The sequence below is a fragment of the Phascolarctos cinereus genome, unplaced genomic scaffold (assembly GCF_003287225.1).
Source record: "Phascolarctos cinereus isolate Bilbo 61053 unplaced genomic scaffold, phaCin_HiC Scaffold_4;HRSCAF=312, whole genome shotgun sequence".
Classification (NCBI taxonomy): domain Eukaryota; kingdom Metazoa; phylum Chordata; class Mammalia; order Diprotodontia; family Phascolarctidae; genus Phascolarctos; species Phascolarctos cinereus.
The window spans coordinates 682210073-682282161 of record NW_027555847.1 but is presented as its reverse complement, the minus strand read 5'-3'; the positions used below and the strand labels follow the sequence as shown (position 1 = coordinate 682282161).

The 72089-nt window shown below is 38.4% G+C and overlaps 1 protein-coding gene across 2 annotated transcripts; it reads left to right on the top strand.

The window, feature by feature from the left end:
* The first annotated feature begins 38609 nt into the window (after positions 1–38609).
* On the top strand, positions 38610–66689 carry LOC110202120 (ceramide synthase 4-like). Of its 2 annotated transcripts, XM_020978152.1 has the most exons (11): positions 38610–38694; positions 50401–50574; positions 54624–54741; positions 57193–57311; positions 57496–57553; positions 59016–59066; positions 62410–62502; positions 63139–63267; positions 64507–64613; positions 65016–65172; positions 65840–66689. In XM_020978152.1, the coding sequence occupies exons 2-11, from the start codon at positions 50402–50404 to the stop codon at positions 66050–66052; spliced, it is 1218 nt and encodes a 405-aa protein (XP_020833811.1). In that variant the 5' UTR covers positions 38610–38694; position 50401; the 3' UTR covers positions 66053–66689. The 2 variants fall into 2 exon arrangements, with proteins under 2 accessions (XP_020833811.1, XP_020833814.1); XM_020978155.1 differs by lacking the exons at positions 57193–57311; positions 57496–57553.
* The last annotated feature ends 5400 nt before the right edge of the window (positions 66690–72089 follow it).

Here is a 72089-nt window from a genome sequence, read left to right as displayed (position 1 = left end):
AGGGTAACACATAATCCTTTTCTTTTCTCTTACTTGTTAAAAAATTTTCCCTGCTTGTCACATTCTCTTCACCTTCCCACCTCCAACTAAGATAACAATAGGCCTAAAAGAATGTGTACTTCATCTGGAAATACCTCAGGGAGCCAGCCAAGAGTCACATTTGCATGTGTTTAAGATCTGAGTGTCTATAATTTATCTCTGCAAAGACTCATATCCTTCCATCAATTTTACTGGTGCATGTAAGCTGTATGTACTGCTATATGAAGGTTTCGCATTGGGTTTTGCTTTCACTTTTTAGTGGCACAGAGCTAATTCTCATAGAATTTCTCACTTAGAGAGCACTACCTGCTCAGTTTTGGGGAATAGGTAGGAGAGCTTGATCCCCCCCCCCTTCCTTTGGAATGAGCCTGCACAAACAGAAAACGAAGAGGCTTGCTTGAGGTTACTCAGTAAAGTTGTTGGCCTATTTAAGACTAGAAACTAGATATACTGGCTCTCAAAATTGAGGTCCCTTCATTGAATGGCCTCTTTTAAGACAGATTAACAAGGATGGAAAAGATTTTCCCAGGTCCAGAGGGCAGCGCTGGGTTCAGATATTCTTTAGATGAATACATGTCTAGCCATAGCTCTTTCCTCTTGTTTTTGGGAGATTAATTTTTTAGCCTATGGGTAAGGCAAGAACCTGGGGAGCCCCATTGGAGACTTCTAATTTCTTTATTCTCATCATAATTATAGCTAACACTTATTTGGCACCTAAGGTTTACAAAACATTTTATAAATATTAACTCATTTTTCCTTATAAGACTCCTGGAAGGTACGTGCTATTATTATGTCTGTTTTACAGATGAGGAAACTGAGGTAGGGAGTGACTTACCCAGAGTCTTACTCCTAGCAAGCGTTTGAGGCAGATCCGAATTCAGGTCTGCTTGACTCTGGGTACAATGCTCTATCCGTTGCACTATCAAGCTGCCATCAGCTGGTAATGATCATTCTTTGTAGCTAGCAACGCCACCAATTCTGAATTCACCTAACAGTACTCTTCTAGTCCACATCTCCCCATCTTTTCCACTGGCCTCCTTGACTAAGACACTCCATGTCCCAACTGTGGGCAAATGCACTGGCTATCCCCCATTCCTGGAATGCTTTCTCTCCTTATCTCTACCTCCTGGATTCCCCTGATTCCTTCAGGTTCCAGTTAAAATAAAACCTTCCATAAGAAATCTTTCCTAATGCCCAATCATTGTAGAGCCTTCCCTCTACTATTACCTATCCTGTCTATATCATTTGTACATAGCTGTTTGTATATTGTTTCCTCCACTAGACCATGAATTCTTTGAGAGAAGGAACTTTTTTTTTAACTTCATTTTTATTCTCAGGATTACCACACTGCCTGGCACATAGTAGCCTCTTACTAAATTCTTATTGACTTGACTTGAAAGACTTTATCAAGTGATTTACTAAAATTTAGGTAAAATGTCTCTATAATAGTTGAGGAATGCTATTAAAAATGGAAGGAAGGAAACAATCATTTATTAAGCCCCTACCGTGTACCAAGCACTGTGCAAAGTGCTTCACAAACATTATCACATTTGATCCTTATAATAACTCTATTATTATTATTATTATCCTCATTTTGGAGTTGGGGAAACTGAGGCAGGAAGAGGTTAAGTAACTTACCAGGGTCACACATCTGGCAAGCACGTGAGGTCAGATTTTAACTCTGCTCTTCTTGATGTCGGGTCTAGCACTCTGTCTATCATACCACCTTTGTGATCAGTGATATCTTTTCCTAGCTATTCACCCTTTGTTTAATGACACATTCCAGATTTTGTCAGAAATCCAAGTCAAGCTCCTTGGCTTGTGACAACCTGTTTTTATTCTCCTTGAGATAACAGGATATTTGCCCTATCCCCATCCTGCCTCCCTCCCATCTTTTCTCATGCTGACTTTATACAAATCATTGACAATGGCTCAGCATCTCATTTCCCAGTTCTCTCAGCATCCTAGGTGAGGAACCCTTAGGCTGGGTGATCAATCCTCAGCTTATCAATCAATCAGTTCAGATATCAGGGTTATCAAACAACTCCCCATCAACAACCTTGGTTCTTAGCATTTTAGGAAAGCTGCTTCTCTTTGGCAGAGAAAAGAGAAGCAAAATCAATACATCAGGTAGGTGTTAATTGCTTAAGATGTGCCAGATTGTAAGTCATGGCAATTCAAAGGACAAAAAAGATGAACCTTGCCCTCAAAGAGCTTACATTCTAATGGAGGAGACAACATGCAAATAAGTACACATATACAGTAAAAGGGAGGTCGGCTCAGAGGGAGGAAAGGCCTTCTATAGGAGGTCGAAATTGAGCCATTTTGAAGGAAAACCAAAATTTTAAGTGGCAAAAGTGAGAAAGGAGAACATTGAAGGCAGTGGGACAAGTACTGCAAAGGCACAGAGATGAGAGATGTCCTGAGTGTGAGGTACAACAAGTAGATAGTTTAGCTGTACTGAGTGCACGGAGGGAGATGCTAAAAAGGAAAACAATTAGAGAGTAGATTGTTAATTTTCAGTGTTTACATTTATACCTTAAACATCCCCAGTGCTACACATTTGGGTCTGATTGATTGTTTTATTGATTTCTGGAATTAAGAAGGTGGTGAAGAAAATTTAATAATGCAGATTAAACATGAAGTGTGTGGTGGGAACATTATTTTTTTTCTGGAGATCTGGCTGTTAAATATTTATTAGCATGCCACTGGGAAAGGGCCAGGGTGAGAAGAGTTTTAAAAAAACAGAGGACTTCACATTTGATTTTATAGGTAATATGAAGGCACTGAACAAGGGGGAGATAACATGGCCACTTTGACAGCTGTGTGGCTTAAAGATTACATAGTTCAGTCACTTACCAACTGTGTGACCTTGGGCAAAGTTTTCAAATTTTCTGATCCTCAATTTCTTGACTGAGGATTCTAGGACCCAGGAGGTGATAATCTCATTGTCCTTAGACTAGGACGCTCTCTAGTCTAATCTAGTCAGACCACATTTAGCATACTGAATTGAGTTCTAAGCATTCCATTTTTAGTAGGGCACTGATTAACCAGAGAAGGTCTAAAGAAGAGTCATTAGGATGCTCAAGGCCATGGGTTCACATCATATGTGACTGGTTAAAAGAACTAGGGATATTTAGCTTGGACAAGTATTTGAAGGACTGTCATGTGGAAAAGGATTAGCCTTGTTCTGCTAAGTCCCAGAGGACATCACCGGGAACGGTGGTAGAAGTTACAAGCAAACCTGGGCATGATGTCAGGACAAATTTCCCAACAACTGGAGCTATGGCAAGGTAGAATGTGCTGCTCACTAGACAGTGGGTCCTCCTCACTGGGATCTTTGAACAAACAGTGGATGATGACCTCTTGTCAGATACTGGCTATTGTACAGAGGACTTTTGTGCAGAGACTAGCTAGAATCTGTTGAAAGTGGATTTTTGGAAGGACATGACTAATTCTGTTTAGTTCTGTAATACTAATTTTGGGGTGGATGATCCCTGCATGAACTGCAGGAACACCTGCAATACTTGGTTCCTTTCAACGTCTTCTTTGCTCCCTTAATTGGTACAAAAAGAATTGCTGTGAAAGAGGACTTCAATAGTGTAAGGGATCTCCTCCTCCCCTATCTAAGCTGATCGAGAGTTCTTTTAGATTTAGTGCAATTTGCCATACTAACAAGGGCACATCCCTTCTCAGTCTCTTATAACTAATTATATACATTCTCCTTAACAAGTGCATATTTTTCTTTGTATGACCAGCTACATTACAATGAGAACCCATTTCTTTTCTTTGTTTCATGTAATGTATAAATACTATGAGGCAAATTGTGAATGACACACATTTCCACTCACTGCTGATAGAGTGTGTCACACTCTGAGTGAACAAACTACAATGAAATGTCTCTGATTTGTATTGGCTTATTGGCATTAGCTATGCTAATGGAAAAGAAAATTCATGTGAGAAAAGAAATTTCCCAACTCCAAAATTCTGGGATTTCCCCTTAGATCACGTAAATTTATTCCAAAGAAATCATATTTCTTTAAAAAACCTTATTATTTATCTTTTTTAACATTCATTTTTTTAAAAAAAATTGAGTTCTGAACTCTCTCCATTCTACCCTTCCCCTGCTCATTCTAAAGGCAAAAAATGTGATATCAAATATGCATGTGAAATCATGCAAAACAGGTTTCTGTATTAGCCATGTTGCCAAAAAAACACAAGAAAAATTAAAAAATGTGAAAAAATTGTGCTTCAATCTGCATTCAGACTCCATCAGTTTTTTTCTCTAGAGATGGATGGGATTTTTCATCATAAGTGCTTCAGAACTGTCTTGGATCATTGTATTGATCAGAATAGCTAAGTCATTCTCAGTAGATCATCATATGATATTGCTGTTACTATGTACAAAATTCTTCTGGTTCTCTCCAATTTCTATGAGTTTATATAAGACTTCTCAGATTTTTCAAAATCGGGTTCATCATTTCTTATAACACAGTAGTATTCCATCACAATCATATAACATAACTTTTTTAGCCATTCTCCAATTGATGGTCATCTCCTTAATTGCCATTTCTTTGCCACAACAAAAAGAGCTGCTAGAAATATTTTGTACATGGAGGTCCTTTTCCTTTTTTAAAAAATCTCTTAGGATACAGATATAGTAGTGATTGCTGGATCAAGGGTATGCACATTTTATAGCCCTTTGGGCACAGTTCCTAATTGCTCTCCAGAATGGATGGATCAGTTTACAACTCCACCAAGAGCACATTATTGTCGTATTTTCTCACTCATTCTTTAGGATTAGATCTCTTAGTTTCCGATTAATTTTTAATCTTGCTTTCCACTGCCCTTTATTGAATGTAATTTTTATTGCATTGTAGTATAAAAGGATGCATTTAACATTTCTGCTTTTCTCTCTTTGGATGTGGCATTTTTAGGCCTTCATACATAGTCAATTTTTGTGAAGATCCTTTGTACAATCAAGAAAAAAAGTGTATTCCTTTCTAGTTCAATTCAGTTTCAATATCTAATTTTTGTAAAATTCTATTCATCTCCTTACCTTCTTCCTTATTTAGTTTGTGGTTAGATTTATCTATTTCTGAGACAGGAATACTGAGGTCTCCCAGTAGCATAGTTTTACTGTCTATTTTCTCCTGTAACTCCCTTAACTTTTCTTTTAAGAATTTGGATTCTGTGCCATGTAGTGTATATGTGTTTAGTACTGATGTTAGTTCATTGTCTATGATACTGTATTTAGCAAAATGTTGTTTCCCTGCCTGTCTTTTTAAATTAAGTCTATTTTTGCTTTTGCTTTGTCTGAGATCATGATTGCTACTCCTGTCTTTTTTATCTCAGCTGAAGCATAATAGATTCTGCTCTGTCCCTTTATTTTTACTCTGTGTATTACCTTTTTAAAATATGTTTCTTGCAGACAACATGTTGTTGGATTCTTGTTTCTAACATATTTTGCTATCCACTTCCATTTCATTCAATGAAACCCCAAACTTTGGATGGGCAATGCAACAGATCCTTGCACCCAGTGTCAGTAAAGTGTCCCTTGTAATCTCTTTCTGACCAGAGTACCCTACCTGCATGGTAGGTCCCAACACCCTTACCATTTGTGGGCTGAGAGCTCCTGAAGCTGCTGCTGCTGTTGTAGATGCCTCCAAGGACTGCCACTGGTGTTGTCACAACATTGGCTATGCTCTAGGCTGTATGTGACCCTGGTGTTACAGACCTCTATTGTTGACCTCCTAAGTTGTTTTGGACTGGAAAAAATGTTTCACTGTGACCTTTTATTGGCTCTGCCACTCCAGAATTCAATTTGAGGCATATTTTAAAGTTGTTTAGAGGGGAATGTTGGAAGAGTTTAGCTGGGTTGCTGCTTATACACCACCATCTTGGCTCTGCCTCTCTGGGAATTTCATTTTTCTTGCCTAGAGCCCTGAGGAACCTGAATTGCAGAACTAGAAGGGTCTGAGTCATATACAAACAGGAATCCTGTCCATCTATCATCTTCTTGAAGGGGAACCCATTACCTCCCAAAGTAACCTAATTTACTCTGTGATAGCTCAAACTGTTGAAATGGATTTTCTGAAATCAAGGTAAGACTAGAGAGACAAATACAGAAAGCAATGGAGGAACTTGACTTTGAGAGTCAAGACCTTATAGAACCAAGTTTGACTTTGGAGTTAAGACCCATAGAACCAAAAGTTAAAACATAAGGGAGTGCCAGATTGTGGGCTACTGTCAACAAAGGCTGAGGGAGCTCAGATGAGAGCCATGGAAATCATGCAGGTAGGGTACTCTATGCCCTGGCTGACTGTATTACTATCCAATTCCCCTTCCTAAGTCAGGGCTGCCAAATCCAGAAAGTCAGAAGTAAAGTTAGAAGGGGAATTGGATAGCAATATGGTTAATCAGGTATAGGGAGATATCATAGGAGTTGTTTTTGTCTTTCCTTTGTTCTCAAAGAGGACCATGACATCAGGGAGGTGATGCCATGATGTGCAAGTGAATTGGATTTAAGTGAGGGAGGGCTGTGCAAAGTCACCAGCCACACTTTCTCCTTCAGAGCTATCAGGGTTCAGTGGCCAGACATATATCAGGATGACTGGAGTTAGCATGAAACACAAAGGAAGGGGTATGAGATGGGGAGGTGAGGTCACTTGGGAGCCGTGGGAGCAGAGCAGATGGGAAAGAAACATGAAGAGAGTGGTAAAGGAAACAATGAAGCCTCCCTTGGGAACGGGACTGTAAGCTCAGGAGACTGGCCCTGGGGGGCCAGCATAGGTTTTTTCTCTCCAGGCCTCCTTACCTTGAAGATTGTGCTATACCCTATCTCTACCTACCTAGCACCAGCACTTCAGCCCATGGATGGTACCCATGAGTACCGGTCTGTCCAATTTCTCTTCTAATAGGTCATTCTCCTGCCTCTCAGCGAAGCAAGATGTGGATTCTGGCTGGGGTCCAACTTGCTCCTCAATCCTCTACCCTCAAGAAGTAGGAAATGCTCCAGAGGTGTTGACCAGATTTCTTCTGGGATTAGGGAAGCAAACCTGGACCAGCCCTTGTTTCTAGAAATATATGTATGAAAGATATAAAAGAAGATATGAAGCAAGGATTAAATGTGTAACCTGAGGGTAACAGAACTTTTGTGGAACTGGGTGTGATCCAAGAGTGACAGATATGTGTGACACAAGTGTATATATGTATTTTGACATGGGTATGCATTTGTGATATGGGTGTATGACATTTGGGGGGGGTGTGCATAAAATGGTGGTATCACAGAGTGGGGAGGCCTGTGTCATGTGGAGGTGGAGTCACTTGGGAACTACAAGAGGAGGATAGAAAGGGACAAAGTTGGAAGGGGGTGTGTGTGTGTGTGTGTGTGTGTGTGTGTGTGTGTGTGTATCAGGAAGCCTCCCTTGAAGTTCGGAAGAAGCATGTGGTAGACCAATTAATTAGCAAGCATTTTTTTTTAAGTCCAACTACTCATCAGTCACTGTGCGAAGTACTCAAGCTGCAAAGTCAAAAGTAAAATACTCCCTGCCCCCTAAAATTTTCATTGTACTGGTGGAGACATTACACATATAACTATATAGCGGAAACATACAAGATAATAGGGGAACGAGAGGCACTGGCACTGTGGGGGGGTGCTGGAGGAGGGGAAAATATCTCAGGCAGGGATTACTGTTTGATGATCTTTAAAGGAAATAGAGGATAAATGCTTGTTGAATGAAGAGAAACTGAGAAGGAAGTGCGCTCCAGGCATACAGAGAGTATCACGGGCAGGACAGATCTGTAGGAGCCCCAGAGCCCCTCTGGTTGGGCAGGCAGGGCGGGCTAGACCCTGGGTAAAGGGGCTGGGCGCAATGACCACCAGCCCTGTGGTTGTGAATTGGGATAATCCTTAAGAATGGGGGCTGGTTGTCTGGCAGGACAAAGGATAAAGGGGTGGGGAGGAAGCGCTTACCTGCTGCTAACGGGCCCAAAGACGGAAAACAGGTGGGACCGACACTCCCCTCCTCTCCAGCAGCCTTGGCTCAACGGGCACGGTTTGGTTCTGTGTCCCTTCTTAGGTGGAGGGCAAAGGGGTGGGGAGGCTACCCTTAGGGAAGGGTCTCTAGGGGAACTGCAGGGGCCCTGGAGGGTGGAGGGTAGAGAAGAGCTCGGAGTGAGGTGGAGCCCGAGCCTAGGGAGCTGAGCAGGCGGGACAAAGGGAGCCTGGTGATGAGAGCACAGAAAGGACTTGGGGGGCTCTGGGGGGTGGTTTGGAGGGTGGCTCCCTGGCCAGAGGCCAGAGGCTGAGGAGGAAAGAGTTGCCCGAGGGGTGATGCCCAGGGAGGGGGGCAGAATGGGTGGTGGTAGAAGGAAAGTGAGGAGACGCTTGGAGGTGCGGGAAAAGGAACTAGTGGAACTGGACAGGTTCAGAGGAGGCACCAGAAATCCCTGAACCTACCCCCCTCTCTGGACTGGCCTCAGAAGGTCCTCCAGCCCAATACTGGAAAGTGAGTGGACTGACCTTTCTGACCACGGCCTCTGGGCTTCCAGGGACTTCGCGAATTTCCAATCCAGCACCCGCTCCTCCATGCAAGCTCACCTCCACTCATCCCCCTCCGCCCCCCATTACCACTTTGCCTCACACTGGCATTCAACCCACTCAAGAAATAGGGGTACATTCTCCCTCAAGACACCTCTGGTGCTCCCAGGCTCATGACACCACCCCCTCCAGACACTGCATACAAGGACACATGGCCCCTTCCTACCTTTCCAGTATTCAAACACTTTACACTTTCTACACCTGAGAGACCTTCCCTCTCCATATACTCTATGCTACACTGACCTCCTTGCTGCTCCTAGCACAAGACAAGCTATCATCCGAAGCCAAGCCTTTTCTCTGGCTTGGAGTGCCTTCCTCATTTTACTTTAAGTCTTGACTTCCTTTAGGACTCAGTTCCAATCTCCCACCCACAGAGGCCTTTCCCTGTCCCACTCCTCTTCTTCTCTTCCCCCTTTACCTCCACCTCTTCCCTCTGAGTTACCTCCCACTTATACTATAAATATCTTGTATATCCATTCTTAGAGTTGGAGTTCCTTGAGCTCAGGACTCCTGTTTTTATCTTTATATACCCAAAGCTTAGAATAGTGTCTGGTGTATAGTAAGTGCTTAATAAATGTTGACTCACTCCCACTGGTCCGCAATGCCCTCAAGACAGAGACAGGTTCATGGCTTCCAAGGAATACTCCCACCCACTAACAGCTCCCCACAGGTTTAGGTTCCCACCACAAGTTACTAGTGCCCTTTCAGACCCAGTTGCCCCAACACCAACTATGACCCTAGAGTATTCAGATGCAGGCTCGCCTCCTCCCTCAATTTTCTCCCCTTCTTTCCAGTCCCAGCTAAATTCCCACCTTCTTTAGGAAGCTTTTCCCAGTCCCTCTCTAACGCTAGTGACTTCCCTCTGTAGATTGTCTCCAATTTATCCTGTATATAACTTATTTGAAGACAGTTGTTTGCATTTTGTCTTAAATTAAATTAAATTAAATTGTGAGCTCCTCAGAGCAGGAACTATTTTTTAAACTTTTCTTTGTTATCTCCAGTCAGAATGCATTTGTTTTTCTTTTTTTGTTTGTTTATTTGTTTGCTTTGGCATTGCTAATACAGGAATTTTATTTGTTTGAGTATACACATTTGTAACTGGTTTTGTTCCTCTTGCTTTCTCAATGGGGATGATGGGATAGGGATAATTGAGAGAAAGAAAATATGAACCTGAAAATAAAATAAAATTGAATTTTGAAAAAGAAAATTCTGTTGAATTTCTATATTCTGTATTATATAGGCATAAAAATCGTGACTCAAAATTTTAGTTCAATTTTAAGCATTAATAGCTTACAACTCGGACACTAAGACTTTTGGGACCCTATGTGTGAATATCCATACCTATATTTACACCTCTATCTCTATAGCTACATATATATACACATGTAGTTGTAGAGATATAGATAAAGTCATGTGTATATATATGAACACCTATTATATATAATACATACATATGCATAGATACATATGTATCTATGTATGTATGTATGTATATATATAAGCAGCATGAAATGGAGATTCACAGTGTCATACAGAATCCTCTTTTAGTGATTAGCTGTACATATGGGAATGTCCCTTTTTAGTGTCTGAGGTCAGAATTGATAGACATATATATGTATACACACATGCGTATAGTGTATATATAAACATATAATGTATACATACATGTATTTAAAGAAAAGACTTACAATGTAGCAGTGGTAGAGTAGAAAAAAATGAGGAAAAAATGAGTGATGCAAGAAAATCACAAAAAAAATGAGTAATAGCTTGATAAAGCAGCTACAAAAATACTGAAGAAAATAACACCTTAAAAAAACAGGATGGACCAAATGGCAAAACAAGCACAAAAATACACTAAAGAGAAGAACTCCTTAAAAAGCACAGAATTAGACAAATGGAAAAAGAGGTATAAAAATTCACTGAAAAGAAGAACTGCTTAAAAAGCAGAATTGTCTAAATGGAAAAAGAGGCACAAAAGCTCACTGAAGAAAGTAATTCCTGGAGGCTTAGCTGTACCAGATCTAAAACTGCATTATTAAAGCAGCAATCCTCAAAACTATTTGGCATTACCTAAGAAATAAAGTGGTGGATCAGTGGAATAGGTTAGGTACACCAGACACAGTAGTCAATGACTATGGTAATCTACTGTTTGATAAACCCAAAGATTTCAGCTTCTGGGATATTTAACAAAAACTACTGGGAAAATTGGAAAATAGTATGGCAGAAGCTAGGCATAGACCAACATCTTACACCATATACCAAGATAAAGTAAAAATGGATACACAATTTAGCTATAAAGGCTGATACTATAAGCAAATTAGGAGGACAAGGAATAGTTTACCTGTCAGGTTTATGGAGAATGGAAGAATTTATGACCAAACAAGAGGTAGAGAACATTATGAAATGCAAAATGGGTAATTTTTATTACATTAAATTGAAAAGTTTTTGCATGAACAAAGCCAATGCACCCAAGATTAGAAGTGGAGCAGAAAGCTGGGAAACAATTTTTACAACCAATGTGTCTGATAAAGGCCTCATTTCTAAAATATATAGAGAACTGAGTTGAATTTATAAGAATACAAGTTATTCTACAATTGATAAATGGTCAAAGGATATAAATAGGCAGTTTTCAGATGAAGAAAATAAAGCTAGCTATAGTCATATGTAAGAAATGCTCTAAATCACTATTGATTAGAGAAATGCAAATAAAAACAACCCTGAGGTACCACATCACACATATCAGACTGGCTAACATGACAAAACAGGAAAATGACAAATGTTGGATAAGATATGGGAAAATGTATTGTTGGTGGAGTTGTGAACTAATTCAAACATTCTGGAGACCAATTCAGAACTATGTTCAAACGGCTATAAAATTGTGCATACTTTGACCCATCAATACCACTTTGAGGTCTGTATCCCAAAGAGATCATAAAAATGGGAAAAGGACCCACATGTACAAAAATATTTATAGTAGCTCTTTTTGTGGTAGCAAAGAATTGGAAACTGAGAGAATGCCCATCAATTGGGGAATGGCTGAACAAGTTGTGGCATATGAATATGATGAATATTATTGTTCCATAAGAAATGATGAGCAGATGGACTTCAGAAAAACCTGGAAAGACTTACATGAACTGATGCTGAGTGAAGTGAGCAGAACTAGGAGAACATTGTATACAGTAGCAGCAACATTGTGTGATGACTAATTTTGATAGACTTAGCTCTTCTTAGCAATGCAAGGATCTAAGACAACTTCAAAAGACTCATGATAGAAATTGCTATTCACATCCAGAAAAAGAGCTGTGGAGTCTGAATGCAGATTGAAATATACCATTTGCTTTCCATCTCTCTTGTTTCTTCTTTCTTGTGGTTTCTCCCATTGGTTCTAATTCTTCTTTACAACATGACTACTGTGAAAAATATGTTTAATATGAATGTATATGTATAGCCGTTATCAGATTGCTTGCCATCTTGGGGAGGGGCAGAGGCAGGAGGGGAGAAAATTTAGAACCCAAAATCTTATGGAAATGAATATTGAAAACTAAAAATAAATAAATTTTAAAAAGGAAATAATTCCTTAAAAATTAGATTTGGGCAAGAGGATTCAAATGACTCCATAAGACATTAAGAAACAATAAAACAAAATCAAAACAATGAAAAAATAGAAAGGAATATGAAATACATCACTGGAAAAACAACTGACCTGGAAAATAGATTAAGAAGAGATAATGTAAGAATTATTGTACTACCTGGAAGCCATAATCAAAAGAGTCTAGACATCATATTGCAAGAAATTATCAGTGGAAACTGTTCTTATATCTTAGATCCAAAGAGGGAAATAGAAATTGAAAGAATCCATTGATCTCCTCCTGAAAGAGATCCCCCAAAGGAAATCTCCCAGGAATATTATAGCCAAATTCTAGAAACAAGTCAAATACATGGAGCCACAGCCAAGATAACCCAAGATTTAGCAGCTTCAACATTAAAGGCTTGGAGGCCTTGAAATATGATATTCTAGAGTGTAAAGGAGCTAGGATTACAATCAAGATTAACCTACCCAGCAAAACGGAGTATAATATTTCAGGAGAAAAATGGATATTTAATGAAGTAGAAGACTTTCAAACATTCTTGATTAAAAGACTAGAGCTGAATAGAAATTTTCACTTTCAAATACAAAATTCAAGAGAAGCATAAAAAAGATAAATAGGAAAGTGAAAGCATAAGGAATTCAATAAGGTTAAGTTGTTTAAATTCCTACACAGGAAGATAATATTTTTAACTCCTAAGAACTAATTATTAGGGGTACTTAGAAGAAGTTTACATAGATATAGTGCACAGGGACAAGTGGACTATGTTGAGATTATAGCTCAAAATAAAATTAAGGAGTGAAAAAGAGCTATGCACTGAGAGAAAGGGGAAGGGAAAGATAGAATGGGATAAATTACCTCACCTAAAGAAACATCAGGGAGCTTTTACATTGGAGGGGGAAATGGGAGTATGTGGCCAACACTCACTACTTACTTTCATCAGAATTAGCTCAGAGAGGGAATAACATACACATTCAGTTGGATCAAGAAATCTATCTTAACCTACAGGGAAGTAGGGGGAGGGAAGTAAGGAAAAGGTCTGATAGACTTGAGGTTAGATTGGGGGAGTTGTTAGAAATAAAACACCTTTTAGGAGGGACAGGATGAAAGGAGTGAGATAAGGATAAACAGGGGAAAAATAAGATTGGAGGGAAATACATAGTTAATAATCATAACTGTGAATGTGAATGGGATGAACTCACCCATGAAAAGAAGCAGATAACAGAGTGGATTAAAAACCAGAATCTTACAATATGTTGTTTACAAGAGACACAATTGAAGCAGAGACACACACAGAATAAAGGTGAGGGAATGAAGCATAATCTATCATTCTTCAGCTGAAGTAAAAAAGAAGATATAGCAATCATGATACCAGACAAAGAAAAAAATGATCTAATTAAAAGAGATAAGCAGAGAAACATTTTACTAAAAGGTAGCACAGCTAGATGATGCAGTGGATAGACTGCCAGAGCTGAAGTCAGAAAGACTTATCTTCCTAAATTCAAATCTGGACTCAGACACTTACTAGCTGTGTGACTCAGGACAAGTCACTTAACCCTGTTTGCCTTGGTACTTCATCTATTAAATGAGCTGAAAAAAGAAATGGTAAACTACTCCAGTATCTCTGCCAAGAAAATGCCAAATTAGAGTCAGACACAACTGAAAAATGACAGCAATAACAATAGACAACGAAGTAATATCAATTCTAAACATATATTCACTCAATAGTATAGTATCCAAATTCTTAAAGGACAAGTTAAATGAGGTACAGGAGGAAACAGATATAAAAATTACTAGAGGGGGACCTAAACTTTCACCTTTCAGAATTAAACCTAACAAAAAAAAAATCCAGGAAGAAATTATGGAAAAGTTATAGGAATTTTAGAAATGTTAGATATAATAGTCCTCTGAGAAAAAGGAAGATAATTGAAAGAAACATACCTTTTTCTCAGTGGTACATGGCACCTATTTCAAAATTGACCATTTATAGGGCATCAAACCCTCACAGCAATATGCAGAAAAGCAGAAATGTTAAATGAATCCTTTTCAGATCATAATGCAATAAAAATTACACTCAACAGAGGGCTACAGAAAGATTAAAAATTAATTGGGGGGCAGCTAGATAGTGGATAGAGCACTGGCCCTGAAGTCAGGGGGACCTGAGTTCAGATCTGGCCTCAGATCAAACACTTGACACTAACCAGCTGTGTGACCCTGGGCAAGTCACTTAACTCTAATTGCCTAAAAAAAAAAAAGGGGAAACTGAATAATCTGATCCTAAAGAATCAGTGAACAAAAGAACAAATCATAGAAACAATAAAAAATTTCATTAAAAAGAATGACAGTGAGACAACATACCAAAATTTATAGGATGCAGTCAAAGCAGTATTTAGGGGAACATTTGTATTTCTAAACACTTACATCAATAAAATAGAGAAAGAGCAGATAAATGAATTGTGTATGCAACTAAAAACACCCAGAAAAAGAACAAATTAAAAATTCCCATTTTAACTCCAAATTGGAAATCCTGAAAATCAAAGGAGAGATTAAGAAAATTGGAGTAAGAAAGCCATTGAACTAATAAATATTGGCCAATTTGTTTTTTTCAAAAGAAGAAAATCAAGTTACTAGTATCAGAAGTGAAAAGAGTGAAGTTACCACCAACAAATAGGATACTAAATCAATTATTAGGAGATATTTTGCCTTATCATATGGCAATAATTCTAACAATCTAAATGAAATGAAGGAATATTTACCAAAAAATAAATTGCCCTGATTAACAGAAGAGGAAATAGAATATATAAATAACCCTATCTTAGAAAAATAAATTGAAGAAGCCATAAATGAACTCTCTAAGAAAACATTCCCAGGACCAGGTGGATCCATAAGTGAACTCTACCGAACATTTAAAGAACAATTTGAATTCTATGTAAATTATTTAGTAAAACAAGCAAAGAAGTTTTACTGAATTCCTTTTACAACACAAATATGATGCTGATACCTAAACTATGAAAAGCCAAAACAGAGAAAGAAAATTATACACCAATTTCCCTAATAAATATTGATGCAAAAATGTTAAATAATATACTATTAATGAGATTATACCAATATATCCCAAATATCTTGTACTATGGCCTTGTGGAATTTATACCAGGAACACAGACCTGGTTCAGTATTAGGAAAACTATCACCATATTTTATCACATCAATAACAAAACTTACAAAGTCATATGATTATCTGAATAGATGCAGAAAAGGCTTTCGCCAAAAATACAATACCCATTCTTATTTTACAGACACTAGATAGGGACAGCTAGGTGTCACAGTGGAAAGAGCACTGGCCCTGAAGTCAGGAGGACCTGAGTTCAAATCTGACCTCAGACCAAACACTTGACACTTATGAGCTGTGTGACCCTGGGCAAGTCACTTAACCCCAATTGCCTAAAAAAAAAATCCCTAAAAACTAAAAACCAAAAGAAAAAACACTAGAAAGCATAAGAATAATGAAACTTTCCTTAAAATGATTACTAGTATCTATCTAAGCCCATCAGCAAGCATGATCTGTAATGAAGATAAGCTATAAACTTTCCCAAAAAGATCAGGGGTATAGCAATGCCCACCACTATTATCCAATATTGTACTACAAATGCTGGTAATAGCAATAAGAGAAGAAAAAGAAACCAAAGGAATTAGAATGGGAAATAAGGAAACAAAACTGTGACTTTTTGGAGATGATGATCTACCTAGAGAATCAACTAAAAAACTACTTGAAATAATTAACAACTTTAGCAAAGTTGTAAGATATAAAATAAGCTCTCATTAATCATCAGCATTTCTATATATTATCAAAGTCCAGCAGCAAGAAACAGAAAGAGAAATTTCATCTAAAATACCTATAGACAATATAAAATACTTGGGAGTCTACCTGCCAAGACAAAACCAGGAACTCTATGAACACAATTGCAAAACACTTTCCAGACAAAGCAGATCTAAATAATTGGTAAAAAAAAAACTTCTCATGGGTGGGCTGAGCGAATATAACAAAAAAAAATTATACCTACCTACATTAATTAATTTATTCAATGCCATATCAAACTACAAAAATTATTTCACAGAGCTAGAAAAAAATAATAAAATTCATCTGGAAGGACAAAAGGCCAAGAATATCAAGAGAATTAATGAAAAAATGGAAAGGAAGGTAGCTTAGCCATAGCAGATCTCAAATTATACTACAAAATGGTAATCATTAAAATAACCTTATAGTGGCTCAGAAATAGAGTGATTGATTAGTGGAATAGATCAGGTACACAATATACAGTAGTAAATGACCATAGCAATCTAGTATTTGATAAACTCAAAGATCCAAGCTTTTAGGACAAGAAGTCACTATTTGACAAAAACTACTGGGAAAACTGGAAAGCAGTTAGGTAGAAACTAGGTATACATCTCACAATGTATACCAAGATAACATAAAATTGGTACATGATTTAGACATAAAGAATGATTCCATAAGCAAATCAGGAGAACATGGAATGGTTTACCTGTTAGATCTATGGATAAGGGAAGAATTTATGACTGAAGAAGAGAGAGAGAGAGTTACAAGATTTAAAATGGATTATTTTGATTACATTAAATTAAGATGATTTCGCACAAAAATCCAAGGCAGCGAAGATGAGAAGGAAAGCAGAAAACTGGTAGTCAGGGAATTATTACAGCAAGCTTTTTGTTGTTTGTTTGCTAAAGGCCTTATTTTTCAAATATATAGAATACAAGTCATTCCCCAATTAATAAATGGTCAAAGGATATGAAGAGGTAATTTTAGAACAAGAAATCAAAGCTATATATAATCACATGAAAAAATGTTCTAAATCACTATTTAGAAAATTAATTTTACTTTTCCTGATTATGTGTAAAAGTAATTTTTAACATTTGATTTTTTTTCAAAGTTTTGACTCCTAATTCTCTTTCTCCTCTCTCCCTCTCTGAGATGGTAAGCAGTTTGGTATATGTTATACATCAGCAATCAGGTAAAAACACTTCTACATTAGCAATTTTGTGAAAGAAAACAAAAGAAAAGCAAGAAAGGAAGGAAAGAAGAAAGGAAGGAAGGAAAAATTGAAAAGCAGTAAGCTTCAGTCTGCATCAGTTCTTTTTCTAGAGTCAGCAGATATAGACCAAGTATTGGTATTGCTAGATCAAAGGATATGCACAGTTTTATAGCCCTTTGCGCAAAGTTTCAAACTGCTCTCCAGAATGGTTGAATCAGTTCTCAACTCCACCAACAGCACATTACTGTCCCCATTTTGTCACATCCCTCTAACATTTATCATTTTCTTTTTCTGTCATGTTAGTCAATATGATAGTGTGAAGCGGTACCTCAGAGTTGTTTTAATTTGTATTTCTTCAATTAATAGCGATTTAGAACATTTTTGTATGAATATAGGTAGATTTGATTTCTTTGTCTGCAAACTGCCTGTTGGTTGTGTTGATTTTGTTTGCGCAAAACCTAATTATCCATTTTACATTTTGTATTGCTTTCTGTCTCTTGTTTGGTCCTACATTTTCCCCTTATCCATAAATCTGACAGGTAAATTATCCCACGCGCTCCTGATTTGTTTACATTAACATCCTTAATATCCACATCATTTAACCATTTTGAGCTTATCTTGGCATCCAGTGTGAGTTGTTAGTGTAAACCTAGTTTCTGACATACTGTTTTCCAATTTTTCCAGTAGTTTTTGTCATATAGTGAGTACTTGTCCCAAAAGCTTAGGTCTTTGGGTTTACCAAATAGAAGCTTACTACAGTCATTTACTACTTTGTCTTGTGTACCTAATCTGTTCCACTGATCTGCCACTCTATTTCTTAGGCAGTAACAGATTGTTTTGATGATTACCCCTTACGATATATTTTGAGATCTAATACAGCTAGCCCACCTTTCTTCACGTTATTTTTTCATTAATTCCCTTGGTGTTCTTAACCTTTTGCTCTTCCGGTTACCTTTCGTTATTTTTTCTACATCTATGAAATATTTTGTTTGTGGTTTATTATGGCACTGAATAAGTAAATTTGTTTATGCCCACAGGACTATAGAACCATGCATACCCATTGACCCAACAATACCACCACTCTATATCCCAAAGAGATAAAAAATAAGACTTCTATGTACAAAAATAGTTATAGCATCTCTTTTAGTGGTGGCAAAGAACTGGAAATTGAGGGCATACCCGTCGATTGGGGAATGGCTGAACAAATTGCAGTATATGATTGTGATAGAATACTATGGAGTTATGAGAAACAATAAACAGTGCTTTCAGAAAATCTGGAAAGGCTTACATGATCTGAAGCAAAGTAAAGCTGGCAGAACCACAGGAACATTGTACACAGTAACAGCAGTATGGTATGATGATCAGCTGTGAATGACTTAGCTATTCTTAGCAATACAATGATGCAAGACTTTTTTTTTTTTGGCAATTGGGGTTAAGTGACTTGCCCAGGGTCACACAGTTAGTAAGTGTCAAGTGTTTAGTCTGAGGCTGGAGTTGAACTCATGTCCTCCTGACTTCAGAGCCGGTGCTCTATCCACTGTACCACCTAGCTGCCTTTTTTTTTTTTAATGCTCATTCCCCACTGGCCTTCCAGCCATATCTTCTTGGTGTTGGGCATTTTATTTTTATTCAAGTGTCCTTTTGAATGCCATTTTTTTTTTGTAATCAAGAGAGTCAATGAAATACATGCTCAAGCACGAACATTAAGTCCCACAAAGACAGCATTATTAAGACCATTTTTCAGCTTTATCTTAACCCCAAAGGCGCATTAAATAGTCTTCTTTACAAGAGATAAAATTACTTATACTTGCTCCTAACCTCGACAATGAAAAAGAGAAGACATTTTGTCTATTCATTGTAATCAAAGTAATCACATGGATCACAGAAATTGAAAAACAAAACAAAACAAAGCAAACATCCCATCAAATAACAATTCACCACAACAAATGTGTTCTTCATTTTGTCAGGGGTGAGGAAGGGGAAGGCCTGAAGAACTCACAGGCTTTTGAAATAGTTCATTAAGGCAGTTGATTTAATCTCAGAAGCCTGAGAAACAAGAAATACGTTGATGGCCATGGAAACCACAGCCTCCATGTGAATCAATGCTTGTTGTGTCTTTGTTTTCAACACACACATTAAACAGGTTGAGAAAGTGATAGACGCATAGATGTAGGAGGTAGTCCCTAGGTGTACAGTACTGTGGGAAATATGTTAATTCTCTTGGGTCACAAAAGGAAACCAAATAAAATCAACACATATTTATTAAGTATCTATCATTTTACTACATCTACAACAATCCTTAGCAAGGCATCATGCTAGGTGCAATTTCAGGATACAAAGATGTTAAAGATCATTTCTCCATCATGAAGGACATCATGGACTGGCTGGTAAGATAAAATACCACATCAAAAAGGGGAAAATCTGTGCAAAAATATTTATAGCAACTCTTTTTGTAGCATCAAAAATTGGAAATTGAAGGGATGCCCATCAATTGGGGAATGGCTGAACAAGTTGTGGTATATGATTGTAAAGGAATATTAGTGCTCTAAGAAATGATGAGCAGACTGATTTCAGAAAGACCTGGAAAGACTTACATGGACTAAAGCAAAGTAAAGTGAGCAGAACTGGGAGAAGAACATTGTATACAGTAACATAAATACTGTGCTATGATCATCTGTGAATGACTTAGCTATTCTCAGTAATACAATAATCCAAGATAATTCCAAAAGATTCATGATGAAAAATACTATCCACCTTGTCTGAATGTAGATTGATGCCTAATATTTTTCACTTTATGAATTTTTTGTGGCTTTTTTTTCCCTTTGGGTCTGTGTCTTTTTTCACAACATGATTAATATGGAAATATGTTTTGCATCATTGAAAATATTTAACCTATATCAAATTACTTACTGTCTCAGGGAGAGGGGAGGGAAAAAATTTGGAACTCAAAAATTTTTTTAAATGAATGTTAAAAATTGACTTTACATGTAACAGGGGGAAAATAAAATAATATTTAAAAAAGATAAAACATCACAGAATCACACAATTTCAGAGTTGGAAGAGCACAGCAAATCTGTCTTGTCCAACTGACACTTTAAGAAGAGCTCTCTCTACAATATGTCACAAGTGGTTATCCAGTGTCTTTGCTTTAAAACTGTAAGGGAGAACCCTTCATCTCCGGAAGCAACATGACCTATTTTGTGTTAGCTCTAACTGTTAGGAAGGTTTTCTCTGACATCCAATCTAAGTTTGCTTCTCTCTCCCTTCCCACCATTATTCCTAGCCCTGCCTTATAGGGCCAGATGGATAAGTATAAACCATCTTTCCCATGAGGACCCTTGAAATACTTGAATATAGCTATTATGTTCCAGCTAAGTCTCCCTTCAGTTCTCCATGATAAATGTGCCCTCAGTTGCTTAAAACGATACTTAAATGGCATGAACTCATGGACTTTTGTTATCCTACTGGATTTCTTTTTCATTTGTTCTCCAGATTACCAATGCCCTACCTAAACTGTGTTCAAAACCAGAAACAATTCTAAAATATGGTCTGGCTAAGTCAGAATATAGTGAGACTGTCACCTCCTTATTCCTCAATGTCATGCCTCTCAGAGTCACCTAATATTGCGGTAGGTTTCTTCCCTGCCATATGACACTATTGATTACAGTTGAACCCGTTGTCCCAAAAAACCCTTACAGATTGTTTTTACTCTTCTATGTGAACTATTTAGCACCTTCTACATTTGTTGTTGATATGATCAATTATGCTGATAGTTTTCCTAATATTGAACTAGCCCTGCATCCCTGGTATAAATCCTACCTGGTCATAGTATATTATTCTTGTGATAAGTTGCTGTAATCTATTTGCTAATATTCTATTTAAAATTTTTGCATCTATATTCATTAGGGAAATTGGTCTATAATTTTCTTTCTTTGTTTTGACTCTTCCCAGTTTAAGTATCAGCACCATATTTGTGCATTATAAAAAGAATTTGGTAAGACTCCTTCCTCATCTATTCTCTCAAATAGTCTATATGGTATTGGAATTAATTGTTCTTTAAATGTTTGATAGAATTCACCTGTAAATCCATCTGGCCCTGGGGATTTTTTCCTAGGGGAGTTCATCAATGGCTTGTTCAATTTCTTTTTCTGAGATAAGGTTATTTAAGTATTTTACTTCCTCTTCTGTTAAGCTGGGCAATTTATATATTTGTAAATGTTTATCCATTTCACTAAGATTGTCAAATTTATTGGCATACAGTTGGGCAAAATAGTTCCTAATTATTGTTTTAATTTCCTCTTCCTTGGTGGTGGATTCACCCTTTTCATTTTTGATGCTGGTAGTTTGGTTTTCTTCTTTCTTTTTTAAAATTAAATCAACCAAAGGTTTATCTATTTTATTATTTTTTTCATAAAACCAGCTCTTAGTTTTATTTATTAGTTCAATAGTTTTCTTAATTTTAATTTTCTTTAATTTCTCCTTTGGTTTTCAGTGTTTCTAATTTAGTGTTTAATTGAGGATTTTTAATTTGTTCTTATGCCCTATAAACCTATGAGATTTTTATTCTCTAGTACATGGTCAGTTTTTGTGTATGTGCCATATACCACTGAGAAAAAGGTATATTCCTTTTTATCCCCATTCAATTTTCTCCAGAGGTCTATCATACCTAACTTTTCTAATATTCCATTCATCTCCCTAACTTCTTTCTTGTTTATTTTGTGGTTAGATTTATCTAGTTCAGAGAGAAGGAGGTTGAGGTCTTCCACTAGTATAGTTTTGCTGTCTATTTCTCCCTGTAACTCCCTGAACTTCTCCTCTAATAATTTGGATGCTATGCCACATGGTGCACATATGTTTAGTAAATGATATTACTTCATTGTATACGGTGCCTTTTAGCAGGATGTAGTTAACTTCTTTATCTCTTTTGATAAGATCTATTTTTGCTTTTGTTTTCTCTGAGATCAGGATTGCTATTCCTGCTTTTTTTACTTCAGCTGAAGCATAATATATTCTGTTCCAGCGTTTTGTCTTTACCCTGTGTGTGTCCCTCTGTTTCAAATGTTTCCCGTAAACAACACATTGTAGGATTATGATTTTTAATCCATTCTGTTATCTGCTTCTGTTTTATGGGAGAGTTCATCCCTTTCACATTCACAGTTATTATCTGTGTCTTTCTCTCCATCCTTCTCTCTGTCCCCCCATTTATGCTTTTCTTTCTCCTTTTCCCTCCTCACTAGTGTTCTGCTTTTGACCACTGCCTCCCTCAGTCCCATCTCCCTTCTATTAGCCCCCTTCCTTTTCTTCCCCTTTACCCTTACTATTTCTTCCCTCCTTCTATCCCCCCTCCCTTTTCTTTCCCCCTTTCCCTCCTACTGCCTATAGGCAAGTTAGATTTCTATACCTAACTGATTATGTTATTCCCTTCTTGAGCCAAATCTGATAAGAGTAAGGTTCAAACAATGATCATTTCCCTCCCTTCTTTCCCTCAGCTGTAATAGGTTTTTGTTCCTTTTTGTAATATAATTTACCCTTGTCTGCCTCCTCCTTTCCTTTTCTCTCAGTACATTTTCTTAGACCGGATTAATTCACTTACTTGGATCCATTTAACTCACTTGATTAGATTTTTTTTTTTATCATTACATCAAAGACAACTTATACCCACCACCTTTATGTATACCCATTTAACATGTTGTAATAACAATATAGTTCTCAAGAGTAACAAGTGTCATCTGCCCATGTAGGGATGTAAAGTTTGCCCTAATTAATAACATGTTGGTTTTTTTTTTCTGTTTGGTTTACCTTTTTATGTCTCTCTTGAGTTTTGTATTTGAAAATCAAATTTTCTGTTGAGCTCTGATCTTTTTATCAGGAAGATTTGGAAGTCCCCTATTTCATTGAATATCCATCTCCTCCCCTGAAAGATCATGCTCATTTTCACTGGGTAGTTCATCCTTGGTTTTAATCCAAGCTCCTTTGCATTATGGGATATCATATTCCATGCCCTATGGTCTTTTAATGTAGAAGCTGCAAGGTCCTGTGTAATCCTGATTATGGTTTCATGATATTTAAATTTTTTTTTTCTGGCTGCTTGTAGTATTTTCTCTTTGGCCTGGTAATTTTGGAATTTGGCTACTATATTCCTTGGCATTTTCAATTTGGGATCTCTTTCAGGAGGTGATCAGTGGATTCTTTCTATGGCTATTTTACCTTCTGGTTCTAGGACCTCAGGGCAGTTTTCCTTTACGATTTCCTAAAAGATGCTGTCCAGCCTCTTTTTTCCATCATGATTTTCAGGTAGAGCAATAATTTTTAAATTGTCTCTCCTGGATCAATTTTCCAGGTCAGTTGTTTCTCCGATAAGATATTTCACATTCTCTTCTATTTTATCATTTTTTGGATTTTGTTTTACAATGTCTTAATTTCTCATAAAGTCACTAGTTTCCAATTGCTCCATTCTAATTTTTTTTTTTAGGCTATTGGGGTTAAATGACTTGCCCAGGGTCACACAGCTAGTAAGAGTCAAGTGTCTTGTCTGAGACTGGATTTGAACTCAGGTCCTCCTGACTTCAGGGCCAGGGCTCTATCCACTGTACCACCTAGCTGCCCTGCTCCATTCTAATTTTTAAGGAAGTATTTTCTTCAGTGAGCTTTTGGACTTCCTTTTCCATTTGTCTAATTCTGCTTTTTAAGGCATTCTTCTCATTGGCTTTTTAGACCTCTTTTGCCATTTGGGTTAGGTTATTTTTTTAAGGTGTCATTTTCTTCAGTATTGTTTTGGGTCTCCTTTAGCAAGCTGCTGACTTGTTTTTCATGATTTTCTTGTATCACTCTTGTTTCTCTTCCCAGTTTTTCCTCTACTTCTCTTACTTGCTTTTCAAAATCCCTTTTGAGTTCTTTCATGGTTTGAGACTGATTCATATTTTTCTTGGAGGCTTTGGATGCAGGAGCTTTGACTTTGCTGTCTTCTTCTGGTTATATATTTTGGTCTTCTTTGTCACCAGAGAAAGATTCTATGGTCTGACTTTTTTTTTTTTGGCACAGTTTGCCCACTTTCCCAGCCAATTACTTGAGTTTTAAACTCTTTGTTAAGATAGGAGACTGCTTCCAGTGTGGAGAATGTACTGTCCCAAGCTTCAGAGGTTTTGTGCAGCTGTTTTCAGAGATACTAGGGACCTGTGAATTTTCCATTCTTCCAAGGTGGTATGATCAAAGGTGAGGTGTTTACTTCTTTCCTGGCCTGTGCTCTGGCCTATGAGTGACCATAATCACTCTTTTCTGCCTTGGAACTGTGAGGAAGATTCTTCCTGAACTGCCACTACAAGCTCCACCAGGCCAGCACTCCTCGCCCCAGGACTGCCACCCAGAACAAGGACCCAGATCTAAGCAAAGGCAAAGCAAAAGAATCCTGCCTCAGCACCAGCAAAGAGGTCCCTGCAATCCCTCTATAATCAGCCACTTGATTCCCCTTCATCTGTGGGCCAAGAGCTCTGGGAACAGCTGCCGTCCTGGGGCTGTGCCAGGACTGGGGCTGGAACAAGTTTCTCTCTCATTGTGGTCATAGACCTTTCCTACTGACCTTCTAAGTTGTCTTTGGTGTTTGTGGGTTGGGAAGTCTGGAAACCTCCACAGTTGCCCATGATTCAATCCTCTGAGGCTTGCTCCAGGTTCACTGAGGCCTGGTCTTTGCCTGAGCACCCATGCTGAACTGAGTTCCTCTCCTATCCTGGCGCAATAGACCTTTCCCATCAACCATCTAGGTTGTCTTGGGCTGGAAATTTGTTTCCTTCTGTCTTTTTGTGGGTTCTGCTGCTCTAGAATGTGTTTAGAGCCATTTTTTTACAGGCAAGGCTTTGGGGGAGAGCTCAAGCAAGTCACTGCTTTCACTCCACCATCTTGGCTCTGCCTGTGAAATAGAGGACTTTCAAGCCTCAGAGGACTGAATCACGGGCAGCTAATATATATGCAAATGTATAATAAATCAAAAGGAAAAACAATATTGAGCTCTTTGATCTATGGAGCTAGTAATAATATCTGTGGGTTGGGGCGGAGCCAAGATGGCAGAGTAAAAGCAGTGACTTGCTTGAGCTCTCCCCCAAAGCCTTACCTGTAAAAAAAATGGCTCTAAACAAATTCTAGAGCAGCAGAACCCACAAAAAGACAGAATGAAAGAAATTTCTTGAAAAAAGACCAGAGCTAAATAGAAAATTTGGCTTTCAAATACAAGATTCAAAAGAACCATGCAAAGGTGAACAGTAAAAGAAAAATCATAAGGGACTTATTAAAGTTAAACTGATAACATTCCTACATGAAATGATATTTGTAGCTCAAAGAAAGAGGAAAAAGAGCCATATGTATAAAAATAAATAATTATAGCAGCTCTTTTTGTGGTTGCTAAAACTGGAAACTAAATGGAGTGCCATCAATTGAGGAATGACTGAATAAGGTAAGATATATTAATCTAATGGAGTGCTACTGTGCTACAAGAACTGATAAAGGGCACTATGTCATAAAAACCTGGTAAGACATATAGGGCTCACTTTTGTGAAGCGAACAGAACCAAGAGAACAATTTACACATTAAGAACAACATTGTAAAGACAAAAAACCTCCAAGGATCAACACAATGATCAATCACAATTTCAGAGGACTTAACAATGAAAAATCTTACCCATCTCTTGACAAAAAGGTGATGAACTCAGAGTGCAGACTGAGACATTTATTTTTGGAAATATGGCCAATGTGGAAATTTGTTTTACCTTATTATACATTTGCATATCTATTATAAAGGATTTGTTTTTCTTTCTTTTTCAAGGTGGGGTGAGGTAAGGTAGAATGGCTGAGAGGAAAAGAAAATTTTTTAATTAAAATTAAATTATATTTTCCCCCATATAGTTACACTATATTTATTACATAAAGAAATATTTCACAAAAGGAATCTCCCCAGACAATTATTTAGGTATGTATTATGTAACACTGGCACAATTTTTATAATCTTATATAGGATACTTTTTCTTTTTTATCTGTAAATAGTATTTTAATTTTTCCAATTACATGTAAAGATGGTTTTCAACATTCTTTTAAAAATATTTTGAGGTTCAAATTTTTTCTCCCTCTCTCACTTCCATCCACCCTCCTGAAGAAGCAAGCAACCTGATATAGGTTATACATGTACAATCATGGAAACATATTTCCACATTAGTCATGTTGTGAAAGAAAAAACAACGAAATGGGAAAACACACAAAAAAACCCAAAACAAAGTAAAAGTGAAAATGATGTGCTTCAATCTGCATTCAGACTACATAGTTCTTTCTCTGGATGTGGATAGCATTTTCTATCATGAGTCTTTTGGAATTGTCTTGATCATTGTATTGCTGAGAAGAGCTCGGTCTATCACAGGTGATCATCACACAATATTGCTGTTACTGTGTACAATGTTCTCCTGGTTCTGCTCATTTCACTTAGCATCAGTTCATGTTAGTCTTTCAGTTAGGTTTTTCTGAAACCCATCTTCTCATCATTTCTAATAGTGCAATAGTGTTCCATTGCATTCATATACCACAACTTGTTCAGCAAATGCCCCAATTGATGGACAGTCCCTCAGTTTCCAATTCTTTGATGATATAAAAAGAATTGCTATAAGTATTTTTGTATATGTAGGTCCTTTTTTTTTTTTTTAGTTATCTCTTTGTGATACAGACCTAGTAGTTGTATTGCTGGATCAAAGGGTATACATAGTTTGGTTGCCCTTTTGGCATAGTTCCAAATAGCTCTCCAGAGTGGTTCACAACTCCACCAACAAAGCATTAGTGTCCCAATTTTCCCACATTTTCTTCAACATTTGTCATTTTTCCTTTTCTGTCATATAAGCCAATGTGATAAATGTGAGGTGGTACCACCTTAGAGTTGTTTTAATTTGCATTTCTCCAATCAATAGTGATTTAGAGTACTGTTTCATATTACTATAGATAGCTTTAATTTCTTCATCTGAAAACTTCCTGTTTATATCTCTCGAGCATTTATCAATTGGAGAATTACTTTTATTTTAATAAATTGACTTATAAATTCACCCATTTTAACCTTATCTTGGTATAGGGTATAAGATGTTGTTTTATGCCTAGTTTCTCTCATGCTATTTTCCAGTTTTCCCAGCAGTTTTTGTCAAATGGTGAGTTCTTACACCAGAAACTGGAGTCTTTGGGTTTCTCAAGCATCAGATTGCTATAATCATTTACTACTGTGTCTTATGTACCTAATCTGTTTCTTAGACAATAGCAAACAGTTTTGATGATTGCTACTTTATAATAAAGTTTTAGATCTGGTACAGTTAGATCACCTTCCTTTGCATTTTTTTCATTTATTCCTCTGACATTCTTGACATTTTGTTCTTCCAGATGAATTTTTTCTTTGCTCTGTAAAGTATTTTTTTTGGTAGTTTGACTGGTATGGCACTGAATAATTAAATTAATTTAGGTAGAATTGTTATTTTTATTATATTTGCTCAGCCTACCCATGAGCAATTGATATTTTTCTAGTTGTTCAGATCTGACTTTATTTGTATGGAAAGTGTTTTGTAATTGTGTTAATATAGTTTCTGGGTTTGTCTTGGCAAATAGATTCCCACATACTTCATATTGTCTGTAATTATTTTAAATGAAATTTCTCTTTCTATCTTTTCTTGCTGAGCTTTGTTGGTAATATAATGCCAATGCTTTATGTCAGTTTATTTTATACACTGTAATGTTGTTAATTATTTCAAGTAGTCAAAATTTCAATTTTTTAAAGTTGATTCTCTAAGTATGCCATCAAGTCATCTGCAAAGAGTGAGTCTTTCCTTATTGCCTAGTCTAATTCCTTCAATTTCTTTTTCTTCCCTTATTGCTAGAGCTAACATTTCTAGTACAATATTGAATAATAGTGGTGATAATGGGCATCCTTGTTTCACTGCTGATCTTATTGGGCAGGCTTCTAGCTTTTCCTTATTACAGATAATGCTTGCTGATGTTTGTAAATAGATACTACTTATCATTTTAAAGAAACCTTCATTTATTCCCATATTTTCTAATATTTTAAAATGGTAATGGGTGCCATTTTTATCAAAAGCTTTTTCTGCATCTCTTGAGACAATCATATGATTTTGTTGGCTTTGTTATTGATACGGTCAATTATTCTAGTAGTTTTCCTAATACTGAACCAATTCTGCATTCCTAGTGTAAATACCACCTGTTCATAGCGTGTTATCTTCAGGACAAATTGCTGTAATCTTTTTGCTGATACTTTATTTAAATAATTTTCATCTATATTCATTAGGGAATTTTCACTCATTCATTCATAAAATTCATTTTCTTGGTTTAGGTATCAGTTTGATATTTGTGTCATAAAAGGAATTTGGTAGAACTCTGACTATTTTTCCGAATAGTTTATATAGTATTGAAATTAACTGTTCTTTAAAAGTTTGGTAGAATTCACTTGCAAATACATCTGGCCCTGGAGATTTTTTCTTCAGGAGTTCATTGAAGGCTTGTTTCATTTTTTTTTTCTAAAATGGAGCTATTTAAATGTTTTATTTCCTCTCCTGTTAATCTGGGCAGTTAATATTTTTGTAAATATTCATCCACTTCACTTAGATTGTTGGATTTCTTCACATACTGTTGGGCAAAATAGCTTCTAATTATTGCTTTAATTTTCTCTTCATTGGTGGTGAATTCACTCTTTTCGTTTTTAATACTAGTAATCTGGTTTTCTTCTTTATTTTTTAAAATCAAATTAAGCAAAGCATTATCTATGTTATTGTTTTTTCTCCATAAACTACCTCTTAAGTTTGTTCATTATTCAATAGTTTTCTTAATTTCAATTTTATTAATCTCTCCTTTGATTTTCAGAATTTGTAATTTGGTATTTAATTGGGAATTTTTAACTTGTTCTTTTTCTAGCTTTTTAAATTACATGCCCTATTCACTGATCTGCTCTTTCTCTATTTTACTCATGAAAGCATTTAGATATATAAAATTTTCCCTAGGTACTACTTTGGCTACATCCATAAATTTTGGTATACTGTCTCATTATTGTCATTCTCTTTGATGAAATTAGTGATTGCTTCTGTGATTTATTCTTTAGGATTAGTTTATTTAGTTTCCAATTGATTGTTAATTCATCTTCCCATGGCCCTTTATTGAACATAATTTTTATGGCATCATGATCTGAAAAAGATGTTCATAATATTTTTTCCTTTCTGCATTGGATTGTGAGGTTTTTATGCCCTAATACATGGTCAGTTTTGGTGTAGGTGCCATGTGCTGCTGAGAAAAAGGTATATTTCTTTCTATCCCCATTCACTTTTCTCCAGAGGCCTGCCATATCTAAATTTTCTAAAATTCTATTCACCTTCTTAACTTTATTCTTGTTTATTTTGTGGTTAGATTTATCTATTTCTGAGAGGGAAAGGTTGAGATCACCCACTGGTATAGTTTTGCTGCCTATTTCTTCTTCTAATTCACTTAACTTCTAAGAATTTGGATGCTGTACTACTCAGTGCATATATATTTAGTATTGATGTTACTTCATTGTCTATGATATCTTTTAGGAAAATGTACTTTCCTTCCTTGTCTCTTTTAATCAGATTTTTTTTTTTTGGCTTTTGATTTGCCTGAGCTCTTTATTAGTTCCACTGTTTTTTTTTAAACTTCACCTGAAGCATAATATATTCTGCTCCAGCCTTTTACCTTTACTCTGCGTGTGTCTCTCTGCTTCAGATGTGTTTCCTGTAAACAACATACCGTAGGATTATGGTTTTTAATCCACTCTTCTATTCATTTTCATTTTATGGGAGAGTTCATCCCATTCATATTCACAATGATGATTACTAACTGTGCATTCCCCCCCCCCTTTTATACTTTTCTCTCTGCTTTCTCCCTTTTCCTCCTCACCAGTGTTTTGCTTCTGATCACCACCTCTCCCTATGTGCCCTACCTTCTATCAGCCCCCTCCTTTTTCTTTTCCCTTCTCTCTTCTACTTATTCCCCCTTATATCACCCCCCCTTTCTTTCCCCTTTCCCCTCCTACTTCCCCATGGGATAAAATAGATTTCTCTGCCCAAATGAATGTGTATAATTTTCCCTTTTTGAGCCAAATCCAATGAGAGTGAGGTTCAAAGAATGCTCAGCTCTCCCTTCTTTCCCTCTATTGTAAAAAGTCTTTCATTTCTCTTCATGTGCTATAATTTACCCCATTCTACCTCTTCTTTTCCTCTTCTCCCAGTACAATCCTTTTTTCACTCCTTATTAATTTTTTTGTCATAACATCAAAGTCAACTTATATACACACCCTCTGTCTAAGTATACTTGTCCTAACTACCCCAATAGAGATACAGTTCTTAAGGATCACAAGTATCGTCTTCCCATGTAAGGATGTAAACAGTTTAAACTTATTGGATGTCATGTTTTTTTCCTTTCCTGTTTACTTTTTTGTGCTTCTCTTGAGTCTCATATTTGAAGAACAAATTTTCTATTCAGGTTCTGGTCTTTTCATCAGTAAAGTATGACAGTCCCCATTTTCATTGATGTCCATCTTTTCCTCTGAATGAGTATGCTCAATTTTTCTGGGTAGTTGATTCTTGGTTGTAGTCCAATAATATTTGAGATAATATTTGCAAATGCCTAGCACTGTGCCTAGTACCTGGTAGGTACTTAAAAATATTTGTTCTTTCTTTTCCTCCCTCCTATCCACTATAATGTAATCCAGAGAAACAATCCTTGTAACAAGCAATAAAAGAGAAAGAGGAAAAGGTAGGTCAGCAAAACTAACCAAGATAGTTACCATATCTGACAGTACATGTGGCATTCCACACCTGTAGACTGCTATGTCTCTGCAAAGACAGGAGAGGAGTACATTTTCCTCACCCTTTTTTGTGATCTGGCTTGATCATTAATTTTGTAAAGTCATTGATTTAATTTCTGTTCTTTCCATTTCCATTGTTATAGTCATGCTATGTATTATTTTCCTGCTTCTATTTATTTCATACTATATCAGTTTCTATTAGTCATCTGATGCTTTTCTGTATTCTTCTTCTTTCTGATTCATCATGGGGCAATTAGTAAGCACATGCCACTGGACCATACTAAACTCAGAATCACTCAGTCACATGGCTCAGGAGAAGAGACCCCAGAGTCCAACCCCTCATTGTACTAATGAGGAAATGTATCTTATAGAGATCCTTTTATCTCCATTGGCCTGCTCTCTCCTGCTTCACTGGAGGGCTGGCTCCCAGAGTACAAGGACAAGTCTGCCTCCTTCTTCCCTCCCTCCCCCTGCCTCCCCCTTAACCCCAGGATAGCACATAGGAGAACTCAGTAAGTACTGGCTAGTGATGGCCAGAGCAATGTCCAGTTCTCTTCAAATGCTGGTCAGGGTCTGGTTGTGTAGTAATTTCAATTTTATCCTGGAGGCAACAGCATAACACTAGATTGATTAAGAAGAGTAGTGAAGTGACACATTGGATAGAGTGCTGGCCTGGATTCAGGAAGGTTCATCTTCTTGAGTTCAAATCTGGCCTCAGACACTTACAAGCTGTGTGACCCTGGGCAAGTTACTTAACCTTGTTTGCTTCCTCACCTATAAAATAAGGTGGAGAAGGAAATGGCAAACCACTCCAGTATCTTTGCCAAGAAAACCTCACATGGGATCATGAAAACTTGGACATGACAGAAATGAATAAACAACAACAACAATGATTAAGTAGTAGTCACATGATAAAATTTTGCTTAAGGAAAATTACTTTGGCAATTTTATGTAGGATGGTTGGAATGTGGAAAGACTTGAGGCAGAGAAACCCCAAGCAGGTGAAAGGTGATAAAAGGCTGAACTAGACTGGTACTAATGAATGCTCAGAAAGGACTGGATGGGAGAGATAGGAATATAAAAATTGCAAGATTTGGCAATTGATTAGATACAAGAGGTGAGACAGAGAGAGGAGTTGAGGAGATAGGAAGGGTGATTTCTGCAGAAATTAGGGAGTTTGGAACAGGGAAGAAAAAGAACCACCAAGAACAAGATAAGATAGGTGAATAGCAGAGTAGAAGCAGTCTTTCTGTCCTTGGTTTGTGACCAAGAAGGCAGGTGGTAGCTGTAAGCTTCAGATACTCCACAGTTTGATCAAAAATTAAAAGAGAGAAAGGAAAAGTTCAAAGGATGGGGCCTGATCCAAACAGGCTGGATATATGTGCACCTCTGTGCATTTGTGGGGGCCTCTATATCTGTTGGGGGGTGGGAGATTGTTAGTGGATCAGTGTACCTGTGTCTAGGTGGGATGGGGGTGATATGTTGTTCTCTGCCTCCTATCTGGGGAACAGCTGAAACTGAGAATGCATCAGTGTATGTGGGGGGAAGATGGGGAATAGGAGTAAGAGGCTGTGAGTGGATAGAAGCTGTTAACATGGGGGGGTGTCAAATTGGAAGCAGGTGGGAAAGGAAGTTGCCCTTGCATATGGGATTCAATGGGTCAGAAGTCTGGAGGGTGCAGAGATGATGGGTGTCTATAGGGTTCTATGTTTGGGTGGGGATGAATGTCTGGGTGATTACGGAGATGGAATAGAGAAGCAGTGAATCTTTATTAAGGGGGTGTGAGTGAAGGGCTTGGAGGTGAACTAGTTTTAGGGAGGCTAAGAAAGGCTAGAGGATCTTCTTCATTTAGGAAGAGCCAAGGGAATGTTTTGAGAGTCTGTGGGTACACTTAGGTCTGGCTCTGTTCAGTGACTGGAAGAGAGCTATAGCTAGGACCAACCTGGAGGTATTAGGGCCAAAGCACTGCACTGCACTGCAGGAATTTTGGGCTCCACCACAACCCCAACCAAAACCTATCTTTCACCTCCTTCCTTCTCCAACCTTAGCCCCTTGTGCCTCCACCTAGGCCCTCCCTCTCAATGTCCCCTCCAATCCCCTCAATCCTAGCTCCACTTGGCTTAAAGCCATACCTCAGTTGTTCCTTAACCCTTGCCCCTGCCCATCAGTCCCCCCACTCCAACCCCCTTTCCTAGATTCTCTCCCTCTCAAACCATGCTGACCTTCCTCTGACCAGAGTCCTGATGATACTTCTTTTTTTTTTTAATTTTATTTATTTTGACTTATCAACAATCACTTCCATATGCTTTTGAGTTGAAAATTTTTCTTCCCTTTCCTACCCCCCACCCTCCCCAAGACAGCACACAATCTGATATAAACTATACATTTACATACCCATCAAACATATTTTCACATTAATGAAGTTGTAAATAAAAATTAAAACCAATAGGAGGAACCATCAGAAAGATGAAACAAAACTCAGCAGAAGGTAAAAATAAGTGATAGCGATTTGACTTCCATAGTTCTTTCTTTGGATGTGGACAGCATTTTCCATCCGAGGCCTCTGGAGATGTCTTAGATCCTGTAATGCTGAGAAGGGTTCAGTTTAACAATCTTAGTCATTGCATAACATGGCTGTTATTGTATACAAAGTCCTCTTGGTTCTGCTCACTTCACTCAGCATCAGACCATATAAGTCTTTCCAGGTTTTTCTGAAGTCAGCCTGTTCATCATTTCTTATAGCACAATAGTATTCCATTACATTCATATACCACAACTTGCTCAGCCATTCCCCAATTGATGGGCATCCTCTCAATTTCCAATTCTTTGCCACCACAAAAAGAGCTGCTATGAATATTTTTGTACATGTGGGTCCTTTTCCCATTTGTTTGATCTCTTTGGGATATAGCCCTAGAAGTGCTATTGCTGGATCAAAGGGTATGCACATTTTTGTAGCCCTTTGGGCATAGTTCCAAATTGTTCTCCAAAATGGTTGGATCATTTCACAACTCCACCAACAATGTATTAGTGTTCCAATTTTCCCACATCTTCTCCAACATTTATCATTTTCCTGTTTTGTCATGTTGGCCAATCTGATAGGTGTGATGTGGTACCTCAGAGTTGTTTTGATTTGCATTTCTCTAATCAATAATGATTTAGAGCATTTTTTCATATGACTATAGATGGCTTTAATTTCTTCATCTGAGAACTGTCTGTTCATATCCTTTGACCATTTATCAATTGGGGAATGGCTTGTGTTCTTATAAATTTGTCTTAATTCTCTATATATTTTAGAAATGAGGCCTTTATCAGAGAGACTGGTTGTAAAAATTCTTTCCCAATTTTCTACCTTCCTTCTAATCTTAGTTGCATTGGCTTTGTTTGTGCAAAAACTTTTCAATTTAATGTAATCAAAATTATCCATTTTGCTTTTCATAATGTTCTCTATCTCCTGTTTGGTCATGAATTCTTCTGTTCTCCATAGATCTGATAGGTAAACTATTCCTTGTTCTCCCAGTTTACTTATGGTATCAGCCTTTATATCTAAGTCATGAACCCATTTTGACTTTATTTTGGTATATGGTGTGAGATTTGGGTCTATGCCTAGTTTCTGCCATACTCTTTTCCAGTTTTCCCAGCAGTTTTTTTCAAAGAGTGGGTTCTTATCCCAGAAGCTGGGGTCTTTGGGTTTATCAAATAATAGATTACTATAGTCATTGACTACTGTGTCTTGCATATTTAACCTATTCCACTGATCCACCTCCCTATTTCTTAGCCAGTACCAAGCAGTTTTGATGATTGCTGCTTTATAATACAATTTAAGATCTGGAATTGCTAGGCCACCTTCCCCTGCATTTCTTTTCATTAGTTCCTTTGATATTCTGGACCTTTTGTTTTTCCAAATGAATCTTGTTATTATTTTTTCTAACTCTATAAAATAATTTTTGGTAGTTTGATTGGTATGGCACTGAATAAGTAAATTAGCTTAGGTAGGATTGTCATTTTTATTATATTAGCTGGCCTACCCATGAGCAACTGATGTTTTTCCAATTATTTAGATCTGATTTTATTTGTGTGAAAAGTGTTTTGTAATTGTGTTCATAGAGTTCCTGGGTTTGTTTCGGAGGTAGACTCCTAAATATTTTATAATGTCTACAGTAAGTTTAAATGGGATTTCTCTTTCTATCTCTTGCTGTTGGGCTTTGTTGGTAATATATAGAAATGCTGATGATTTATGTGGGTTTATTTTATAGCCTGCAACTTTGCTAAAGTTGTTTATTATTTCAAGTAGTTTTTTACTTGATTCTCTAGGATTCTCTAAGTATATCATCATGTCATCTGCAAAGAGTGATAGCTTTGTTTCTTCTTTGCCTATTCTAATGCCTTCAATTTCTTTTTCTTCTCTTATTGCTAAAGCTAAGGTTTCCAGTACAATATTGAATAACAGTGGTGATAATGGACATCCTTGTTTCACCCCCGATCTTATTGGAAATGCTTCTAGCCTGTCCCCATTACATATAATGCTTGCTGAAGGTTTTAGATATGCTATTTATTATTTTAAGGAAGACTCCATTTATACCTATGCTTTCTAGTGTTTTTAATAGGAATGGGTGTTGTATTTTATCAAAAGCTTTTTCTGCATCTATTGAGATGATCATGTGGTTTCTGTTGGTTTTGTGTTGATATGCTCAATGATGCTGATAGTTTTCCTAATATTGAACCAACCCTGCATTCCTGGTATAAATCCTACCTGGTCATAGTGTATTATTCTTGTGATAAGTTGCTAATCTATTTGCTAGTATTTTGTTTAAAATTTTTGCATCTATATTCATTAGAGAAATTGGTCTATAATTTTCTTTCTCTATTTTGACTCTTCCTGGTTTAGGTATCAACACCATATTTGTATCATAAAAAGAATTTGGTAAGACTCCTTCTTCACCTATTTTCCCAAATAGTCTATATAGTATTGGAATTAATTGTTCTTTAAATGTTTGATAGAATTCGCATGTAAATCCATCTGGCCCTGGAGATTTTTTCCTAGGGAGTTCATCAATGGCTTGTTCAATTTCTTTTTCTGAGATGGGGTTATTTAAGTATTTTACTTCCTCTTCGGTTAATCTGGGCAATTTATATTTTTGTAAATATGTATCCATTTCACTAAGATTGTCAAATTTGTTGGCATATAGTTGGGCAAAATAATTCCTAATTATTGTTTTAATTTCCTCTTCCTTGGTGGTAGCTTCCCTTTTCATTCTTGATACTAGTAATTTGGTTTTCTTCTTTTTTTTTTAATTAAATTAACCAAAGGTTTATCTATTTTATTGGTTTTTTCATAAAACCAGCTCTTAGTTTTATTTATTAGTTCAATAGTTTTCTTAATTTCAATTTTAATTTTTCCTTTGGTTTTCAATATTTCTAATTTGGTGTTTAGTTGAGGATTTTTAATTTGTTCTTTTTCTAGTTTTTTTAGTTGTATGCCCAATTCATTAATCTCCTCTTTTTCTATTTTATTTATGTAAGCATTTAGAGATATAAAACTTCCCCTAAGAACTGCTTTGCTGCATCCCATAGGTTTTGGTATGTTGTCTCATTATTGTCATTCTCTTGAATGAAATTATTGATTGTTTCTATGATTTGTTGTTTGACCCAATCATTTTTTAGGATTAGATTATTTAGTTTCCAATTATTTTTTAGTCTATCTTTCCATGGCCCTTTATTACATATAATTTTTATTGCATCATGATCTGAAAAGGATGCATTTAATATTTCTGCCTTTCTGCATTGGATTGTGAGGTTTTATGCCCCTAGTACATGGTCAATTTGTGTATGTGCCATGTACTGCTGAGAAAAAAGTATATTCCTTTCTATCCCATTCAGTTTTCTCCAGAGGTCTATCATACCTAACTTTTCTAATGTTCTATTCACCTCCTTAATTTCTTTCTTGTTTATTTTGTGGTTAGACTTATCTAGTGCAGAGGGGAGGTTCAGGTCCCCCACTAGTATAGTTTTGCTGTCTATTTCTTCCTGTAACTCCCTGAACTTCTCCTCTAAGAATTTGGATGCTATACCATTTGGTGCATATATGTTTAGTAATGATATTACTTCATTGTCTATGGTGCCTTTTAGCAGGATGTAGTTTCCTTCCTTATCTCTTTTGATTAGATCTATTTTTGCTTTTGCTTTGTCTGAGATCAGGATTGCTACCCCTGCTTTTTTTCACTTCAGCTGACGCATAATATATTCTGCTCCAGCCTTTTACCTTTACCCTGTATGTGTCACTCTTTTTCAAATGTGTTTCCTGTAAACAACATATTGTAGGATTATGGTTTTTAATCCATTCTGCAATCTGTTTCCATTTTATGGGAGAGTTCATCCCATTCACATTCACAGTTATGATTACTATCTGTGTCTTTTTCTCATCCTTTCCCCCCATTTATGCTTTTCTTTCTCCTTTTTCCTTTCCCCCTTCACTAGTGTTTTGCTTTTGACCACCACCTCCTTCAGTCCCTCCCCCTTTTATTATCCCTTTCCCTTTTCTTCCCCTTTACCTTACTGCTTCTTCCCTCCCTTCTTTCCCCCCTCCCTTTTCTTTCCCCTTTTCCCTCCTACTGCCTATAGGGCAAGTTAGATTTCTATACCTAACTGATTATGTTATGCCCTTCTTGAGCCAAATCTGATGAGAGTAAGGTTCAAACAATGCTCCCCCCCTTCTTTCCCTCTGCTGTAATAGGATTTTGTGTCTTTTCCTGTAATGTAATTTACCCTTGTCTGCCTCCTCCTTTCTCAGTACATTTTCTAAGATCAGATTGATCCACTTATTTGGATCCATTTAACCCACTTGATTAGATTTTTTTTTATCATTACATCAAAGCCAACTAATATCCACTGTATGTATACTCCTTTAACAAGGTGTAATAACAATACAGTTCTCATGGGTTGCAAGTGTCATATTCCCTTGTAGGGGTTTAAACAGCCCTCCCCCTTTATTAACAACATATTGTATCTTTCTGTCCCATTTACCTTTTTAAGTCCTTCTTGAGTCCTGTACTTGAAGATCAAATTTTTTGTTGAGCTCTGGTCTTTTTATCAGGAAAGTTTGGAAGTCTCCTATTTCATTGAATATCTACCTCCTCCCTTGAAAAATGATGCTCATTTTTGTGGGTAATTGATCCTTGGCTGCATTCCAAGCTCCTTTGCCTTACATTATATCACCTGACGATATTTCTTTTGTATTACCCTCACTACCTCACCTCTTCCTCCGACCTTTTCCCAGTACTTCTTACCTCAGTGGCCCATCCAAAGCTCTCAGTTCTCTCTTCTCTGATCCTTTGCCTCCCACAGCCCCCGGGGAACTGGCTCTCTACCAAAGCCCATTTCATTTCCTCCCTTATTGCCAGGAGCTACTTCTGAGTGACAAAGAAAGGGAGATCTAATCTAACCTATCTGCTGTCACCAACTTTTTTCAGGAGGGTGTGTCTTTCTGCTTGGTCTGGAAAGACTCCCAAACTTAAATAACCTGAGCAGAGTGACTACAGAAAAGATCTACTTCTTGACGTCTGTCCCTCTGTGTTTATTGCTCCAGCAGGTAAGTAACCCACACTCATTTCCTTAGTGTTTCAAGATCCTTCCTTAAGGGGCTACTCCAGGGCGCATACTTAACCACAATTTTCCTTATCCTGACTTCAGCTCTGATAGAAAAAAGTGACCAGCTTGGTCTTGTTCAGTTTCTGCTGGAAATGAAGGATTCTGGTTCTCTCAGCCACATGCTTTCCCCACTCCTCTAACACACACACACACACACACACACACACACACACACACACTGCCCTTCTCCCCAGCCCTGCAAGTTTCTTATTCTTTGTCTTATTTTTATGACTTCTGAATCCTTCATACACATAACCATACACACACAACACAACACATGCAAACACACCAGTATCACATCTCCCAACCTCTTCTGTGTCACCCTTGTGTGACACCTGGAAAAGGGAGTGACTTGTTCATGATTGCCCAGGTAGCCAGCCAGGAACCAGGGTTTGAACATCACCTATCTTCTTGGGGAAGTGTTATTTTCTAAGCTAGGGAGATTTCCCATAGTTAGTTGCAGGTATAGGTTTCTAGGACCTGTAGATCTTAGCCCTGCCCCTACTACCTTCCCCTCTTCCACCTCTGTAGCTAAAGAAGGTATGTATAACTCCAGTCTCCTCTTCCCTTGTCCCCTCCCTTCCTCTTGTCTTTGATAGAGATGTGGGAGAGAGAGAGAGAGAGAGAGAGAGAGAGAGAGAGAGAGAGAGAGAGAGAGAGAGAGAGAGAGAGAGAGAGAGAGAGAGAGAGAGAGAGAGAGAGAGAGAGAGAGCGCGAGAGAGAGCAAGAGAGAGCTGACCAATGGTGCACCCTTGAGGGCAGGGTGAATGTGGTTTTCCAATGAGCCTGAGAAGCAGAGTTGGGGTGGTAAGAAGGAACTTGGTACTTGGAACAGGGAGACCTGGGACTAATTTTTTTTAATGTTATTTTTAATTTATGGAATAAAGCAAGCATTTCCACAACATAATACAATAAAAAAGATGATTCTACAAGAAATTGTGAATCTACCATGTACAACTTGCTGTTCCCTCCAAATATACAGCAAAGTAATTATGTTAGTTTCCTTTTTTCCTTTTTTCTTCCCTCTTCCCCCTACCCTCTTCTAGAGGTGACTATCATTGCACACAAATAATCTTTAATGTTTGCCTTATATTTTTTCTGGACCTTTTATATCAAATTTTCCTTTGAGTTCTAATCTCTTTGTTACAAATACCTGAAGTCTTTCAATTCTTCAAATATCCATTTTTTTTTCAATCAGGATTACACTCAACTTTGCTGGGTATGTTATTATTGGATGCAACCCTGACCCTTTTGCTCTTCACAATATAATGTTCCAAGACTTAAGGTATTTTAAAGTAGAAGTTGCTAGGTCTTGTGAAATCCTTACTGTATTTCCTCAGTATTAAATTTTTTTTTCTTGTTGCTTGCAAAATTTTCTTCATAACCTGAGAGTTTTGAAGCTTGGCTATGATATTCCTATAAGTTTTCATCCTGGGATCTCCTTCATGTTGTGAACGGTAAACTTTTTTTCCTACTTCTACTTTCCTTTCTTGTTCTAGAACTTCAGGGCAACTTTCCTTAACAACTTCTTGTAATATTGTATCCAGATAATTTTTTGATCATAACTTTCAGGTAGACTTATATCGTATCTCCTCAATCTCTTCTCCAGATCAGTTGTTTTTCTAATGAGATGTTTCAGATTCTCTTCTATTTTTCCTGGTTTTATTATTTGTTAGTGTCTTATAATGTAATTTATAATTTTCTTCTGCCTAATTCTAGTTTTCAAGGAGTTATTTTCTTTCTTAACATTTTGTATCTCTTTTTCAAATTGGTTAACTTCTTTTTCATAATTATCTTGGATTGTGTGTATTTTTCCTATTTTTTCTCTATCTCCATTATTTAATTTTTGAATTCATTTTCAAGTTTTTCCAAGAACCCTTTTTGGGCTTGTAACCATTTGATGTTACTCTTTTGGGTAGGAATGGCTTTTTTTTTTAAACCTTGCTATGTTCTTCCAAATATAAACCCAGATCTTTTACACCAAAGTAGTTATCTATGGTTGGATTCTTTTTCCTTTGCTAACTCATTTTTATTTTTATTTTGTTCTATTTTATTTATAGCAACCCATTATTATAATTGAGTTTTCATTCTGATTTGTGGATAATGTTGTCCTGAATTCTGTTTGGGGGCTCAACCTGAGGCACTCCTCTCCTCTCCCAAGCCGAAGTTAAATCCTCCAGCCATGCTGTCCCTAAAATGTTCTTGCTCCTTGTTGTACCTTCACTCACTGGGCTTGTGACACTCCTCCTTGCCCACAGCCACAACCACAGCCCAGATCATTTCTGGTCAGCACTTCTATGCCTGGCTTCCAGAAAAAGCAAGGGTTCTTTCAAACTTTCTCCACTCAGCTATCTGCTGTTCCTTAAATGAAAGTTTGCAAGGTAAAAGTCAGCAAGGTGAAAGTTTTTGAAAGTGTGAGGTGAAAGTTCTTGAGGCTGTGAGGTGAAAGTTTGTGAGGTGAAAGTTCTTGAGGCCATGAGTGAAATTAACTTTGAGATGAAATTTCTTTTTGTATTAATTTATTTTGCTTTATCAACAATCACTTCCATAGGCTTTTGAGTATTAAATTTTTCTCCTCCTTCCTCCCCACGTCTCCCCTCAAGACAGCACTCAGTGTGATATAGGCTATAAATAAACATTCTTATTAAATATATTTTCACATTAGTGATGTTGTAAGGAAGAATTATAACCAAAAGGAGGAACCACCAGAAAGAGGAAACTAAACACAACAGAAGAAAAAAAAATAGCAAATAATATGTTTCGATCTGCATTCAAACTCCATAGTTCTTTCTTTGGATGTGGATAGCATTTTCCATCATGAGGCCTTTGGAGATATCTTAAATCCTTGCATTGCTGAGAAGAGTTAAGGCTATCAATATTAGTCATTGCACAACATGGCTGTTACTGTGTACAACATTCTCCTGGTTCTGTTCACTTCACTCAGCATCAGACCATACAAGTCTTTCCAAGTTTTTCTGAAGTCTGCCTGCTCATCATTTCTTATAGCACAATAGTATTCCATTACATTCAAATTCCACAATTTGTTCCGCCATTACCCAATTGATGGGTATCCTCTCAATTTCCAATTCTTTGCCACCACAAAAAGAGCTGCTATGAATATTTTTGTACATGTGGGTCCTTTTCCCATTTTTATGATCTCTTTGGGATACAGCCCAAGAAGTACTATTGCTGGGTCAAAGGGTATGCGTATTTTTATAGCCCTTTGCGCATAGTTCCCAATTGCTCTCCAAAATGGTTGAATTAGTTCACAACTCCACCAACAATACATTTTCCCACATCTTCTCCAACATTTATCATTTTCCTATTTTGTCATGTTGGCCAATCTGATAGGTGTGATGTGGTACCTCAGAGTTGTTTTGATTTGCATTTCTCTAATCAATAGTGATTTAGAGCATTTTTTCATATGACTATAGATGGTTTTAATTTCTTTATCTGAGAACTGCCTGTTCATATCCTTTGACCATTTATCAATTGGGGAATGACTTGTATTCTTATAAATTTAACTTAATTCTCTACATATTTTAGAAATGAGGTCCTTATCAGAGAGACTGGTTGTAAAAATTCTTTCCCAGTTTTCTACTTTCCTTCTAATCTTGATTGCATTGGCTTTGTTTGTGCAAAAACTTTACAATTTAATGTAATCAAAGTTATCCATTTTGCATTTTGTAATGTTCTTTATCTTGAATTTGGTCATGATTTTTGGTCATGAATTAGTCTGTTCTCCATAAATCTGATAGATAAACTATTCCTTGCTCTCCCAGTTTGCTTATAGTATCAGCCTTTATATCCAAATCATGAACCCATTTTGACTTTATTTTGATATATGGTGTGAGATTTTGGTCTATGCCTAGTTTCTATCATACTCTTTTCCAGTTTTCCCAGCAGTTTTTGTCAACTTATCCCTAAAGCTGGGGTCTTTGAATTTAGCAAATAATAGATTACTATATTCATTGACTACTATGTCTTGCATACTTAGTCTATTTCACTGATCCACCACTCTATTTCTTAGCCGGTACCAAGCAGTTTTGATGATTGCTGCTTTAAATACAATTTAAGATCTGGAATGGCTCGGCCACCTTCCCTTGCATTTCTTTTCATTAGTTCCCTTGACATTCTGGAACTTTTGTTATTCCAAATGAATCTTGTTATTATTTTTTTCTAACTGTATAAAATAATTGGTAGTTTGATTGGTATGATACTGAATAAGTAAATTAGCTTAGGTAGAATTGTCACTTTTGTTATATTAGCTTGGCCTACCTATGAGCAACTGATGTTTTTCCAATTATTTAGATCTGACTTTATTTGTGTGAAAGGTGTTTTGTGATTGTGTTCATAGAGTTCCTGGATCTGTTTTGGTAGGTAGATTCCTAAATATTTTATAATGTCTACAGTAACTTTAAATGGAATTTCTTCTTCTATGAGATGAAATTTCTTGAGGCCTAGTCTGCTTATTGAGCTGCCCTTAGCTCTGTTGTTTGTTGATTATGTGAAGTCAGCCTGGAGGGTTTACACTTCACTTAGGCCAGACCTCAGCCCCTTGTTTTTTCTGAGGTCCTCTCAAGTTGTCATAGGAGGATACATACCTTACCTTTTTATTTTTGTTGCTCTACTTTCATTTCATGGCAATTTTTCTGTCTGTTTGTGGAGAAAATCTGGAGAGCCTGTAAATTTCTGACCTACTCTGCCATCTTCCCAGAGTGCCCCCAGTGATCTGGGACTTGTCAGAGCGTACACCAGCTGAATGATCTCAAGGAAGTCACATTCTTCTTCTGAGCTGTATCTATATCACTTCATGACTTTGAGATTCCATAAGGGAGGTAGCTATGGAGCTGTGGAGTGCAGTCTCAATGGTTATTCTCACTAGTCTAGAGCATAATTTTGATTTTGTACCCATTGTGGAGACCAGGGAGGGGTGGGCTAGGCCCCTTATCCTCCCCCATACACTATCTCTTGCTAAAGAATAAAAATATCCCCTATCACTTTAAGGGCAAACATCTTGCCAAATCCCTATCGAATGCATGACCATTAAATTATACCAGTCAGGACTTGGGGCCATCATATTTCTTTTTCAAAACATCAAAAAACTGAAATAGTATTGAAATTTTAAGGTTATGAAAGTAGAAGCAGTGCTACTTTTTAATGGAAGTGCAAAAGGGACAAATCTCTTGCCTGTCTTCCTCCTTTACTCTCTCCCTCTCTTCTTCACTTCACTGGCCAAAAATGAATCCAGGTAACAATTCTTCCCATGGGTCAGCTGGGAGGAGCTTACAGGGAGACCCTGGAAAGGCAGGGAACCAACTGGTCTTAGAGTTTGTGGAAAGTCAGGATGGGAAAGATACCACCTAATGTGTCCTAAAAAGGTTGCCAATGTTGTGTCAGCCTCTGCCTTTCTGGCTTCTCATTGACACCAGATGGAGAGGTGAGGAGCAGAAGTATAGCTAGAGATGTCATTTTTGTCAACAAGGAGGAACTTAGTAGGGGGATGGGTTGGAGGGGGGAGTGGGCTGGGGAGACCAGAAAGAACCATCTCATCTCATCTCATCTCATCTCATCTCATCTCATCTCATCTCATCTCATCTCATCTCATCTCATCTCATCTCATCTCATCTCATCTCACAAGGAGGAGAAATCTGGTCCTGGTTTGACTTTAGCCCTAGACATTAGGATAGTGGATTTCAGCATTCATGAAAGAGTGCTTAGGCTGGGAAAATCAGAGGATTAGATAGTCTAGTCCAACACATTCATTTCTTTTATTCTGTTATTGGTTTTTTTTTTTAAAGAGGTTGAAGAAAAGACATTAGATTGCTTATTCTACCTCCCTCATTTCCTTTTCTTTTCCTTTCAGTCATTACCAGACACCTCTCCTCACCCTACCCCACTAGCAATTGAACCCTCTCTCTGGAACCAGGATTGTAAGCAAAGATTGTAGCGTCTGCTTGTTTTGCTTAAGTAGTCCGTACCTCCGAGTCAAATATTCTCTGGGATCATCATTCTAACCTACTCATTTTACAGAATAAGACCTAGGAGACAATGACATGGAATCATAGAATATCAAAGTTGGAAGGAGCAACATATACTTGAAAGGAAGCCCCAGTATAATACCACCAAGAAATGGTCACCTAGCCTTTGTTTGGAGGCTCCCAATAGGGAGAACCACCATTTCCCAAGACATTCACTCTGGAACAGGTCTCATTATAAAGAAGTTCCCCCACCCAACCCAAGCACCCCACTGGCCTCTTTGCAATTTTCACTCACTCTATCTGGTTCTGCTCTCTTAGGACAGACAGAACACACTTTTCCATTTGACAATACTTCAAATATTAGGAGGTTATCACAACTTCCCCAGCTCCTCCTTCACTCCTGAGTCTTCTTTACACTAAATATGCCCACTTCCTTCCACTGATTCTCATACAGTCCTTGAATCCTGGCTGCTCTCATCTGGACATTACAGCTTATCCAAATCCTTCTCAAACTGTGGTGCCCCAAACCCCAGATGTTGTAAAGTATCTACATAGTAGGTGCTTATTAATAAATGTTTATTCCTGCTGACTTAAAAGTCCAGGAACAAACATTTATTAATAAGCACCTACTATGTAAATACTTTACAAATATTATCTCATTTGATCCTCACAACAACCCTGAAAGGTAGATGCTATTATTATCCCCATTTTGCAGTTGAGGAAACTGAGACAGATGGAGGCTAAATGACTTGCTCAGGACCACACAGCTAGTAAAGTTAGGACAGATTTGAATTTAGGTCTTCCTGACTCCAGGTCCAATACTCTGTCCACTGTAGTGCATAACTGTTATCTAACCATGTTTTCCCCATACTATAAATGTAAAGTTGATTTTTTTTTAATTCAAGTATAATACTCTCCCTTTAGAATTTCATCTTATTAAACATAGCCCATTTCCCCAGTGGAAGATCTTTTTCTATCTTAACTATTATCTACTATTTTATCTATCCCCCCCAGTTTTGTGTCATTTGAACAGTTGATAACCATGCCCTCTAGGTTTTCATTCAACTACAATACGTACTCTCTTTCGTCTTAGTACTGCACAAAAAGTCAGTCAAAAGCTCACAGGAAATAGAAAAAGGGGGGCTGCCTCCTTATTTGCCTATTCCATCACTGACTTCACTGGCATTCCTTTGTTCTGCTTCTGTGGGCTTTTAGCAGACTTTTTATGCAGTACTGGGATAAAAGAAGGCATTTATTGTAGTTTGATTGGATTTATTGTTCATTATTTGTTCTGGTGCGAATTTCAGGGTTTTTTGCTAGAGTAGGTATATGAGACATGGGTGCCCTGCTTGACCAGACGTCCTTCCAAATCTCTTGAATCTCTTATGACTGGGTCATGCCCAAAGGCCCATTACAAAGAAATGATTCCTTCCCTCAAGCAGCTTACATTCTATTTGAATCTGCGCTCATGCTCAGAGTGGAGAGTGGAGGCATTTATCCCAGGTAAGGTAAATCAGGGTATTTCTATGGAAGATAGATGACCTCCCTTCCAGTGGAAAACCCCAGATGCCTTTCCTGGTTGTATCACTCCCTGTCATTTGAGAAAATGGTCTTTGAAGGGGAATGGGGAACCTTTAGGACAATCATGGTCCCAGGAAGGTGAGAACACTAGGCTCAGCTCCCAGCCACTCTTTAGGAGTAGGCCTTTAGAATAATAAGGAGAGGTCACTGGGCAAAGAGTAGGGGATATCTGGGATGCCCTAAAAAGAAGTCGAGGACAAAACTAGGAGGGCCTTAAGACAATGTCTAATTCAATCCTGACCTAAAGCAAGAAACTCCTTCTACATCTGTGCAGCGAGTCATCAAACCTCTGAGTAAACATTTCCAGGGATGTGGAGTTCCTTGTCTGCTAGAGGTAGTTGATTACTCCAGTGTCTCTTATTTTATGGCCGAGAACCCTCCTAGCTCTGACATTCTGTTCTGAGCACCCTCCTAGCTCTTTTATTTCATGGGTTTTTAAAATTGAATTTTACTGCTCTAATCAGCAAAAATCTATCCTCTGTCTCCCTTCTATCCACTCCCTCACTGCAAATGAATAAAAACCAAAATCACTATTACAAACATATAGCCAAATCAAATGTCCACATTGGCAATGTCTAAAAGCAAAAAACAACACATAAATATGTATGTACATACACACACACATGCATACATACATATATATATATATATTTATGTAAATACGTGTGTGTATTCTTGTGTGTGGTTGTATGTGTGTATCATTTTACACTCCATATCTTTCACCTCTCTATGAGGAGGAAGGTAGCATGTGTCATCATTTGTCCTGTGGAATATTGGTTGATCATTAATAACCATTAGGGTTCCTAAGTCTTTCAAAGCTGTTTGTTTTTACAATGTTGTTGTCACTGCACAAATTGTTCTCCTGGTTCTATTTGCGAGGTCTTCTCTGAATTTTCTGAAACCATCCCCTCCATCATTTCTTACAGCACAGCAACACTATGTTACATCCCTACAGCACAAACCCAATTGATTCAGCTATTCCTGAATTGGTGTGCATTCAGTTAGACTCAAATTCTTCACCACCTCGAAAAGATCTATATTTTTGTACATCCTTAGCTGGTGTTTGATTTGCTTAGGACTGATCCCTCCATTAATCTACCCTCCTCTAATTTTCCACTCTCCTTTCTTCCCTTTCTCTCCTATATCTCTGTTGAGAAATGTATTTCTGTACACAACTCTGTGTGTGCAAATTCTTCCTTCCTCTGACCAGTTAAGTGAAACTGAGGATCAAGTGTCACCCACTACCCACACATCTTCCTCCTTGTTCATAGAGACTTCTACTTGTATACCCTGATTTTGTCAGATAATTTCCTCTAACTTTCCTTTCCTTTCCCTCTTTCCAGTGGATTTCTCTTCTCCTCCCTTTCCATTCTTCTTTCAATATCACTAAGACATAACAGAACCACCCTCAAGCCTTTTGTCTAATTAGAATACTTCTATAATCCCTGGTGATGATAAAATTTAAATGAGATACATGTACCATCTAACTACATTAGAATGTAAGCAGTTTTTCCTTCTTTAGTTCTTTATCATTGCTCATATGTGTTTACCTTTTTGAATTTCTCTTAACTCTCATATTTGTACTTAAAAATTTCTATGTAGCTCTGACCTTTTCATTAGAAATGTTTGGACACATACTGTTTCATTAAAGGTCCATTTCCCCCCATACAATTATTCAGTTTTCTGGATAAGTTATTCTTGGCTGTAAGCTTATATCTTTTGCTTTCTTTGATATTTTATTCCAAGTTCTCTGCTCCTTTTCAATTGTAGCTGCTAATCATGTGTGATCCTGGCTGTGGCTACTTTGTATTTGAATTCTTTCTTTTTGACTACTTGAAGTATCTTTTCTTTGACCTAGAAGCTCTGAAATTTGCCTATAGTGATTTTTTTTTGTGAGTTTTCTTCTTTTTTTCCCAGGAGATGACTGCTGAATTAGTTCAATTTCTACTTTGCCCCCCAGTTCTAAGACATCTGGGTAGTTTTCTTTATGAAGCCTAAGCTCATTTTAAAAAATCACGGCCTTAAGGTAGTCCAAATTTTTCAAATTTTAAATATTTAAAATTTTTTAACTTTTCAAATGTGAAGTTTTCCTCTTTCATCTGTTTTCCAGATCAGTTGTTTTCCTATAGGTTGCCTCATCTTTTCTACTTTTTTTTCAGTCTTTTTACTTATTTATATTATTTCTCATTGTGTTATGAAGTCATTGGCTTCTATTTTTGTTCCATTCTAATTTTCAGAGAGTTTATTGCTTGGGCAAGTTTTTATACTTCTTGTATCAAGCTCTTAGTTCTCTTTCAAAATTTCTCATTTCTTTTTCAGTTTTTTCCTCTAGAATTCTCATTTCATTTATAAAAGCTTTCTTTAATTCTCTTTGCAACTCTTGCTTCATATCTTCCAGGAATTCTAGTTGTTTTTGTGCCCAAGCTGCGTTTTTCTTTTCATGACTTTGTTGATAAATGTTTTAGAGTCATTCTCTTCTTCTAAGTTTATGTCTTGAGTGTCCTGTCACCATAATGGCTTTTTAATGGTGGGATTCTTTTTTTTTTCTCTCATTTTTTCAGTCTGTTTCCTGACTTCAAACTTTATGTCAGGACCAGGTTCTGGGTACTTCCGGAAGAATGTCTAGTCTAGTCCTGCTCCTGATTTCTTGGGAGTATTAAGTATTTTCAAGGACAGCTCAGGCTAGGGGCCTGCAAGTTGTAAATACTTCCGAAGTGGTTTATCTGGGGCAAAGTCTGATCGCTGGTAGTTGCCCCTAGTCTGATCTCTGTAATTCCCTGGCCTAGGTTTGGGTCTGCACAGTAGCAGATTGCTGTAGGATTCTGCCACTATCAGCAACTAGGAAAGTCTACTGGTTTAGAGTGGCAGAAGTTCAGGCTACAATTTATTCTGGGATTTCTGTCCTTGTTATTCCTCTTCAGGCTTCAGATTGGCTAGAAGCTGCAACTGAGACTCTGCTCTGCTCCTGGAGTCCAAGCTCCTGCTTCCTTCTGAACTTCCTCCTTGTTGAGTACACAGCCCAAAGCCTGTGACCACTCTTATCTTGAATGACACCCCTAGGTACAGGTCCTTGTCTCCTCTACCCTGGATCTGTTACCTGGAACTCTTTAGCAGGTGACAAAGCTTCTCACTGGTAGTTATTCTTACATCATGCAGTGCCTTGGAATGGATCTGAGATCTCTTCTTGATTGATTGCATAGCTGTTTTCTGAATTACTGTGCTCCAAACTGACTCCCCAGACCTGACCCTGTCTGCAGTGCTCATAGATCTCTCTGTCTGTTTTCATCTGACAACCTGGGCTGGAAAAGTGACTCACTATGATGGTTTTTTTTTTTGTATTTTCCCATCAGAATTTGGCATGGTGCATTTCCTACGTCTGTTTGGCAATATGCTGTGCTCTGCCTCCTCATTTCATATTCTAAGGTCTTCCCAATTCTGACATACTGCATTCTGAGGTCACTCCAAGCTGTCACATTCTCTGTTCTAAGGTCCTCCTAGTTCTGACATTCTCTTCTCTAAGTGCCCTCTCACCACTGTGGTTCTAGAGTCTATTCTCTCTCATTGGGAATTGATTTCCCCCCACACCCCACAGCTTTGGACAGAACCCAGCTAGGTAAAATAGATGCTAGACCAGGTCTGAGAAAAGTAGGTGTCTTATGCCTAGGAAGATTTAGGTCATTTATCTGGTATGTTAGAAGAACATCACTCAGTCAGTGCCTTCTTTGTGACCTGAGGCCAGCAGGTATAATAAAAATCAGTCTGGACTGGACAATCAGGTAATCTGGGTTCAAACCCAACCATGCCATTGACTCATTATATGACATTGGGCAAGTTATTTCACCACTCCGTTTCCTGTTATGTAAACTCCTTATGTAAAATGAAAGGGTTGAACTCTTTGAAGTTTCCTTGTAGTTATGACTTTTATTCTGTATATGTAGTTATTTTGTTTCTAAAATCAGCCACCCATGTACATTGATTCTCAGTTAACCAGAGTCTTTGATTAACCAGAACACACTTTTCTTCCCTGACATTGTCATCACCTTTTCAGGACATTTCTAGTAAAACCCTTAGTCTTTTGCTTACAGTATGCTGGCCAGCCTGTACAATTGGTTTTGGAAGGCAGAGTACTGGATTCCCCCTGGGTTCTCCTGGACTGACTTGGAAGATTCAGATGGTGTTACCTACCCTCACTCTAAGGACCTATGGATTGCCCTTCCCCTGACCTTTGTCTTAGTCCTTGTCAGATATTGCTTTGAAAGGTGAGTGAACCGTGAGCTTCCCTCCCTTCCCTTCTATTTTTTTTAAATCATCATTTTATTAATACTTTCTGTTTTAATAAAATTACTGTCATTTCTGGACAAACCCTTTCCCTCTCTCCAACCATCTCCTGTCAGTTGGTCAACAAGCATTTATTAAGCACTTAATATGTAACAGGAACTATGCTTAGCACTGATAAGAAAAATAAAAAAGAGTACATGCTCTTTGCCCTTAAGGGCCCACATTCCAATGGGGAATATACAGAGTAGATTTGAGATAAGGGGAAGGCTCTGACACTATGGAGACTAGGAAAGGCCTCCTGTAGACAGTTGGATTTAAACTAACTCTTGATGAAGGCCAGGGAAGTCAGATTAAAGTGAGGTGGGAGAGCACTCCAGGTATAGATGGATAGCCAATGAAAAGTTGTAAGAGGTGGAGAGCTCTGTGAGGAACAAGACCTCAAAGTTTGCTGGGATATGAGTACGGTAGTAAAATGTAAGAATGCTGTAAAGTTAAGAAAGGGTCAGATTATGGAGGACTTTAAAAGATAAACAGAGGATTTTATATTTGATCTTAGAGTCATTTAGAAACCATAGGACTTTTTTTCAGTAGTAGGTTGACATGATCAATCTTATACTTGAGGAAAATCCCTTAACTGATGAAGAGTGAAGTGAGCAGCACCAGGTAATCAATTTATATGATAACAATAACATTGTAAAGACAAACAACTTTGAAAGACTTAACAATGAATGAAATAGCAAACCTTGTAACCTTCTCTGACCTCCTGTCAGATATGATGAACTCAGAGTGCAGATTGAGACAGATTGCTTTGGATGTGGTCAATGTGGCTCTTTGTTTTGCGTCATTCTGCAAATACGCTACACTGGGGTTTTTTTTTCTCCCAATGGTAGGGAGAGAGTTATGGAGAAGGGAGAAAAAGAGAGATTGTTGTTCATTGAAAACAATTTAATTTAATCTTTCAAAGAAGAACAGAAAAGAAAATCACTTGAGCCCTTGAAGCCAAACCAACCACTGTAGCCACCATGTTTGACAGAATATGAAACATTTTGTAGTCAGAGTCCCTCACTTCTCCAAATAAAATAGGACAGGCAAATTTCCCCATTTCTTTTCCAGGGTCAGGACTGAGCATCATGATTGCATAGAATTTGGGTTTGTTTTATTGTTATTTTCCAGTTATTAGAGTATTGTTCTCCTGATTCTGCTTACTACATGTCACATCAACTCATACATATTTCCCATATTTCTTTGAATTCTTTATGACTTGTTAATATTCCATTAAGTCCATATATACTACAAAGTGAAGTTTTGCCACATTTGTGGACAACTCACTATGTTTTCAGGTTTGTTTGTTTGGTTTTTTTTTGCTACCATGAAGTGTTATACCGAATATTTTATTACACATGAGTATTTTATTACACAGACCTTTCTGCCTTTGACTTCCTTGAGGCATATGCCCAGCAATGTGATGTCTGAGATGAAGGATATGAACAAATGATAATTTATACAGACACACACACACAGACACACACACACACACACACACACACACACACACACACACACACATACTTTTCCAGAATGGTTGAACAAATTCACATTTCCATCAAGAATGCCTTCCACAACCTATCCAACACTGACTATTTTCATAATTTTTCATCTGAGTCTATTTTCTAGGTATTAAGTTAAAAGTTGGAATTGCTTTTATTTAAATCTCCCTCCCTCTCATCCCCTCCCCCCACAATTTGGACCAACCTTTCCTATGGTTCTTAGGAGTTAGCAGCCCTTTTGAAAACTATTTGGTCATATGCTATGATTACTTTTCTTTGGTGTATGGTTCTCATATATTTGTGATCGATAGCTTGCATATTAGAATTTTATCACAGGTATTTGAAATATCTTTGATGCAAAGATTGTTTCTCCCACTTCAGGTTAGAATTCTTAGGTTTTAATTTTCTCCAGTTATTTCTTTTGTATAAATGTTAATGTCTACCTCACAGCACTATATATCTGTGCAATTTTTTCTCTTTTGCTTTTTGACAAAATTTGTGATTTTATGTGCAAGCTAGATGGCTGAGTGGATAGAGCACTGGGCCTGGAGTCAGGAAGACCTGAGTTCAAATCCATCCTAGACACTTAAAAACTATGTGACCCTAGGTAAATCATTAACCTCTGACAGTTTCCTCAGATGTAAAATGGGAATAATAGCACCTACCTATCCCCTAGGGTTGTTGTGAGGATTAAATAATATTGTCCTTTGTAAATTTGTAAAGCACTTAGCACAGTGCCTGGCACATAGCAAATACTTAATAAATGCTTCTCTCTCTCTCTCTCTCTCTCTCTCTCTCTCTTCTCTCTCTCTCTCTCTCCTTCCTCTCCTTCTTTCCTTCTTCCCATTTAAAGCCCCCAGAAGTATGGCTACCCTGCTTGCTTAGCCAATAGAGCTATTTCTCTGACCCAATCAGAGAGATGTTCACAGCTGACAAAGAATTCAAGGCATAGACAAATCTTATTTACATATGAAAACCTTGCCATGTGTGACTACAATCTATCACTTTATCAAGTGAGATGGATTGGGAATTGAGCCTTCCTCCTCTTATATTTACACTAATTTAATCATAGTCTATTCCTATAGGCTTTCCCTGACCCCAATAAGCATTTTTCTTAGTCCAGTCATGGAGTATTATGGATGAGGAAAGTGAGACGCAGAAGAATGAAGTCATTTCCCCAAGGTTCCACAGGCAGTGAGGATCAGAGCTGGTATTTCACCCTAGATGCCCAGACCTCAGTGCCAGTACTCTTTCCCATGCCAGCCATGCAAAGTAGGTTTGTGAGGTTTTTTCCTCATAGTAATTACATGAGATCGTATTATATGAATGCAGTGGTGTATAACTGGGCTATAAGAAAGGAAGGAAAGCCTTATTGCACTACTCCTCTCTTTAAGGTCTGCATTCCAACAAAACTGGATATAATCCTGCCTCCAGCTACCCGTGTGCAGTCCCACCTCCATGTCCTCTCTCACGGACATACCCTTCGCCCTTCATTCCTCCTCCACCTGTCAAATTGTACCCAACCTTTAAATCCCTACCTCAATGCTGTAGAAGATTCCCCTCCTGCCACTTCCAGCCCAACTGTTGATAGTGATCTTTTCCCCTTGGGAAGTGTCATTACTTTTTTACTGCTCTGCTGTATTTGTACTGTATTACTGTGTGATATTATGGATATTTACGGAGACTTTAAAATCTTTGGGGCCCAAGACAATATTTTCTTTAAAGCTTGTGTCTGTCACTAAGCACAGGTCTTTGCATACTTTGTTGTTGTTGAGTCATTTCAGTCGTGTCCAAGCCTTCATGACCCCATTTGGGGTTTTTTATTTTTTATTTTTTTTATTAGCGAAGATACTGAAGTGGTTTGCCATTTCCTTCTCCAAATCATTTTACAGATAAGGATATGAAGCAAACAGGGTTAAGTGACTTGTTAAGAGTTAAATGATCACATAGCTAGTAAATATCTGAGGTCAAATTTGAACTCATGAGGTTGAGTCTTCCCGATTTTAAGCCCAGTATTCTATTTACTGCACCATCTAGTGGTCCACTAGCTTTGTATACAGCAGGTGATTAATAAATGCTTATTGCATTTGAAATAAGAAGAATATTTGCAATAAGAAGAATATTTGCAATTAGACTTTGGCACAGAATTTCAGGGACACCTTCTAATTCATTTGCAGGTCTATTCCTGCTCTCTTCATAATAGCCCAGAGTTCCCTTTTCTTAATGCCTCAGGTGTTGTTTTCTTTTCCCGTGCATAATACCTAGGATGAGATCTCTCAAAGACCATCCTGATTCTCTTTGCTCCCTCCTAGAACCTCTTCATAATCCACCTACTCCTACTCTCCATCTACTTCAGACTGTATTAATTTAGCTGTTGCAGGCCAGTTGGTGGGTAGAATGTGGCAGAGAAAGAGTTCCCAAAAGGCCAGAAATGGAAAGAAAGAGGTTCCTGGGTACTCACTTCCTCTTGTCTCCTCTTACAGGACCATTGGGTTGTCCTTGAGCAGGGCCATGGGTGTGCGTGACAAACTCAGAGTCAAGGCTGCCCCCAATCCCATCTTGGAGTCCTTTTTCTGGACACAAAGTCAGAATCCCAAAGAGGTGAGCAGGCCTCAAGTTTGGGTAATGTTAAGGATCCTGAGAGTGGTAAGCCTCAATGCCTTTCCGTAGGGCAATTCATGATGTTCAATGGTCATTGAATAGGAAGTAGGGGAGGTTGGAGGGACTGTATATCCAGGACTGCCTCAAACATAGCCTCTGTCTTCTGTCTTCCTTGTTCCCTATCACTCAGGTGACTTCTGCCACTATCTTCTTCTATATCCCTGTCTTACATGAAGAGGTGGCCTTACTCCTTACTCACTAGTCCCTCTACCTGCAAAAGCAGTCCCATTTTATCCTGTCACTTCTAACAGATTACCCTCTATCATCCTTACACTTACATTTATCTTCCATTTATTCTTGTCTATTGGCTCCTCCTCTACTGTCTACACATGTGCCTATGTCTCCCCCATCTTCAAAAAACCCTCACTTGATCTTTCTAGCCCCAATAACTAACATCCCATATCTCTTCTACCATTTGTGGCTTAATTCCTTGAGAAGGCCATCTGCAATAGACACCCCCTCCTCTCCTCTCATGCTTTTTAAAGCTTCTTACAATCCAGTTTCCCACCTCATCATTGAACAGAAACTCACCTTTCCAAAGTTATTAACAACCTCCTACTTGCCAACCCCAATTGCCTCTTCTCAATCCTTATTCTTCTTGGTCTCTCTTCAGCCTTTGGTTGTTGATCACTGTTTTCTTCTCAGTACTCTCTTCCCTCTAGGTTTTGGGGATACCACTCTCTCTTAGTTCTCTTGCTACCTATCTGACTACTCCTCAGTCTCCTTTTCTGGATCTTCATCCAGATCATGCCTTTTAACCATAGATGTCCTACATGGCTGTGTCCTGGGCCCTCTTCTCTTCTCCCTCCAACCTACTTCCTTTGGTGATCTCCTCAGCTCCCATGGCCATCTCTCTGCTGTTGATTCTCATATCTATCTATTCTGCTGCAACCTCTCTGCTGATCTCCAGTCTTGTATTTACAACTCCTTTTTAGGAGTTTAGGTACTTCAAAATGGATGAACAGTAGACATCTTAAACTCAATGTTTAGAATAATTCATTATCATTCTCCCTAATCCTTCCTCCTGTCCTAACATCCCTTTTATGGTCAAGGACACTACCATCTTCCCAGTCCTTCAGTCTCTCCATCTAAGTGTCATCCTTGGTTCCCCACTACCTCTTACCTTTCAGTCCAATTTGTTGCCAAATGCCTTTTTATTTCACCTTTGTATTATCTCTCCAATAGCCCCATTCTCTTTTCTGAAAATGCCTCTACCCAATTACAGGCCCCTCATCACCTCACATCTGGATTATTGCAATAGCCTTCTGGTGGATCTGCCTGCCTCAAGTCTCTGCCCACTCCAATACATCTTTCAGTCAGTGGCCAAAGTGTTTTTTTTTTTATCCTAAGTCTCAGGTTTGACCAAGTTATCACCCTACTCGATAAATTCCAATGATTCTCTATATCCTCCAGGATTAAATATAGAATTTTATTTTTGGCATTCAAAGCCTTTCATAACCTAAGCCACATCTCCCATCTTTCTAGTCTACTTGCACCTTGCTATCCTTGGCATACTCTTTCATCCAATGATTCTGGTCTCCTTGCTGTTCCATGAACTAGTCACTCCATATCTCAGCTCTGAGCATTTTCACTGACTGTTTCCCCTAATTAGAATTCTCTCTCTCCTTGTCTCTGCCTTCTGGCTTCCCTGAAGTCCCAGCTAAAATCCCACCTTCTATATGAAGCCTTTTCCAGCTTCTCAAGTCTAGTGCCTTCCCTCTTTTAATTATTTCCTATTTCCCCCTGTAGCTTCATTGTACAGATTTGCATCTCCCATCTCCATATCTTTGAACAAGTTCTTCTCCATGCTTGGACTGGTTGTTCTTCATCCTTGGTTCATACTATCTCTAAATTACTTAAATTTTGCATATATTTACATATACTTATCTCTATACTTATTGCTTCTGGTAGAATATAAGGTCTCTGGGAGTAAAGAATATTTGTTTTTTGTCTTTGTACAGCACCTGGAATATAGTAGATACCTCATAAAGAATTGCTTCATTGATTTAAATCTAAGATTTCTGCTCAATTTGGGTAGAGATTCCCTCAGTATAGGTCTTTTCCTCCCCTTCTTCCTCAAGGGCAACAAAGCTATAGCAAGGTACAGGGTGTGGACTGAGAAATGCCTTCTTTTGGAGACCTGTCGCACTAGGGTAGAGGTGAGAAGACATCTCTCTGGACAGAGCCCATGGAGACTAGGGCCAAGTCTTTTCCCCTGATGCATATTACTCCTCATGATCTGTGAGGCTTCCAATAATTCCCTGAGGACAGAGGGGGCATTCTCGAAGATGAATGGTCCGGTTGCACTTGGAGGAGGTAGCTTCTCTGTTGTGACAGGGGGCTTACCTTTTTCTGTCCCACTCCACTGCTCTTGTCCTCTGATATTCTCAGGATGATCTGAGTCACCTAGGCCGTCAGTGTGGTCTCTCAGTAAGGCAGGTCCAACGCTGGTTTCGGCAAAAGAAAAAACAGGAGCAACCATTACTGAACAAGAAATTCTGTGAATCCAGGTAATCTGGGAAGACCTGGGAGAGACCTGACCCAAGGGGATCCAGGTCAGGGTCAGGGTGCTATGGGATCAGGCATGACTGGCAAAACAGGGGCCCTGTTTATTTATTCATCCACTCCACCCTTTGCCAGTAGCTCCTTGCATTCATCTCATCCTCTCACTCCCTCCCCCTTTGTCTATTTCAGTTGGAAATTTTTTTTTTACTTCTTTTCTTTCATTGGCGGCCTCTTTGTCCTCCACAAGGTGAGTACACCTTTTTCTGAGTCTTTTTTTTTTTTAGGCAATTGGAGTTAAGTGACTTGCCCAGGGTCACACAGCTAGTAAGTGTCAAGTGTTTGGTCTGAGGACAGATTTGAACTTCAGGGCCGGTGCTGTATCCACTGCACCACCTAGCTGCCCCTGAGTACACCTTCTTCTATCCTTATCATAGTCTGCTCCCTTTCCTTTTCTCCCCTCATGCTGTCCATCTTTGTCCTCTTCTGACCTCAATTTTCTTTACTTTCTTTGTTCTTTTCATCTTTTTTTACCTCTCCTATTTCCATTGGTCCCTTCTTTCTCCATACCCCCATCTTCTTTTTTTGCTGTTTATCTTTCTCCCCTCTTATCCTTTCTATTATTCTCTTTCCTTCTATCCCATCATCTTTCCATCCCTGTCTTCTTTGTTTCCTAGATCCCTTCCTTTTTATTTGTTCTGTGCTTACCTTCTCCATTCCCTTCAGTCTCTATACTCTTCATCATTCACTCTCCATCTCCATGTACCTTTTTCTTCTTTCCATCTCTTATCCCATTAAGCCACTTTCTTTCCCTCCATCTTGTATTCTTTATCCAGCTGTCTCCTCATCAACTCCATTCCCATCCTCTTGATTCCTCTCCATTCCCTTCTGCTTCTCTCTGCTGTCTAACCTCCCCACCCTTGTTTTTGGTCACTTTTATCTCTCTTTCTGTCCCTTTTCACCTCTGGCTATTTCATTGTTTTTTTGTCTTACTCCATCTCTACTTTTCTCACTGCCCACCCTGAATTTATTCCCCATCATCTGATACCATTTATTATAGTTTCTTCGGGGAAGAAGGAGTCATGGCTCCTCTCCAGGGGCTCTGCACCAGAACTAACTAGCCTAACCAATAAAGAGAGTTGATAAGAATTACTGAGTCAGATATGAACCAGAACACAAATCATAGCACCAAATCACTAAACCAAAGCTTGCTGGTGGAGTAGAATCATTCTAGGAACATAGGGGAAAGGAGAAAGAGATAGATAGATACATTAGCTGTTTGGTTTAGTAAGTGCCCAGCTTTATAGGACTCCAATTGGCATGTGTACAATTTGACCAATGCCTTGTTAGTCAGGTGCCCAGTTTAAGGGGCCACTCTAACCTTGCCCCTACCTCAAGCTATATCCAAGAAGACAGAGGGACCAAGTACTGATAACATGGAGGGAAGTGTGAATAAGAGCAGGAGTCTAGGGTCAAGCCTTTCTTTTGATGAAGGGTTTTGCTTGACAGGTATAACTTCATCGTGATTTGGGCAGAGAACAAAAGTGGGGGAGGCTAAGATAATGAGATGTTGTGAAGTACAGCTGAGATCATCCCTGTTCCATGCTGGAGTTTCCTGAAGAATGGTCAAAATTATGGGACACAGCCTTCATTTGTAGGGGCTGGCATTGCTGAGGGGTAGTTTCCAGAATATGATCTCTTGTTTCTTCCAGGAGCCATGGTTTTGGGAACCTAGACTGTGCTGGGAGAAATACCCTAAACATGTGAGTATTTTTAGAAAAAAGATGGGTGTCACAGTTGACCAAAGAATGGGCTTTAATAGCTGAAGTAGATACCATGAAGAATCATAGAATCTTAGAATTTGAATCAATTAATCAATAGGCATTTATTAAATCCCTACTATGTGCCAGACATTATGTTATGCCCTAGGGATGGAAAAACAGAAATGAAACTATCCCTGGTGTCAAAGATTTTACATTCTGCCCAAGGAGACAACACATAAATATGTATGTAATTGGTTTGTGGGATAAGATTGCACATGTTAAATAAGGTTTAGTGGACTGTTTCATGTTATCACACTAGTCAATCATCATGCCCATCCTCCTTCTTTGCTACCTGCTACTGGCTTATTTCCTTATTCATCCTCTATACATATTCTAAGGTAACCAAGAGTATGCCCTGGTATTACCATATAAATGAAAATAGATACATATCTCATTAATCAATTAGGTTTGACACCACTGCAATTTAAAAAATAAACTGGAAAACTTTCTTTCATGTAAATTTTCTTTCTCCTTTTCCCCCTTTCTCCCTTTCTTTTCCTTCTTTCTCCCTACTCTTTACTCTCAAACCCTTTAAAATAAAACAATACCTATGGCAGTACTCATATAATTGATTACATTAGCAAATGAATATTTATGATGTATCAATAGTAAGGGAAGTTTGCAACCAAAGTCATCTCTGCATCCTTTAAAGGAGGGAAAAGAACCTTTTAAAAGAAAATGTTCATTACCATGGCTACTGGTTCCTCCTGAACTCCAAAAAGAGTTCTCTCAAGACGATGAAAGGAATTCAGGCTTGGAATGAAGAAAATCACTCAGAATTCAAGATGAGAATTGAAGCTTTTGGTTTGAAAAAGAAAGGTTATGATCACAGAATCCAGAAGATATTACTAGAGTTGATATTCAAGAGCTAGGGATTTTCTTCTTGGCACCCACATCATTCTCACATATTCAAGGATTTTTGGCCAAGTTCTGAATTCCATAGTTCGGAGCCATTTACATCCCACCCACATTGTCAGGCACAAATCCAAGCAAAAACTGGATTATAGCAATGGATAACAACACTCATAGTCTCTAGGCAAGGAGATTTTGAAGGTTGTTGTACATATAAATGTATTCATGATGAATAAAAATAAATACAGAGTAGTTTAGAGAAGGTGGGCACTAGTAGCTTCAGGAATCAGAAAGTCATTTTAGGTAGAAGAAAGGCCTTGACCAATTCCTGAAGGGAATAAGAATTTACGTAAGACAGAGGTGAAGAGTCAACAATGATTACAAAGTTAATAGTACTCTGGATAGGAATAGAGATGTTCAGAAGAGGGGTGGGTTTTGGCAAAAAGATAACGAGTTTTATTTTGGACATGTTGAGGTTCAGATTCTAGGGGACCTTTAGTCTGAAGTGTCTAATAAGCAAAGAATGAAGTAGGACTGGGGGTTAGGAAAGGGATTAGGTCTGAGAATATAGATCTTTGAGTTATCTGAGTGGAGATGATATTTAAACCCTTGGAAGTTGAGAAAGTCAATAATGAAGAGCATGTAGAGAGGGAAGAGGGTCCAGGACAGAGCCTTACCCATAGCTAGGTAGTTTGACATGGATGTTGGATCTAATGAGAAACTATGCTAATGTAACTTCTCCCAGCCCAAATCTGCACAAAAATCTCACAAGAAGCTCATAGGAAGTAAGAAATGGAGTCACCAGAAAAGTTTGTCAGCAGCTTCTGAAAAGTAATGAGAGTCAGACCAGAGACACATGTAGTGCCTGCTGCTCTGTCCAGAAGTAGCAAGAGAGTAGTCCTTCTTAGAAAGACCCAGAGAGGTCAGTAAGGCCCAGGGTGGGAATCTTCAATGCCTCCAGGATCATTGTAGTAACCAGATGTGTGTGGCATAGAAGAGCCCAATTGTTCAGGGGCTCTGAGATCTCAAGTGTCCCTTCAGAACCTTAATGTCTTTGATGAGTATTGAAGGAATTAAGTAAGAAATACTGGACATATATTGGTTCTGTTTTGCAAGTGTCAAGAGGGGAAAGAGCTGATAGAGTAAAAGGAATGTGCTAGTAGGGAAAGAAGGAAGATAGGGGTGGCATTTGGCTATTTCTCATAATTAAGCTGTGTGAGCAGAAGGGTACATACATGAAGGAAGGGGTGAGCAGGCATAAGATGACCCCTGCTCTTATCTGAAATTGACGAAGGAGGATTGAACATGCACACACACAAACTAATGGCAAAATTCATCAAACCCAAGAGGGAAACAAGTGGAGACAATGAGGAGGAAGTTTATATGGGAAGATAATACTGGGGAGGAAAGAGTCACAAGCAAAACAAACTTTTGAAGAGGAAAGTAAGGGGAGAGGGATGAAAGAAAAGACCTCGAATCTAAGGAGGCACCCATCAAACAGGAAACTGATGAATAAACTGTGAGTGTAATGGAATATTACTGTGACTTGAGAAATGATCAAAGAGATGATTTTAGAGCATCCTGCATAGTCTGAGTTCATGCAGAGTGAGACAATTTCTTCAATCAGAAGGACAATTTATACAAGGTAAAGAAAAACAACTTTGAAAGGCTTCAGAACTCTGATCAGTGAAATGACAAACCATTCCTTCAGAGGACCTATGATGAAGCATTAACGGAGAGGAAAGACTCGAGGAGGAGGAAGAGACATCCTTTTGGGACACTTCCATCTTGTGGATTTGTTTTGTCTTGCTTGACAATGCTAGCTTGTTGAAACAGTGCTCTCTCTCTCTCTCTCTCTCTCTCTCTCTCTCTCTCTTTCTCTGTCTGTCTCTCTGTCTCTCTCTTTCTCTCTCATTTGAGGGATAGGATGAAATTGAAATTGAGAGGGTGTTATCAATAGTGACAAAACAGAGGGCATTTGGTATTTTAAAAAAATGCATAGAAAGGAAACAAAATCAGGTCAATTCTGAAAAAAAGTGAAATTATATATTTTTAAAAAGAAAAGAAGCATGCAATATAAATGGAAATATACCATTTCATTTACAATTCTCACTTGTGTTCTGCTGCATAGTGGAAATGATTTGAGGTGTGTTTAAGTTAATAATAACTTTTTGAAATAAATTCTATCTGTAGTATTCCTTTGGTTGATTACTCCAGTAGCCCTAGAAGTTTAGAAAAAGGAAATGAGTTAATGTGCCAATATCTGACATGGAGAAAATTGGTTTTAGGGGTCGGTCCTCTGACCGTGAAGTTCAATCCATTGTGGGATGCTTGGTTTCAGGGAGCATGAGTTCCTGATCAGTTTCTCTCAACCTTTGATTTCTGTATTTTTCTTAATTCCATCTCATCCCACGGTTATACCAACCCTCAGCCTCTGCAGCCTGCCATATACTGGTGGTTTCTCCTGGAGATTGTCTTCTACCTCTCCCTGTTGCTGACTCTGTTCTTTGATGTGAAGAGGAAGGTGAGTGTGGAGGGAATACAAGCTTTCAGGAAAGGCCTTGGTCCTCCAAATGGTGTGAAGGAAGGCCACCTTTCAGTGCCTACCCTCCTGAACAAAGGGTCAGGCTTATCCCTGGCTCTGAAGGCCATGCTCTGAGTTTCCTCTATTGCAAGCAAGGAAGGGCAGGCATAGTCAGCCTAAGCTTAGCATGCTCTCATAGAGAATGAACCAGTGGATTCTTGAGTTCAGATGCTAATTCATTTCAGTTCAATTCAACAGCTAGTGTGTGTTCTCTGTAGCTCCTTTCATCAGGTCCAAGTCAAATCAGGTGTTTAAATCTTCCTCTGCCATATTGTCCCTCTTCCCAAACCCCTACAACTACTAAAGCTCCTTTGTTTGCTCACTTCTGCTTTCTTGCTTCTTTCTTATCTGAAGTGTCTCTACCTACCCTTGGCAGAACCAAACCTTCCTTCCTACATGGGAGGGTGCTCATGTTGTCAGGGTGGAAGTCTCAAATGGGGTGGTGTGGGCACTCCCAGACTAAAAGTAGAAGTGCTAGGAAGAGTTGTCTACCTAAAATGTGGGTCAAGGTCTACTAACCCTGAGTAGGCCAGCTTCATCCTTTGGGAAATTCAGGAGATCCTGGCCTCTTCCTAGGATTTCAAGGAGCAAATCATACACCACTTTGTTGCCATCACCTTGATTTTTTGCTCTTATTCTGCCAATTTCCTGCGTATTGGTGCCTTGGTGCTGCTGCTCCATGATGTGTCAGATGTCTTACTGGAGGTGAGTGAGTGTGCCTAGGAGCTCTTGTCTGGGAAAGTGTTGCTGGGATCAACTTGAACCCCTGGAAGCCTCATATGCGCAAAGGATGTAGCTCCAGAGCTGTCTCCAGATGCCTCCATGCCCACTATAGTCCAGTAATCAGGCATCTTGCTCCACCATCTTGGGGTTATGGTTCCCACATCTGCCATAAGGCTTCTTCCAATGCAGGATTCTATGACTTCTATCTGTGGTCAGAAACAAGGAGTGAGGGGAAGGGGAGGATGGTGTTTAAAAAATCTATGTAGGTATATGGAGCTTCAACCAGGGAGAGTCAAACAGGTTTTGGATGGTTCTAGAGACCTACGCAGGATATAGAAGCCTTGAGTAACATGGACAAAAGAATTGGTGGCAGCTTAGCAGATGGCCCACATGGTACAAAGTTGGTGAGGAGGGAGATTGGCAACAGGTTGGATGCCCATCAGTATCCCCGAAGATCTCCTGAGGAAGGAGGATGAGTAGGGGCAAGTTCCCCACTTGAGATCACAGCCTCAACTTCAGCAGCACGTATTGGAGAGGTGGGGCTAGACAGCACTTTTGGTGGAAAAAGCCCTGGGGTTTTAATGGGCCTTAGAAATTTCCAGGTCATTGTAAGTCCACAGGATGACATGACAATGAAAAAACACTAATTGCACCTTGGGCTACATTCAGAGAGGCCCAGTGTCCAGAATAAAGGAGGTAGTAGTTTCCTTGTGCCCAGCCCTGGCCAGGCCACATTGCTAGTAAAGTTCAAGGCTTCACCTTTGGGAAAGATACTAGTAGATGGAGATGTGTCACTAGGGAGATATCTTAGGGAATGAGCCAGGAACTTCCAGAGGAGGGTGACCAGGATAAAGAGGGGACTACAACTCATGCCAAATAAGGATTAATTGAAGGAACTAGGAATCTTTGACTTGGAGAAGAAAAGAATTGGGGTTTGAGACAGGGAAGGATAAAAAGACTGATTTCAAATGTTTGAAGGGTTGTCACATGGGGAAGGCTAGATCTAAGTAAACACCTCATAAGAATCAGAAGTATCTAAAAGCAGAATCAACTGTCTGGGAAGCCATGAGTTCCTCATTATTGATGGTCTTCAAGTGGATACTAGATAATTGTTGGCTGAGGAGTTACAGTGGGCATTCCTAGTCAAGTATGACTAGATGCTAGATACCCTCTGAGACTCTTTGAACTCCAAAATTGACCTATGTCTTTCTCCCCTCCCAGGCTGGTAAAATGTTCAATTATGCAAAGTGGAAATATTCCTGTGATATAACCTTCCTCGTCTTTGCCCTGGTGTTCTTTGTTAGCCGACTTATCTTCTTTCCAACCAAGTGAGCCTGGTCCCTGAAGATGGGATGCGATAGGTGAAAGAAAGGGGAAGTTTTCAGAGCCCGGAGGGTGAGAGGCACTGGGGACCTAAGTACTCATCATTTAGGATCTTATGGTGCCTACAGCTGCTTCCTCCCTCCCACCCCAATGTTGTGAACTTCTTAATTGATAAGTCCTATGTATGGGAAAGATGGGATGGGCATCCTATTAGACTTGGAGGGTCTGGAGGTCCTGTCAGATGGCTGTTTCCCCATTCTTAGAGGCTCCCAGTCTGTGCTTTTCTCCTTTCCTGGAGTTGTCTCTTTGATGAAGAAGGGCAGTCTGGAGGCCAGGCCCTTACAGTGTTCAAGGGACCTGTTCTTCATGACCTGAATTATTCTTTCTTGTATTTTCTACTCTTGTAGAGTCATCTACACTACCTACCATTATTCCCGACTCTACTTCCAGCTCTACTTTGGATTCTATTTTTTTAATGGTCTCCTGATGATTCTGCAGATTCTCCATATCTTCTGGTTTTCCCTCATCTGCCGCATGCTCTTTCAGTTTATTTTAGCTCGAGGGGTACGTACTGAACTGCTCTTGCTCTCTTGGTATCGTTGGTGCTGAGTGTTGTCTTAGGGTTTCCCATTCTGGGAAGCTCAGATGAATAGGATGCCTGGTCCCAGATGCCCCTCCATCTGTGGCAGACATTGGGTTGGGGCTGAGGGTGAATTACAAGGATGTGCTGAAGAAGGGAATGGTGAATGGAAGATCAATATTGTCATGCTAGTGCCAATAGGCACACAAGCAGTCCTGGAACAGGGTCTTACTGAGAGCCTTGTTTCTTCTTCTTCTTCTTCTTCTTCTTCTTCTTCTTCTTCTTCTTCTTCTTCTTCTTCTTCTTCTTCTTCTTCTTCTTCTTCTTCTTCTGTGTTTTTGTCTCTCCCTCTCAATTTCCCCATTTCCTACTTTTTCCTCTCTATCTCTCCTGATCCCTCCTTGACTGTTTGTCTTACTCCTGGCTTTCCATTTCTTTTTCATTCTCCATCTCCTACCTCTCTGCCTCTTTCTAAATTCCTTAATCCATCTTTATTTCTACTTTTCGATACCATTCTTTTTCTGTACCTCTGTGTTTCTTCTTGCTCCTGTCCTGCTTCCTGTTGTGTTTCTGGTTTCCTTCTTTCCCACCTATGCCCATCCTCCTTCCCCTCTGTTTATCCTTTCTGCTTTCTTGGCCTTTTATTCTCAGGTGCAGAACGACATAAGGAGTGACATGGAGGACCTGGGCACAAGTGATGATCAGTCAAAGAAGGGGAAGCAGAGGAATGAAAAGTTCCAGACACATGCACCTTCCCCCAAGCCAGGGGTGTTAGGCAATCTGGGTTATGGTGGCTGGCAAGGCATGTCCCAGAAACATAGCCTGGACCAACCAGGGGCCTCTGATTGTCTGCCTGACAAGTGAACTCTGAATGGCTGGGCTCTTGACTGCTTGAAGACACAATCATTATGTATATCTTCTAGCTATGATTGAGTATGGACTCCACAGGATTAGAACAGAGCAGTCCTAGAGCTTGCGACCCATCTTTCTGTCCATCCCCACCTCTGTTGGACCAAAAGGAAAAGGGGAAGGAAAGGGTTTCTGCACAGGTTTTTACCAGGCTTCATGATACTCCCATTGAAAGTCTTTTGTCTGAGTCAATACCTCAGACTTGCTGTTGAGTCTGTCCTGATTGCTTAGAAGGCCAGAATTTGAGCAGTACTGAGGATGGACTAGAGGTTCTCCAAGATTTCTGTCCATCAAGTCTGTTTCTAATATTAAAGTTCCCCTAAGAGATCTAGGGGGTCTTCAGAAAAGTTTCCCAAAGGGCTACCTCCACATCACCACAAAGGCCGGGAAAGCTTCAGTAGCTAGGTAACCCCTAAGGCAATGAGAGGGGCCTCGTTTGTCGTTCTAAGGCTGGACAGGGCTGACCAGTCTCAGACTCCTCTCCTCATCCCAGCCTGGAACTTTCCCACTTTAGACCTTAAGAAATAAAGGAAATGGAATGGAGATGTGGAACCATGACTTCCCCTGACTGAGAGAGAACAATAAAATTTGAATGGAGTCATATTCATTGTATCTGAGCCACTGGCCTCCCCCTTTCAACTCATTCTCCAGCCACCACTCATCCTTATCACTCTCTCTACCTCCTCCATGCCTGCCCTAGACAGAGTCCTAGAATTTCAGAACTGGGAGGAACCTTAAGGAGCATCCAGTTGAAGCCCTGCTTGAGCAGACTGAGGACTTCCCCAGCAAATAATAATCTAGTATCTGCTTGCACACCTCCAGAGATGGGGAGCTCACCTCCTATGTTGATAGACCATTCTAATGTTGGGCAGCTCTAACTGCTAGATAGTCCAACAGTTCATTTCTATGCTAACAACTAATAATGACTTTTGGACCTGGAGGATGGGGGAGGGGCACTGCAAACTCTCCTCCACTGAGTGCCCTCTTCTCTGGACCCAGGTGGGCATGGATTGGGCTCAGACGCTGAGGGCCAAGACTCAAATGAAAAGATTTAGGCTCTTATTCTCACATGCTTTTGCTCATTCTGTCCCTCCATGCCAGTGCCCCAGGAGGATTTACTTAAAGTTTAGGTTTAACTTATGTTTAGGATCTCCCCTAAAGGTGGAATAAAAGGGTGCTCAATATACAATATGAATTAGGCATAGGGCAGATATTTATTATCTTCATACAAAAGAAAGGCTTAATAAAAAAAGACTTATGAACATGCATTAACAAGAATTAAAAGAAGCAGCAGAGTACACACTGTTACACTATCGCAGGAGGTCAAGTTTTAAAAACAACCAAAACACATCATTCCATGGGACTGTTAAATAGGCACTTTATATTTCACCTTTGTTCTTCACTAACCAATAATTTCTTCCAAGTCTGTTTTCAAGCCAGGCCAGGACTTGGGTTTAAGTTCTTATAAGCAACTATTTTTTTTTCTGGTGCAGAAACTCTAGTGCAGAAGTAGACTCATCCTGACCAGATGCAAAGACAAAGAGATTCCAAGGGTTGATTCTCTGGTCACTGGCCAGTAAAAAGAGCACTTAGTCATCCCCCAAGCACTGAAGTTCTGGCCAACAGGAAGCAAGCAAAGCAACTCCATGCATTGCAAGGTAGAAAGTGAGGGATAGGGGCAGCTAGATGGCACAGTGGATAGGGCACCAGCCTTAAAGTCAGGAGGACCTGAGTTCAAATCCAGCCTCAGACCAATCACTGGACACTTACTAGCTGTGTGACCCTGGGCAAGTCACTTAACCCCAATTGCCTAAAAAAAAAAAGTGAGGGATACGGACAATTAAATTTAACCCCCATACATGATATTCAGTCAAAATTTGCCTCCTTATGATTGCTCCCAATCCTTCTGCCTACTCTCATCCAGGACAATGCAAGAGTCAGAAAGGGAGTCTTGTTTAGGGAAATTATTTTTAGACAGGTTGATGCCAGGATAGCTTATAAAGAGAGATGCTCCTAAGGATTTAGAAGAGATCAAGCCCACTCTGCCTTAAGTTAACACAGCACACCCAACCCATATCACACTCTTCAAAGAGCCATCCCTCAATAATATGCATGTAAGAACAGCGGGCCCCATGGTTTTAGCGAGACTCACCTCTGGCAAAACCTGTTGTTGTATGGCTCAAAGGCAGGCAGAATAGGCATCTCTGACCTCTTCTCCCACCCTTTTCCAAAGGAGACTTTCATTCCTGTGAGGAGAAGAAGTGGGATATTGGGGCCAGAGGCCATTCTGCTCTCCTCAGAGAGAGGGGGTACCAAGCTTGAATTATATCTATCTCTCTCTTAAATATTGTTGGTCTGGGGGGGTATGATCAGGTTCAATCTAATTTCTGATTTCTTTGTCATTACTGGGGGAAAGGGAGACCCCCAAATTCTATACCCAATCTTGACCCTTTTCTCATCAAATACCAATTCCACAATGAATGCACATAAGGAATAGCAAAGAAGCCTATTTTTCCAAATCATAGCCAAACGAAAATGAAAGAAAGTATACCTAGGAGAGTATATACCACACAATATGTGTTGTAATCCTGGATTTGATTCCTTGATCGCATTAGGATCAAGATAAGTCAGCTCGACCAAGAAAGAGTGTTCTTGATCTCATTTAAGAGAAACCGCCCATAGCCTCTAGAGAAGCTGCCCAAAGTCTCTAGAGAAACAAGCTGAGAAGGACATGATGAAGCCTGTCAATTCCTCTCCTGTATTCCCAGAGTCTTTTCTTTCAGCAACCTGAAGTGGGGTTGGTCTCTTTCATCTTCTCTCTTGAAGGTGGAAGCCCTCAAAGTGACTTGACACTCAAGGAAGCCTTGAAGCTTGATGAATCTCCAAAGAGGACTTGACCTGAAAAGTTCCAAAATGATCAGTGAAGGCTGGAGCTCTCTTATCAACTCAGCCCTGTCCTTTATGAAGGACAGGGCATTCATCTCCACCAATGAGAAAATAGTCCCATACACTGGGTTTGGAGCAGGGGTTAAACACATGAAGGAGGGGCATAACACTCACTCTTTTCTCCCCTTTCTCTCTCTCTCCAGGCTGAGTTGATCACCCAGCCAGCACTGATATATAAGTAAGCAATTCCCAGATTGCTACAACTCATTCTCTAGAGTGTTAAGAGGAACTGTAGCTGGGAGAATATACTCCTACTCCTCACGTCGTAGATCCTGAGCTCTCACCAGTATTCCCATTTAACAAATTAGCCAATATGGCACCATTAACTCTTTTTTAAAGCATAAAATTAGTTCCATTTATACTACCTTTTTATTTATATGTGGAAGAGAAAGCTTTTGTTTTTGAAATAGAGTCAGCTTACTCATTTCACATTTAAACATTTTTACTTGTGTATACTTTCTTAATAAATGCTAAGCATTTATATACTTCATTCCAAGAAATTACACTTTGACTCTTGAATACAAACACAATTGAACTGATTCCCAATCCCCAAAGGTTTTAAGATAGATGGTTTCCTTTAATAGACAATTGAAATGCAAAAAGATTTTACAAAGTCAGAAATTTAGGCACTTAAATGGCATATTAAATAGAGTACCAGGCTTGAAGTCAGAAACACCTGAGTTCAAATACAGTCTCAGATATTAGCTGTGTGACCCTGGGCAAGTCTCTTACTCTTTGTCTGCCTCAGTTTCCTCAACTGTAAAATGGGGATAATAATAGCGTCTACCTCAAAGGGTTGTTATGTGGATCAAATGAGTTAATATTTGTAAAAGCACTTAGCACAGTGTCCCGCTTAATAAATGCTTGCTCTTATTCCTTTTCCTATAGAATGTACAATAACATTTTCTAAAAAATACTTAAAATCAGGAAATTTAAAGTAATTGTTTCCCTTACGAACCCTAAAAACCACCTTCATGAGAATTCTTCTTTTTTAAATTTTAGACTTAAATACATAATGCAAAAAGAAAAAGAACTGTATTATAAACTTAAATACACAACAAGAAAAAAGACGTGTCATGTGCATAGCAGAATGTAAGAGAGAATTCAAAATGTATAGCAATAAATTTCCATTTCAAGAAAGCCTATATACCAAACACTAGCATTGTGTTGGGAGCTGTCCATCTTTTCTTTGTTTCCTTGTTGGTTTTCTTTTGTTCTCCGTGGTACACTTTTTACTTTGTTCTTTTTTTTCCTCCTTCCTACCCCCTCTACCACCCCAGGGGCTACACAATTAAGTGCTGATATATTTATATATAGATATATACATACCTGCATACATATATACACATACATACATATATAAACATATACTTTCCCTAACAGATTCTACTCCTAATCTTTATTTTTATGTTTGTGCATATTTCTTCTTTCTTATTCCTCCTGACTCCTCTACTTTACTTCTATCTGCTACTTTGCTTTCCTATTACTTAACCTACTCTTCCTCCAGAGATCCCTCCCTTATCTTCCCATTCCCATAAATCTAAACACCCTTCTATATCCCCCTTTAACCTATTCTCTTACCCCTCCTAAAGATCCCTTCCTTATCCTCTCCCCCCTCCCTATCTCCTTAGCATTTTATTTCTTCCTAAATTTAGAAGACTTTTAAACTCTTCTAGATGTATATGTATCGTTCCCTCTTAAATCCATTCCCAGTGAAAGTAGATTTCCAGAACTAATGGCCCTTCTCCTCCATCTAATTACTCTGTATTGGTTCTTTCTCTTGCACTACATTTGTATAAGATAATTACTCTTTTTGCTGTTACTGAAAGGTTTTACTCTTTTGAAGTCACATCATGGTCAGGTCTACTCCAATCTTTCTTATAAACTACCAAATTACTAATAACAATTTTAGACATAGGTTTCACATTTTACATACATAAAAAGTAAACAGTCTGTCCTTACTGAATCCCATGTAATTGGTCTTTGGTATTTACCTTATGTTTCTCTTGGTTCTAGTATGTCAAATCCTCTATTAAGTCCAAGTTGGTTTTTTTTTTTTTAACAAAGTCCTGAAAGTCTGACAATTAATTAAATGTCCATTTTTTCCCCCATTCAGAATTATGTTTAGCTTTGCTGAGTATGATATTTTCAGCTGGAAGCCCAATTCTTTTGCTCTTCAATATATAGTATTCCAAGACTTGAAGTCTTTTAGTGTCACCGCTGCTGCATCTTGTGTGATTCTAATTGTGGCATCACCATATGTAAATTTTTTCTTGTTGCCTGTAATATTTTATTCTTGAGGTGGGGATTTTGCAATTTGCCTACAATATTTTTGTGGGTTTTTCTCATAAGATCTCTTTCAGGTGGTGATTAGTGGATTTTTTCTATTTCTACTTTCCCACATATTCTAATGCTTCAAGACAATTTTCTTTAATTATTTCTCGTATTATTGATTCAAGATTCTTTTTTTGATCATAGCTTTCAGGTAGCCCAATTATTCTTATGTTTTTTCTTCTTCTTGATCTGTTCTCCAGATCAGTTGTTTTTCTTATGAGATGTTTCACATTCTCTTCTGTTTTTTCATTCTTTGTATTTTGTTTTATTATTTCTTTATCTTTTATAACGTTGCTTGTTTCCCCCTGTCCCGTTCTGATTTTCAGGGCGTCATTTTTCTTCCTTGAGATTCTGGATCTCCTTTTTTGATTGGTTGACTTTCTTTTTATAATCTCCTTATTTTTCTTGGATTGTTCTTCTTTCTTTCTTTCTTTCTTTCTTTCTTTCTTTCTTTCTTTCTTTCTTTCTTTCTTTCTTTCTTTCTTTCTTTCTTTCTTTCTTTCTTTCTTTCTTGTTTTCCCTCAATCTCTCTCATTTGATTTTTAAAGTCCTTTTGAAAGTTCTTCTATGGATTCTTTTTTGTCAGGTGACTATTTGGCATTACTCTTTGGGATAGGAGAGTTCAGTATCTTCCTATGAAGATGAACCCTGGTCTTCTCTATTCCCATAGTAACTCTCTATGGCTAGATTCTTTCTTCTTTGCCTGTGCATT

Coding starts and splice junctions, on each gene's coding strand:
- LOC110202120 (XM_020978152.1), top strand. CDS start 50,402: ATGCTGGCCAGCCTGTACAATTGGTTTTGGAAGGCAGAGTACTGGATT. Junction 54,742..57,192: donor AAAGTCAGAATCCCAAAGAG/GTGAGCAGGCCT, acceptor TGATATTCTCAG/GATGATCTGAGTCACCTAGG. Junction 59,067..62,409: donor GGGAGAAATACCCTAAACAT/GTGAGTATTTTT, acceptor ACCAACCCTCAG/CCTCTGCAGCCTGCCATATA.